The sequence below is a fragment of the Centroberyx gerrardi genome, chromosome 23 (genome assembly GCF_048128805.1).
Source record: "Centroberyx gerrardi isolate f3 chromosome 23, fCenGer3.hap1.cur.20231027, whole genome shotgun sequence".
NCBI lineage: Eukaryota > Metazoa > Chordata > Actinopteri > Beryciformes > Berycidae > Centroberyx > Centroberyx gerrardi.
Window position 1 is genome coordinate 13,543,976 of NC_136019.1, and position 72,089 is coordinate 13,616,064.

The 72,089-nt window shown below is 44.2% G+C and overlaps 2 protein-coding genes across 2 annotated transcripts; one reads left to right on the forward strand and one right to left on the reverse strand.

Moving 5' to 3' along the window:
- Window positions 1-576: 576 nt before the first annotated feature.
- adgra3 (adhesion G protein-coupled receptor A3) lies at window positions 577-34,149 on the reverse strand. The gene is made up of 19 exons (XM_071926549.2): window positions 33,111-34,149; window positions 24,068-24,139; window positions 18,238-18,309; window positions 13,860-13,931; window positions 13,627-13,698; window positions 13,195-13,355; window positions 11,702-11,915; window positions 10,763-10,927; window positions 9,822-10,023; window positions 9,357-9,506; window positions 8,187-8,345; window positions 7,791-7,958; window positions 7,297-7,504; window positions 6,447-6,655; window positions 6,027-6,151; window positions 5,040-5,163; window positions 4,124-4,269; window positions 3,055-3,150; window positions 577-2,394 (listed from the first exon to the last, which is right to left on the reverse strand). Exons 1-19 carry the CDS (start codon window positions 33,311-33,313, stop codon window positions 924-926), a joined length of 4,089 nt encoding a protein of 1,362 aa, XP_071782650.2. The 5' UTR covers window positions 33,314-34,149; the 3' UTR covers window positions 577-923.
- Window positions 34,150-37,437: 3,288 nt separating this feature from the next.
- gba3 (glucosidase, beta, acid 3) lies at window positions 37,438-42,077 on the forward strand. Its single transcript, XM_071926582.2, has 5 exons — window positions 37,438-37,510; window positions 38,032-38,259; window positions 38,996-39,798; window positions 40,480-40,603; window positions 41,830-42,077. The coding sequence occupies exons 1-5, from the start codon at window positions 37,456-37,458 to the stop codon at window positions 42,042-42,044; spliced, it is 1,425 nt and encodes a 474-aa protein (XP_071782683.2). The 5' UTR covers window positions 37,438-37,455; the 3' UTR covers window positions 42,045-42,077.
- Window positions 42,078-72,089: the final 30,012 nt, after the last annotated feature.

A 72,089-nucleotide genomic window follows, 5' to 3' on the forward strand; every position in this document is an offset into this window, starting at 1 on the left:
TTGATATGAATACATGACATTAACCCCGAAAGGTGATGCTAATCCATCTTTGTAACCGAGCTTCAGCAGGCACCACTCAGTTGTCAAACCATACACTGTGTCTGTCCTACTCTCTCTCCCCAACAGTGATATCAAGCTGTGAGTGTGGCTCTAGTGGTGGAGACACAGAATGGAGGGGGGTGGAGAAAGGTGAAGATGCACTCCTCTCATTATCCTTTCTTCTCATGGCAGATCGACTGCCCCGAGAGTCAGCTGTCAATCAGAGCCGTTGCATCGAGTCAACAGGAGCCCAGAATGTACAGGGCACCCATCAAATCTGCCAGCGGGCAGGGAAAAAACACCTATACAGCCCAAAGCCACAGCCAGTCGCAATTAAAGTGTGGCTTCACCGGGGGAGAGGAACTTGAGGCCACCAGAAGTTCACTGAAAAACCCAATTACCAGCTTGTCAAATAAGCGCTGTCAGCAAGGGTTGTTCTTGGAAACAAACCAGCTCTGACTCACCTTTGCACCGGTTTCAGAGACCCAAGAGAGGGGATTGCGGGTGTTATCAGAAGAATAAAAACTTTCAATTAGGTGAATGTAACTTTTGGTTTATTATGTTGGAACAAACTAGAAAATGGAAAAAAGCCCCCAAGGGTATGCACAGGGCCACAGCACAGACTAAAAACTCACAAATGGAGTAAGGGGGTTGGGATTAAAGGTTATAAAAATAGACCATTTACAAAAAAATATCTACAGAGACATTTGAGTGGCATACTCAATAATGTGGCTAATTTGTCCAATAATTATTTTCAAAGAACTCTTTTTCCAAGAAAAATGTACAATCTAAAAAAAACAAAAACACAATCATAGAAAAAACATTTCACAGTTGAGGAGGAGAGAGAGCATATTACTATGCAGTCTTTGGCACGGAAACTGTCGCTACACAGTAGTTTCGTGTTTCCATAAGCCGGTCTTTATACTGGTCGTACTCTCTGTGTTAATTAAAGGCAGGGGCTGCCCGTTCTCTTTGAGCGTGCCGTTTTGAGTGATGAGGTTCAGTCCGTATGACTTGGGTTGGCTTTCTAGTTCTGTGTTGCTTGGCTGCTTCACTGCGACAGTGTCTTTACTTGAACTAGACAAAGCAGTAGCCGCTCGCTCAGTCTCTACTGTTACCACTCCTGTCACTGCTTCTCCTCCACCCACTGCCCCGTTGCCCAGAGTGACGCCCCCTCCCTTATCTGCGTAGCGGGAGCGTCGAGGTAGGCTAGCGCTGTCACTACTGTCCTGCTGCAGCTGACTCTGATGCCGCTCCCTGTATGCCATATAGGCTGCCCGCCGACTATTGCGTGCCGCTACATCGTGATGGTGGTGGTGCCGCCTGTGGGGGGCGCTCTGCACGCTGCCCTCCACGCTGGTGGGCACATCGTAGGCGTACTCTCGTAACACAGTCAACCGGCTCGCCCGGTGGGCCCGCGCCCTGTTCTTGTGATGCCTGCCTGCGTGTCCGTTAGTGGCAGATGCAGGATTGTTGTTATTGTTCATGGGGCGGAACTGCACCTCAACTGGTGCCACGTGCATTTTAATTTCATTGTCTAGTGAATGTTCAGTCAGGCTGTTGTCCAAAATGGCCGTGCCGTTGGCCGGCACTGGTAGCGAGATGGATTTACACTGGGCCGCCTCTGCGTGCAGATTGGTCAGCTTGCTGCCCTGGGGGGAGGTGCGCACGCTGGGGGCGCTCTTATTGGTGCAGGAAGACTCGGCGCTGCTGTGGCCACACTTTGACGCCTCTCCGTTTCCCCTGCCAACAGATCCAGCTGAGGACGCCGTTGCCGCACCTGGCTGGGGCAGAAGGACGTCCTCCTGAGCAGAGTAGGCTCGTCTCCCAGAGCAACAAGCCTGGGACCAATAGCGCCTCATATCCTGCCTGTTGACACAGTGATGTGCCACCATGAACGCCCCCAGCGCCAGCGCAGCCACCCCAAACAGGCAGGTGAAGGCGAGGTCAAAGGGGTGGTCCTGTGACACAGCCATGGCTCCGAACACCCAGAGGGCCGCATAGAGCCCCAGCGCCCCCGCCGCGCCCATGAGCTGGGCGACGAAGGTGTGCTCGTTCTCCAGGGCCGATAAGGGCACAGCGTGGGGGGCGGACACTGTAGAGGAGGAGGCTTCGTGAGGCTGCAGCTGGAGGGTGAGGGGGTGGAGCTGGCTGCTGGGACCGTCCGCCCCGGCCTCGCTGCCGGCCGACGCCAAACGCTGCTGCTCCTCAGTGGGCTCCTTGAGCTCGTAGCGGCGCTCAGGGTGGCGGCGCAACTGGAGCAAGATGCTGAGGAAGTACATGCAGTCCACAAAGATGATGAATCCCACCGGGCCGTAGAAGGCACCGATGCTCGGCTCCCATGCCATCCAGCAGCTAGAGGGGGAGAGAGATAAGAGACGTGGCATCACACTTTCTAGCAATGTAGGGTCTCATGACTATTTCAGTGGCTAGGGTAGAGCAGTCATGTAAAGTACAAAGTTTAAAAGAAAGGCTTTGTATAAAACTTTTTTACTCCCAATTCTTAGAGTTTCTGTTCCATTACGTTTAATAATACAGGCTGGATTCGTCTTGCTAGCTAGAAATTAATTAAACTCCAAAGACTTTGGACAGATACGGGTCCAGATTTCTCAATTAGTCAGCCATGTAGCACAATCTAAACAGCTGCCACTGTAGAAAGGGGGGTGGGGGAGTTAGCTGAAAACTGGCAGCAGTTTCTTGGTGCTTGGATGCACATACCATTAATAGACCTCCATAATCAGAACTTCAGGGACTGAACTTTTCCTACCCTCATAAAAATATCCATTATTTACTAAAGCAACACGCGCACACAGTCTGGCCAGTCGATAACAAAGCAACGTCTCCTGAGGACAGGATGTAAAAGACTTGAGGGGACGAGGGGGGGGGGGTGTCTTCTTTAATAGACAAACACTGTTGCCCAGATAAAATATGACAGCATTTCCATGAGCATATATTGAGGCACAGGAACTTTAATTGCTTTCTATACAATGTGTCAGCTGAGCTGGGACTACTTACTATGGTGCATTGGTCCGGCTGCCGTAGTTCTTGATGTTAGCTGCCGCAGTGATGCCACAGACAATGATGGGTATCCCTCCACCGATTAAGTAGAACCTTTTGGAGAAAGAACTTTGCATTAGCCCTTATTTTAGCAGGATGTGAAAATGGGCATGAATTAAACACCTAGGTCCATTGGTATCTCAGGCATCTACACTGACACCATGTGGCAGTCTCCACAACAAACAGGACCATTGATAACAAGAGAAAGCTGACTGACCTACTCACCACTTCTCTCTTTAGAAATATATATAAATATTATATACTGTATTATTTTAAAATTCCTAACATGTAAACATGACACCAATAGCAACAAATGTAAAGATAAAGCTGCACTAGGCACAATTGTTATGTAAAAATACACCTGTCTTAAGCCTGGGTCAGACTACAAGACTGTTCAAATCTTGCCCAACGAGGACATTACGGACTAAATGACTAGTCCGCTTGCTGTCCTGTCAGGAAGCTGTTCACACTAGGTGACGGGACAAAGACGGGGCGTCACACATGAAGACAAGGGATCATATATGTCACATACATGAGATTAATCCTCCATATAAAACTGTACAGAAATGTATCAAAAGTGGAGCAAGTGTAGGAGTTGTTGTTAAAAGTGAATTCTCTTCCGGTTCATTCTCTTTTTCCTTCCCTCTTGAGCTCAACTCCCATTGGCTGTTGCCAGGATAACTCTCAGTCTTGGTGAGTGTTGGACCGCTTCACTACACGAGTCCGACCAGACTGGGCCTGACAACGCGTTTGAAAAAACCTGTTGAGGCAAAGGGCCAAAGTCTCCCGTTTTTAGCCTGTTGACAGGATAATCTGCGCCGACTGTCAGGCCCAACTGACGTTTCATCGTTTCTGGGTATATACGTTCACATTTTTCAGTCCAACCTCTTGACATTTGGAGCTGCCAACGTGCGAAGTTCCTAGTACAGCTTTGAAAGTGAAACAATTTTTAAAACTCTGACTGATACTAATATGTTCTATAAGAGACTGACTTCTCTGTTGTGCTGTGGGAGCTGTAGTGTCGTACCTGAGCATCGGCCGTGGCGGGGGCGGCGGCTCGTCCAGCTCCTCATAGCGCTTGGCCTTGCGCGTCACCTGCTTGTAGATGTTGCGTGCGGTCACGCCCACCCATAGAGCGGTAGCCAGAGTGGAATAGTGCAGCAAGATGCCCACCTGGAAGAGGGTGTGCCATTTTTTTTAAATTGGTGGATATCTCATGTTGGAATAAAACTGTTAATTTAGTCAGTAATCATATTTGTAAAATAAAAAGATTCGTCTAAATGTGAAATTTAACTGAATTGGTGACACTACTCTTGAAGTCTTGCCGAAAGAGACATGTAATGACATGTAAAAAATGGCAAGTATCGTGTTAATGCCATGCCACGTTAATGCCAGACCTGCAATCAAACCCTTACATAAGAACAACAGAACCCAGTACATGAGAGTCTTTTAAAAAACATCCTGATCCTTGAGCAATTTTGTATTGAATATCTCATCATCAGTATGGGTTGAAAAATTCCTCCAGATTCAAGTTCAGGTTCAACCTGTGAGTTACAGCTTTATTCCCAAGGGGACTTAATAAATAAATTAATAAATAAGTAAACATATACTCTGCCAACATTTTCCAGCCAGGCACTTTGTGGAAAATGAATAAGTAATATGTCTCAATACAACACATCGTCAGGGGGAAGAACTGCCTGAAGCTATGGAAAACATCTACTGTATCTTTCTCTGTATTTCTCCCTGTGCTTCCATGCGTTTCATGAGCGGGGTTAACTTAGCCAAAGGCAACTTTTTCAAGATCCAGAAAACATCCAAGAGGCACTCGTTCATTTTTGACTTCTGACCATGAAGTTTGAAGCAAAGCATGCACAGCGGGGGGGTGCTGGAGGTGTGTGGGTGGGGGGGGGGGGGGGGGGGGGGGGTGAGGAGGGTATACTCACTGCTTGGCAGACACTTGCATAGCGCGTCTGATTGATGCCGCCCACGAAGACTCCGCAGGTGAGGAAGATGTGGAGGCAGAGGTTGACCAACATGTGCCAACACTTGCGACTTACGCGGACAGACCTGGATTCACGGACACAGAATTAACATAGATAAATAAGTCTGTTTTACAAGCACTTCCCTCTTATAGATGAGACAGTCTGTGATGTTGACACCGAGCTGGACTGTAACTTTATATAGTATTTTTGTAATTACTATTATGTCCATTATTAAACATAATTAATCAAAAAGTGCACAAGGGAAGATTGCGGTTGTACTGGACAGCAGGGTCAGAAATTAACAGGGATCAGGGCAAAAACATCCAATACCCGTGAAATTAAAAAATGCCCCTGATAATTAGGAGTTCACCCGGTTCATATTTTATTTATTAGGTTGTCAAATATTCATGGTTGAATGAGTCTACTGTCCCCCTTGGGCCACCATAGGTGATTCATGGGAGCCTTTGACCGGGGGATTCTTTCCAGGACGATCTGGGTGAGAAAACTGGATCGGTTTTTGGTAGGAAAGCAACACGTTCACAGTACGTGTTGAGTATGCATCCTGAAGCAGTAGAAAATGTTGGCACCATGCAGCCAGCAGTAAAAGAAAATTCAGACCCCAAACAAACCACTGTGTCAACAAAAAATAAAATACCCTACTAAAAAGTCAACAATCGAGGACTGGGAGGTTGGACTGGTTGAGGACAAAGTGAGGAACACAGCACTACTACTCTTCTGCCCTGAGTGTGGGACGTGTGGTATATTTTGATTTAAAATCAAACACATTTTAGAGGTACAAATTAAGTGTTTATTGGCCAAATGCACTGGAAATGTATTATTTCATAGTTCAATAAAAAAAACAATCAGCAAAAACTTTTGTGTAATAAAATAAGATTAAATAATGACTTAAAAAAACAAACAATACAAAAGTCAAGCAACCACTTTTACCTGTGGTGGTAGATGTAGCTGATGATGATGGTGAGCAGGCAGAGAAGGAGTACGATGGTAGTGGCGTAGATGACGGGGTGGAGGGGCTGGATGCTGGGGGAGAAATACTCCACACTGCTGAGATCCTGGAAGAGACATGAGATGAGTTACAGTTCTCAGTTTATAAGAGATTGTTATGTCACATCACTGCATGTAAGAAGCCCAGGGATTACAATGCTTACAGACAAAAAAAAAAAGATAGGAAAAACTAACAACACATGATGTTGTTTGCAAAGGTTGCACTGAGTGCCAACCCAAATATTGTGGAGCTTTCATGCAAATTTAATTAACTGCTTGTAACATAGAGACTATATAAAATACTAAAATTCAAAGCCATCACAATGAATAAATAAAGAGGAACCACCCAACCACAAGTCCTACCATGAGCAGGCCGTAGTTTCCGAGCGAGTCGCAGGATATGGTGGTCAAGTTGTCGTGGTGGGCGAGGATACGGCACCCGTCGCTCTGCCAGCCTCCCTGGCCTCCCACCAGGCTGAAGTTCCAGCAGGCGGACACGGCGTCCGAGCCGCGGGCGAACCGCCGCAGGGTGATGTTGACGGGGCTCCGCAGGCCGCGCAGGGGCATGCCGTCTGATCGGCCACGGAGACGAGGGCGTGGGAATGGAAAAAGACAGAAGTTTTCAAGTTTTCATTCACTTGCACTACCAGTAAAAAGTTTGGACACACCTGATTTAATGCACTACCTTTTTCATTATCTTAAAGCCATTTTGATCTAAAGGCTTATGCTTAAATGCTTGAAATTTGTTTCTTAGACAAATATAAATAGTGAAGTCGATGCCTATGTATGAATTTCTTTCCAAAGCTTTTGCCTTTCCATCAAGGCAAAGGGTGACTACTTTAAAGAATCTAAAATATAAGATAGTTTTGATTTGTTCAACACTTTTTTGGTCACTGCATAATTCCATTTGTGTTATTTCATAATTTTGATGTCTTTACTATTATTCTAAAATGTGGAAAATAGTAAAAATAAAGAAAAATGCGTGTGTCCAAACTTTTGACTGGTAGTGTACTGTATGTGATAACACCTGTCCTAATGAAACTGAATGGCACGTTACACATAAAGTGATTGAAACTTTCAGATTTCTCGTCCATAACGATGTCAATTAGGTATTACACAGGGGCATAAACACCATGAATTAAACACCATGACAATACCAAAACTACCTCACCAATACAAACACATTTTTACGATTTCTCCACCTCAAACTCACCTATCTTGGTCATGATGACAGGGGTGGCCACACTCCTCCTCTTCCCACCATCAGCCAGTTGGGAGGAGTTGCCAGTGGAGGGGAAGAACTTGCCATTGCGGAAGGCCAGCAGGTGGAGCTTGTAGACCGTGTTGTCTGTCTGCCCGGGGAGTACGGACTGGGAAAAGAGAGACTGAGGGAGCTGCAGGGACGCCTCCACTACAGTGCTCTGCAGGGATGAAGGCACAGGGGATATGGTAAAATTTCCATTGAATTTTCACACTAGAAATACATACATTGTTATGTTCTGAAAGAGGATTATCTTCATCTACTACAATACGTGTGCCATAAAAAAAACAGTTCAATGCCTGTCCAAAAACACTGATGCAAATGTAATTTGATGATCATAAGCTGTAAAACAAACCCCAAATCACAAATTAAAAAGACACAATTTTACTGCTAACACGTCCTAATTACCACTCTATTCACGTTTTGTACCACTGGTAGGAATTGACCTTGTGCAGGATGCTGGAGAAGGTGCTGGTGGTGTTGCATTTGAAGCTGAGCTGGCGGTCCTGACCGGGCGTGCGCTCTGGACTGGGCCTCTGAAACAACATGCAGGTCATGCCGTTCCAGTCGCTGGCCCTGACAGCGTGGGCCTCCAGCGCTATGTTGGGGGACGTCTGGGAGGACATACAGTACATTCAACATGGATATCACACACAGGATTATGTCTTAGGGAATTTGACTTTAGAAATGTGACTATGTTACCCAGTCTATGTGCAAAGTTAAAAGAAAAATGATGTCTTTATGACGAACCAAAGCTGGTATACATCAGTGGTATAAAAACGAAACAATGTTGACTCCCATATTGTAGTGCAACATGACATGGTGCTGCTAACTAGACTGACCAGGGAGAAGGCCTGTGCGGTGACCAGGCGGTGGACAGCGATCTTCTGGAGGCAGGCGACGATGCGGGAGCAGGCCATGGCCTCGCGCTGGGCCATCCACAGCACCCGCTCATCAGCCAGCATCAGGTTACTCGCCATGCTCACCATGACCTCACCCAGCTGGGAGACAAGAGAGGGACATGCAAGCACATTATACATGCAGATTATGGAGAAATTCAATTGGACTGTCTTAGAAAAAGACACTACTTGACATATAAGCCTTGTTCTCATCACCTCTACAACCCCAAACACTGCCTTATTAGCTGCAGCTGAGCATTTCACGGCCAATATTTTAAATCACTCCAGTGGAAACATGAGAAACGTGAATAAGGTTCTGTGTCCACCGGGCATCTCGTTTTTAGCAAGCAGTGCTAAACAGATACTTGAAGGAGGTGCTTGTCATGGCTCTTGTTGCACATTTACAACAAAGTCCCACTTTGTTAAAATTTAAAGGCTTTTAACCTCTAATGCTCAACGCTCAGAGCCATGCTAGGCTCTCAGCACTCCTTTCCTTTGAAATTAACGTGAAAAAGAAGCCAGCTCTAAAAAGACCAGCTCTCAGTGGACAAGTAACTTAAGTCTTTCTGATCTCATCATCACCTTCTCTACTGTTCTTCTAACTGTGCTGAACGCTGAGTGAGAAACACAGGTCTCTCCTGGTGTCACATTCTCACCCTTCCCTTACAAGGACCGGCTAGCCAGGTGCACTGCAGAAATCACAGCGAGGGGGAGAAATCTGATCTCATCCGCTTTCCAACCTCTGCTTCGGGGAAAAAAAACATATCGCTCCAGATCCTATCTTATCCCCACTCATTTTGATTCCTCTGCGGATTTGCACGGGACAAGGTTGCTTTGTTTGGCCTACAGCTGTGCGGAAATGAAAGTCCTGAAGTCCTGACAAGACGTCCTTTCTCATTAAACAACAGGACAACATACAACTGCTCAGAACTAAATCTGTCCTTGAACCTGCTAATACACCAAATGCAAGCATCACATTCTCCTGCAAGCTGAGGCTTATAAAAACCACACAGACCTATAACTTTATGTTGTAAAACATTTATCTCAACACTATAAAAAGCCTAATTGGGTGTGGAGTTGGAGATGTGGAACTTAATGGCAGCCACTACTTACCTCTTTGAACTTCTCAGCAAACTTGCCAAACTTCTCAATCATTTCAGCCACAAAGATAATGTCCATTTTGTCTGAGAAGGTGGCGGCTTCAGCTGTGCAGACCAGCAGCCGTTGGGCCCTGGTCACCACGTTGGTCACGTTCAGAGGCATCTAATGGACAGAGACAGACATTTAGGATGAAGGCATAAAATGGTCTGATATGTTGGCACGGATAGTTATTCAGCAGAGAAGAAAAAGCAGAAAAGGTAATTGAGAAAGCTGGGAAAATAAATGAAACAATGTGAAGATAATAAAGGAGAAGGCAGAAAGCAGACAGAAAGGATTAGAACGAGGTTGAAGTCAGAAAGTTACAAGCAAATTTATGTATTGTCTAATAGTGTCTTTTAAGCTTGTGTAAAGGAGGATGTAAGACAGTTAAATGAAGACCATTCAGCAGATCAATTAGTCAACCAAGCAGTCACAAACCTGGTTGATGACATAGAGGAATCTGGTGACGTCTTTCTGGTACTGGCAGCGGGAGTAGTCCTCCTCGGCCCACAGCCCCCCGCGGTCACAGCGTCGCCACGCCCGCTGCTCCTCACCAGCGCTGCCTGAGTAGATGCCTGCGCCCGATGACAGTCTGTTGCAGGGCAGGTAGGCTGTGATCCCTGCCAGAGTGCGTGGCCACCTGGACGGAGCCACAGAAATGACCGTTATGGGGGTTTTTGTCTCCAATAAAATGGCACCTGCAATGTCTCTAGTTTCTTCTAACTTTGAAAGACCTCACAAGTTGTTTATGGAGTAGAGACTGGTGAGGATTGCTAAGGTGGAGAGCAGGAGGACAATGCTGTGTATTTGGACCAAGATGTAACCTTTGTGTCATCTGAACCATAATGTGTATAACATCAACAATAACAGAATAACATAATGAATGTGGTCAAAGGTGTGACACTGCTTAATCATGCACTTGTTTAACCACAAGGGGGTGCCACAGTGCTTGCATAGCAACACAGCTGCACCATCAGAGCATATAAACAATCCCTCAGACACATTTACATCATAAGTATTGGTTCATACTTAACAAAGGCGTTCAATTTGTGAGTGCAGATCTGTGTTCACCTTTATGTTTAAAATGTAACAAATGACCAAGTCAGATGACAAATGTGTAGCGTTATAAATACAGTTTACCATTAAATAAGCTTATTTATTTGCTTATTGTAGATACAGGGTAGTTCAGATGCCAGAACTTACTGTTTAGCCCTCTGTGTTTTCGCCCTAATTCAACTTAACATCTGTGATGAGAAGTGCCGACTTGATAACCTACCCGCTCTCACCAACTAGCTACATCAGATCCTGTGCATTGGTAAATGACAGGCCGCTGACATTAAGTGAGGTGGCTATAAGTCTGTTTAAGTTTGTGCACTAACCGGAACTCTCCCTTGTTGTTGGAGACGCGTTCGGGAGCGCAGTACTTGGCGGAGCTCTCCAGCACCACAATGTGGACGGTCCTGGTGGTATTGCCCCTGCTTGTCCTGACCCGACACTCCCAGTTCCCCGTAGAACCAGGCTGGATGTTGGAGATGGTCAACGCGCTGGTGGAGAACAGGAAGGAGAACATTTCTTCAAAATGTTCACAGACAACCAGAGAAATCTGTACTTGCCTAATTGTGAACAAAGTTAAAACAAGCCAGACAGAAGACTAGGGCTTAGGCATTGGAGGTCCACCCTTCTAGGTCAAGATAATCAATTTAAGTCCTTTGTCCCCACTAAACACTCTGATGCTTCTTTGATAGAGGTACTTAATTTATCCTGAAGGGAAATTCAGCTGTTACAGCAGCAACCCGCACTGGAAATACAGCACACAACATAAAAACCTAGCTAACTAAGCTAGTGATGAATCAAAGGAAAAAACTTTTTTTTTACCCCCCTGAACAATCACCAATGTATTAATATATTAATACATGACACATGATCACACTAGATGTTGTGTTTCCTCCCCATACAATTAACAGCTTGATCATAAACAGCTGCAAAGACATCTGAGTGGACAGACACACACACACACACACGCAATGCAATACATCTCCACGTATGCAGCGGGTGATGAAAATGCACTACATGACACCAAAAACAAATATTTTCCCAAGATTATCAGAGGAAGATTGTAATCTGTGTATGGATGAACTGACATGTACTCAGATTTATCAAGGCCTAGGCTGAAATTAAAATATCTCTTATCACCTACAAATCTACAAGGGTTTGCACTATCGATGAATTTCCCTGTATAATGCATAATGATCACACACACACACACACACACACACACACAACACAGCCTGCATAAACATGAATGTACATCGCCATACCTAGCAATGAGGGAGCAGTTCTGCACCATGCTCTTCTCGATGTAGATGCCTTGGGCGGCGTCAGGCTCCACCATGCGGCCATCTTGGTACCACAGCACCTGCATGTCCTCAGCGACGAAGGAGGCCTGACACTGGAACGGCAGGCTATCCCCCTGGAAGACGACCTGCCGCTGGGACGGAGTCAGCTGGAAGGAGGGCAGTTCGAGCGGCGCGTCTAGGGGAGAACCGGAAGAAGTTGTGTAAAACTATGATGTCCCGAAAATGACACATCACAGAAATAGCTGTCAGGCACTCCTTTCATCGCTTCTTGACGAAACAATTCAATTTAATGTGATGACCATCATTAGTTCAATGCCATATGTAAAATAGGCCATTGAGAATCTTTTAGCATTATTTCTAGTTACAAAATATCTTCAGAAAGACTCAGCAGACGGATATGGTCAGCTACTAATTTCTCAGAGTAAAATAATTCTTTCCTGGTTCTTATTTGTCACAAAAAATGGTTATGGGGGGATTTGTAACATTTATTCAGGAGACAATGCCTTTTTGTTCCACCCTTGGCATATTTTGGAGAGATAGGGAAAATATAACAGTGCCTTGAATTCTGGGTAGGGAATAGTTTCAAGCTATTTGTCATTCATGTCATGCAGTTGGCTCTTGCTAGATCTGTGCCATGTATTTCATAACCCCTCACTGTGATGAGTGCCAAACTGATAAGACATGAGCAAGTACAAACAAAGGCAGCACTGGCCTGCGCGGCCCTTCTCTTATCTCCCGTGTCATTGCACAAGCCCCTGTTCCCCAAACACCAGCCTCTCTGATACCAAGAGGAAAGAAATTAAAGAGGCAGTTCACCATTTTGACAATACTATCAGAGTTATCACTCAGCGGGACTTTTTTCAACCTTCCAACATCTTGGAGACTGGACAAATGGCAAATCAGAAAGTATAATTGAAATGATGAATGGTTCCTTTAGAACTATTGCTCTCCTGAAAGTAAACTGAATTGCAAAGATGCTAGTGTTTGGGAAGGACGTTAAAATCACTTTTAGGTGATTTGAGACTGGAGGGTGATACAGTATGTTTGTGCCATGTCTGAGAATACATCTTTGAGGCTGGGAATACATTTCCAAATATTGCCAACAGGAAACATGAGCTCACAAGTTCTACATTTATAGCACAAGTGAAACTGGACATCTGGGGTGTGTCACCAAACTTTTCATTGCGCAAATAGGTGAGTGTGTTTGGGAGTGGGTGTATATTAAATACATAATGGTGTGTTATAATTTGGTTGCTCCCGATGTGAGATGGAGTAGAAATGTATGAGCATGTGTAGGATAGACACATAGCCAACACAAACATGGTGGTATGGTATTGAATATTGGACAATTGGTATTGGTTGTGGAAAAGCAGTATCACTGTATCATTAAATCCATGTACATATATACTGTATGTAAATTGAATACAGCGCAGGTCAAGTGTATGTATCCCTACCACAGGTGAGGAGCTCAGGCTTGATGGAGGTAATGAACTGGCCCTGGAGAGATCGGGGGTAGGAGCACCTGGTGTCCTTCACCCCGATGTTCCTGTCTTTGATCCAGCGCAGCAGCCACAGGAGGTTGCAGTCGCACAGCAGGTAGGGCGTCTGAAACTCCCTGGGGATGTACAGCGACACACAGAAGATCAGTTAAGTGGTATTGCACTGCCATTGGTAAAGTATCCAGTGAGGTGACTTGAAGGGGACACATGCAAATTAGCTATTTGCCTGATGGACAAACCCCATCTTGTTTTTGTATTTTACAACTTTAACAGTGTTCGTTAAAAACCATTATGATTGACTTAATTTTCATGGCGAATATCTTGTGATTATGCTTGTATGTGTGCTTGCATTTAGAGAACAACACGCTGACTCCTTGTCATACTTACAATGTTTTCAGAGACACCAAGCTGTCAAAGGTCCCCTGAGCCAATGAGGAGAACATGTTCCCTGAAAGGTTTCTGAGAAGAAAAACACAACAACTGTGATTTGACGCATTTTATAGAAACTGATCAAAACTGCTGATGCGGTAATGTGTAATTTTTACATTAATGCCTACTTGACAAAGTCTGTGTAATCATTGATTATCCAGCACAAAACATATTCAATATTGATGACTTACAGTCTGACCAGACTGGTGAGGCCCTTGAAGATGTCCACATTGAGACAGCCAATGCGGTTGTTGGACAAATCTCTGTAGTATACAAAGAAAAAGAGGCTTCTGGTTTGTTTCTTCCACACTTCAAAAACAATGCAAAATGACAGCTACAATCGGCTGAACGACCATCAATTAGTAAGTTGCGTTAAGGCTGTGAGAGTTTTATAATAACAAGATAAGCCATGAAAAATCAAATGGTATCGTGTGACAAATTGATAAATACCAGGAAATGTATGTTTAAGTCATTGAGATACAGCCAGACAGGGTTTTCAAAACCAAAGCCAGGACTTGACAGAGACAGGTTGAGGCAAGAAGGCCAAAAATTCAGTTTTGTCAGGTTTACAACTTTTCAAGGTGATTTCAGATGATGTCTGTGTTGGCCTTGGGGCTAACCTACACATCAAAGGCAGAGTAACACTCTGGGAGGTGATTAATCGCCTATGATTAAAGTCAAACACGTCAAAAGAGTGTGTTTCTCCTCTGGATGGGACCTGACATGATGTCTCTGGCAAACATCAGATGGAAGTGTCTGGGATTCTTCTTCTCTTTTATAAAGAATCGCAGACAATTCCAGGACCTAACATGGAAAAGACTGATCCTACCTCGATGAATTATACCTAATGTGCAAACATTTAGAAATGGCTTGGAGGGGAAAGGCAGTCATTCACTGGAAGCCCCAGGTCAACTTTAGTAAACTTTCCACTAATACACACGAGCAGCACTTGAATAGTCGGGTTTCTTTAAACATTGCGTCAGGGCTGAGTAAATCAAAAGAATAAAATCAGGGCATGTCTAAATGTTAATGTCACATCAGGTTTGAAAAGTCAGCCTAAACAAAGCTGACAAATGTGGTTATTCTCCCACATCTAAATTGTAGGCTCTTGCAATGAGTGTGACAGAATAAGCTTAAATTCCTAGATCGCCATCATTAGAAGCAACCAATTGTAGTTCAAAGTTCAAAATCACAGCACCCATACAACAGTTGTAACAAATATTCCTCTGTCCCTACAATGATCATATGATAGAGAAGTGCCAAGTAAAGAAATAAGAGCCGGGGAGAAAAGGTAGACGATTACTTTAACCCACAAGCTAAACTATATCCTAAGGTGCCTGAGGAATGCGATACTGACACAAAGTGATACCTGGAAAATGACTGTCAGGCACATGCTAACATCCAAGCATTTCTTTAATTATTGTTGTTGGTCCTTAAGGTGGCAGCTGGGGAATTTACTGTGTGAGGTTATTAGTTCCGCTTGGAGTGGAAGAAAAAGCCGCCTTTTGCGTGCTTGCCAATTCTTGCTAGCATTATGTGTCAGGGGAAGGATAACACAGTAGGAGTAAGGGGGGGTGCTTCCTTAGCTAAAGGGATAAACTTTCATCTTACTTTATCGCCGGGATTCAAATACTTGATGTACAACTATTGTACATCAAGGGATAAGAGACTTGAGAGATGATGCTGAATGACGGCGTTACTTTTTTACATGTAACTCATTTTCACAGTGAAAAGAATCTGTATCATTCAACATTGTAGATAATGTAAATAAATGTATCTTCTATTACTATGGACCCATTACTGACAGGAACATAATAACACCACTACTCTCCATCTGCTTTGCTTCATGGGAACTGGCAGACTAGTATTCATTGCCAAAGTCTAATCTCACGCACAGTCTTTCAGCCACAAGCATGTAGCAAATTAACAGCACAGAAGAGTGTTTCAGCGCAGTGGCTTCAGTTGTTGTGAATGATATGAGGAGCAGATGCAAAAATAGCCCGATGTGATTAGGCTGAGGCAACGACTGTTCAGCTGTTGATGGAATGTGGGGTGAAGGGGGCTGAGGCCGGTGGGATCCATAGGGAACGTGTGTCTGACTCTGTGTGTGTGTGTTAAGAGTGTGTGCGTGTACATGTGTGTATTAGTGAGTATGTCTGCAACTATCTGTGTGTAAAGAGGTCTCAGTGGGTAGAGGGGTAGACGTGTCTTTCCCCTGGGGCTGTAATCAACAGTACACCCTACACCTCAGCTCTCAGCACTAATAATGAACCCCAGACAACTGGGACCACCAGGCACCACCTGACTACTTCCAGATCAGATGTTAGTCCCGTTGTGAGGGTGTATGCGGAGGAGTTCTCGGCGCCAGTCTGCTAGTCTGTGGATTGGATTTAACTTGTCATTCAGTTGACTGTCTCGTGACTTAATGAAGGTTTTTTTTGGTTTTATTTTTTATTTATCCAGGGAAGCGCACATGCTCTTTTTCCAGCAACGCCCTGCTTCACATTCACTCTGTTACATACACATTTAAGCTGCCCAGCACAACCGGTCTTCTATCGTTGGCTACTTGGTGGTTACACTGAAGCTGGGGTTAAGTGCCTTGCTCAATAGCAGCTTGACAGTAGTTGTTGAGGGATGGGAGAGTGTTACTTAATAATTTTCCCGACCCACATTTTCCCAGGCTGTGCAGGAATTTAAGCTGTTGGCCTTCCAGTCACAAGCCTGCCTCTCTAACCTCTAGGATACCACTGCTCTTCATTCATCTGTTCTTCATTTCATCTACAACACTAATGTGTGATGTGTGGATCCCATATTATCCAAACTTCTGCTACTATCTCTTTTAATGTCCATGTCACTCCTCTTTCACAAGGCAGATAAAAAAAAATGGCAGTAGCTTCTCTTCGGCCCTCCAAGTGGCACGTCTTGAAATGAGAAGAAATCTAATAAGGCACTTCTGACGGGGGAGGTGGAGAGACAAATGGGGGAAATTGAAAGATTGGCTAGAGGAGAGGCAGAGAGAGAAACAAAGATAAAGTCACAGCAATGGGTGCTCATGCTATGTCAAAGGTGTGTGACAGAAAGAGGCAACATGTATTTTCATGTCATATTCTCGTCGCTGCCAATTAACTCCACTGCCATCTTTCACAAGCTGAGGAAAAAGTGTGGGGTGGATTTTTGGGTGTGGGTGCCAGTGCTCAGTGCAGGGCTTCTGTGTGTGTACATTCCCAGGGTTCAGGGCAGTATTTACCTCATCTTGTCTTTCACTCTTCTTCTCTTTCCTGTGCTACTTTCTCCCTTTCTACTCATGGAAAATGCCTCAACAGCTAAGTGAGCGACAACTATCCTTTGAAATTAATGGAGACAGGTGGGGGGCAAATTGAACTCTGGTACCCTTAGGCAAGACCAAATTGTGTTCCGGAGAGAACACTGCTATCGGTTTCATGTGAAATTATGGATCAAACTATGCTGTTGATAACAAAAGCGTCTATGAATATCATGAGTGAGGGTCATTTTAATATGCAGCGGACGTATAGGTAGGTATGAATCCATCTGAGTCCAGTATGAATATGCAACGAGGAGGGGGAAATGAGGCAGTGTCTGAGCCAAGGAGCTGACGGCCTTCCTGTCTCGCTCACATTGCTCCGCAGCAGCAGCCAAGCTCAAGTTTATGTTGGCAGTGACTGGGTACTGTTGGATGATTCCAATTCATGCTGTGTTCTCTCTCTCACACACACACACACAAACACACAAAGGGAAGCTCACAATTATACACGCAGGTACACACCGTCTTTGACCCCCCACAAGTGCACACACACCATATATCTCAGATGGATACATACCCACCTATATGTCTGCTGCATATTAAAATTACCCTTACACAATATACATAGACGCTACACACACATGCGGAGGCGCATATACATCTACCCCACCCTCCTTTCCTTGAATGTGTGAAAGTGGATAGGGCCTCATGCTGTCTGGAGTGGTCTCTGGCAGAAGGCCAGCAGGGCCTTGAGAAAGCAAAGCAGTAGGAGTAGACTGCTGCTTGACCAAGCTCCCTTATAGAAACTGGATACACTATGGACTTGCTAGGACATGCACAGTAGGCTGCATGTATAGACACTAACAACAACTGGTTTAAACACAAGATATGTGATGAGAGTCATTGCTGAAAGCTGTCTAGTAGTCTCTGAACAAATCATATTAAAAATAGTACACATACGCATAGCCCTGACAATACACAGACTCTAAGGGAATTTGTCATTGCAAAATTCCAATTCCCAAAACAAAATGGCTTGCATCACATTGCGAACATTGAACAAAAGCGCTTGTCAGCAAAACCATCATTGCAAATTTGTCTTTTGACTCACAGTTTTCAGAAACCCTCAGGCTCACATGGCAAATAATCAGAACAAGCACTCCAAACTGCCTTGCAATTTAAAAAAAAAACTGCTGAATTGAGTTATTTTGGTTTAGGGGGACCAAATGTGGTACGCATGCAGAAAGACACTTGCACAGAACACACTGAAGATGAGACAGAGAAGCTGCAGAAGCTCCACTGCTACTCACAGTCGTTTGAGTGCTGGCAGTCCGAGGAAAGCTCCTGGTTCGATGCGACTGATCATATTGCTCCGCAGGTCCCTGTCAAAAAGGAGAGAGGAAAGTTTAGGTTGTGAGCAAATTATACAACAACAAAATGGGATGCACTGTTCATACTGATTATATGCCTCAGATTATGTCCACAAACTTTCCAATCCCAGTCCTCAACCCCGTTCTTTGTAGAACATTATATTCTTTTTCCAATTTAACAGTTTTAGGTATTTAGCTGACGTTCTTATCTAGAGCAACTCACATTGAGGTTCAGTACTGTGGGGACTGAACCTGAGAATTTGTTATGTGACACCACTAGGCTACCCTACCATCTTTCTGAAATCAACATTTCAGTATAGAAGCACCAATATGGCAAGCAAGTAAAAGTGGCAAGCAAGAACTTCCATCACTGTCTATCTAATGTCACGACAGTAACCTCATTCACCCCTATAGTGCCACCGTTATTTGTTGTACACAGTAGAAATCGACGGTGCACACGCCCTTCTTATCCCATGGGCCCACTAAGCAGACATTTGTTGGAGAGGCGTGAGACCAAAATCAATCATCACTACACAGCGACATTGATAACCTGGCCCCTGGGGATCTCTCTTCCTCTCACATACGTACGCACGTACGCACACACACACACACACACACACACACACTCTCTCTCTCACACACACACACACACATCCACCCACAGACACTCTCTCACACACACAGGCACTCCCTCACACACACAGAGACATACACAGGCACTCAAACACACACACACCTACCTCCCCAGGAGGTTCAAAGGCTTGCGGTCACAGAATACCTGCGGCGCTCACCTGCACTGGCACTGCCTAGTCACTCATTACACTGTGGGTTCAGGGGGCTCGCTAGTCGCCACCTGAGCCCACACAAAGGCCCCTGGGTAACTCTGTCCGTTTGATGTCAAGGAGCTGTCATCTGAAGGTGGGTGGGAGGGGGGTGGGGGGCTATGGGTAGGTCATAGACAAAAAAAAACTATTGCTAGTTATAGCTTTTGATGTGAGCTAGCAGAACTGGCTTCCCTGTACAGGAGTGTTGACAGAAAAATGAGAGAGGGGAGGACAAAGAAATCAGACTTAGCCTTTAATATAGCAAGGCAAAAGGGTGACACAAGACCCTGATAGCTGTGTGTTATGTGTGTATCTGGGGGGCAAAAACAGCAATGTTGAGTCTACTAATTTGCTTGTTGCTGAGGCCACTTTATTTTTATGTAAATTTAGCTTAGGTAGGTAAGTTTGTAGGAAAACAGGAAGATGAACACACTCAGCCCCCCTCTCCCCTCCCTCCACTACCCACTGAGCCAGTGGAACAAAGCTCTCCTGCTCCAGAGTTTGTCTCAATTGGACAGATGCCCGAGCCACAAAATGTACATTAAAAGCAAACAGCAGAGATATGGCACTATCAGTGTTGCCGAGATTCTGACATATTATCCCACTCATTTATGTTCACACAACATGAGGACTACTTTTGCTGAATTCAAACAAAATATCAACTTATACAACCTACCTACGGTGGCTTTAAGCAACTAAAATCGACATAGAACTAATGGCCACATGAAACTTTTATGCCAACTTGAGAAATAAATGCAAAATGCCACTTGACATTGGTAGTATTAGAGCTCATACTGAGGGCAAAACATCACATGTTTAATTAAGACTAATTTAAAAAGTTCAATACTGTGACCAACGAACCAACCAACCATTCATTTGAGCATTTGGGGAAGGCTGACTTCAACTGGCAAAAGTCCGTCTTGTATGTAGCAGTGCCTTGATCAGTCAGCCTTGTGCCAAGGCAGAACTAGTGCCAGCCAAAAGTCAAATGTCAAGACATCAGTGCCACGGCAAAGCACTAAAGCCAATCCCTCTGTTAGCTATTCACTGACTGAAAAGAGCCAGCTTGGAATGCAGGAAAAAGGCTGAACAATTGTTCTGGGCTTATTTCAATCTCTACTTGAGTGACATATTCATGATTGTTTTTTTCCACATTGTCCATATTGCATCGACACTCGATCTGAAAGTTTCCCATAATTGTGACTTTTAAGTCTGTGTGTGGGAGAGGTAAAATCTTTGTTAAGACAACTGCAGCAAGTCACCAAAAGTTTACATTCTTGTAAGAGAAAAAAGGTAACCTATGTCTTTAATTAAGAGGCTTGGCGCAATCTCAAGTGCACGCCTGTCAAATCATGAGTCAATGTCAATCATGATCACTATTGACTGAATGGTGCCTGCAGGTTGTTTTCCAAGTTAAGATATCAGCCATGTTGGAATATGATACCTGCAAAATTGGCCAGAGCAAATTAAAAAATACCACCACCACCACCACCACCACTACTAGCTGCTCTCCAAAATCGGAATACCTTGTGGATAAATTGTGGGGGAGGCAAGAGCACCAGTCAGTGCCTAACCATCTCTAACTACATCTCCGATTCCAAAAACTGCTGACCACAAATGACCTGTAAGCTTTTAACTCTATTTGAGGAACATGCCAATTTTGCTTGACATGCTTAAATGGAAGTTGCTGGCTAAAAAGGTCCGAGTTTGTCCCAGAACTCTGCTTGAACTTGGCCCAAATCGAAGGTTGGTTTTGGAGTGGTCACCATTTTGTGAGGGCGCACCAAAAGTGTTGTTCAGCCCAAGAGTAAGAAGGTGTGACATGAACTTCAGATTAACAAAAGTCCTGTTCCAAGTTGTTTTTTGGAGTTATTTTCTTTTTATATGGAGGATTCCTGGCATGAGAGTGAAAACTCCCACTGTGGAGAGAGAAACCGATGGTGTTAAACAAGCCTCCAGTCTGGAGCAGAATGATGGATGGCTCCTTCTTAACAGATCACAAGCCCTACTGAACCCATAGTTTCCTCTGCCAAATCTTCCTTAATCGCACTGGTAAAACAAAGAAGAGTCTTGTCAACAGCCTGAAAATATTTATCTTTCATCTGAAATATCTCCCTTTCAAAGGTGTACTCCAGAAAAGCATCCCAGTGTTACAATTTCCATTTCAAACTAGCTTTATAGTTCTGCACGTGTACTTAAGTATAGCACCATTCGTGAACAGATAACAATCAATTCTGCAGAAACTAGACACTAGAGCAGTTATCCTAGCTCCATTTTCCATAATAAGCATTCCTCCACAGCAGTGGATTTGGGAAAGCATTAGCATGTGACGGTTGCCTAGCTTTGGTTCATATTTCTGTGAAGAGAGTGATAATGGGGATTCTGTGGGGCTTATTTCCAAGCAGGGACACCTTTGGCCCCGACAAAACACAGCGGTCTCCACAGTTACTCTGCAATTTCACGCAGAGTGCTGGATAGGTCTAATCGATTCTCCCCCCTTCTCTGCCACTCGCAGCCAGCTGCTGTCTCAGTGTTCACAACTGCATGCAGGCAGTCCAAATGAGGGAGAGTTTCTTTGTTGACTGTGGACTAAGAAAAAACTGAAAAGCCGGGACAGAGGGAGGAAGGAGGGGTGAAAGGCAAGATGGAGCGCCTCAGCGCATTCAGACAGACTCAGGCAACAAATTCTGTTTTTCCCTCTACTGGAGTTTGAGGAGAGAAAGAAAGTGTGATGGAAGGAGGGAGGGAGGGAGTGTATGGGAACATCTGAGAGAGGGAAAGGCTTCTGCATGCAGTCAAGCTGGCATTGTGTGTGTGTGTGTGTGTGTGTGTGTGTGTGTGTGTGTGTGTGTGTGTGTGTGAGTGAATTGTACTGCCGACACCTCTGGCCTTGGCTTGGCCTCATTACAATGACAAAGCAAGCAGGCAAGCAAGCTCGCTTCACTGGACGAGGGTGGAGAGGAGTGGAGTGGGGTGGGGTTTGTGAGGCACAATGGGAGCTGCTTTCGAAGGTAAACTTGCCTGTGGATAGAAGCTACGACAGGCAGAACCAAGTCTACAGTCGAATAGACTGGCCGTTCACAGACAAAGCACAGAAGTGCCTTAAAGGCTTCCTTGGCGTAGAAAGATCAAAGCTTTTTACACTTGTGGATTCAGCACACAGCCTCCTGTTTATCCTCTGGGCCTCAGCTCTGAAAACTAACATCTGACCCAATTCAAGAGCCCAGAGGGAATTCTCCTGCAAATCCATAAACAATCTGGAGGCAGATGAATGTCTCATTAATATGGGAGTCATCATGAGGACAGGCAGGCCAATTTCACACAACTCAAAACCACAAATTGCGACCACAAGATGAGAGAAACATTAGCGTAAGAAATACTACACCTGTTTTATTCTGAGGATATACAGAATCAAGTGTAGTTTGGCATTATATGCAATATCACAACTTCTACAAAGAACACTCAAAGGAATGGTTTTGAGTACAAGATAAGGTAGCTTGAGAGTACAATGGAAAAGTGTGTGTGTGTGTGTGTTGGGTATGTGTGAGGGAATTCTTTTTTAAGATTTCTAGAGGTAGCCTATTTTGTGAAGACGTAGATCCACAAGCATCCACTGTCTATGATATCAGGCAATGAGGCGCATTTTTGTACTTGTATCTTCAACTACATGCCAATGGTTTCCAAACTGATACCAGAGGGCTAAATGTGGCCAAAAAGGCCTTATATGCTTGCCACAGACTTCTGGCCTTTTTAATAAGACCTGGAAACATGACAGGGGAAACATGCTCTTAGAATTCCATATCAATGCAGTCATGTGTTATTGTAGCCTTGGGTAAAAGCAAGGCCATTAATGGTCTGGTTATTTTATCTGCATGAAGCCATTCCGGAGTGATAAATCACCCACGGGCGGCCCGTATGCGTAGGCCCAGAGCCATTTCCCTGAAATCTCGGGGGGAAACATGGGTGATGAGATTCCAAACCCCAGAGTGAGAGTCGCATGGCATCTCCGCGGTTCAAGCAATCCTCCCATAGTGCATTAAATATTGACAGAGCACATACACCACTACCCCAATAAACGTCTTCACCATCTACTCTCCTCTTCCTTCTTCTTCTACACAGTTCCCCACCTAATAGCTCAAAGCGAGAGGTTCCCCCTCAAGATAAACTACAGAGACTTTACAATCTTCAGTCACAATAAAACAACTGTAGCCTGTCAGGGATGGGCTGCCCACAAAATAAACATCTAATTCACAAATCTTGCTTCATTATATCCAAGACCAGTGATGGGGTTGATTCTGTGCTACTCCTTTTGAAGAAGGCGGCCCCCATCCCCCGAATACTCACTCTCCTGTATGTTGAGAGCATGTCACCAGGCGGACAACAGCCAACCCTGGGGGCTATACCTATAATTAGCCTTTTCTAGTGCCGTCCCCACGGTCGTCCGCCATGGCCTGATATTCTTAACTGAGGCTAAGTGCTGTGTGGATGCCTGCTCATTTTCTATGACCTGGATGTTCCGCTGGCATGAAGCCAATGTGTGTTTTACAAAGCTCCGACTCCACAAGCCCAAGCTTCACTTATGGAGTGATGGATAGATCCTGCTAATGCACTGGTAGGTGTAACATGAAATATAGCCTGGCTGCCTGACATCAAGATCAAGATCCGCCATTGTAAAAGTCTATTGGCGATTTTTCATGGACACGCATAACCGTACATGTCTGCCTAGTGGAACACTGCATGAAAACATTTTAAGTCCAAGACAAATGATTCCTCAGATTAGCGTGCGAATCATATTCAAAGCAGAGATTTAATTTCCCATCTTGACTTTGTCTTTCAGATGTATTCAAAACAATGCCAAAGAACAAGCAAAGACATGACTGTAAACACTGATACAGTGCTTCTCATGCAAATAACTTTCAGGAGAAGAAAATAACAGCGATACTCACAATCTTTCCAATGTAGACAATCCAATGAATGATCCATTTTTCAGTTCTTGAATCTTATTGTTGCTTAAAATTCTGTGGGGAAAGAAAACATGTATCAATACAAAGCAACAGAGAAAGATGCAACTATTGAAACTGAACATATAGTGTATGAGTAGTAAAAATAAAGTTTACTGTCTTAACATGTTAATGTATGACTTGCAATGTCTTTTCTTGCACTATATATGAGCTCTTGCATGTAACTGTATGTTTCAGTAGTAGTGTGTTACTTAAGTATATAGCCTACTTAAGTATTTCTCTACACTTGTCTCACCAAGTCAAATTTAATGTAAATTGAATGTGTTTGGCAAATAAAAGCAATTGTCATATATAAAACCAGCCACAGATTTCAACAAGTTGTCAGCAAAGGGACTGTTTATGCTTAATTCAATTTTGGAAGTGAATTTGAAAGAATCAGGTGTCTCTTTCCACAAACAGTAGCACTGTGCCACACTGCTACTTGTTATAACAATATTATGTCATGTCTCATTCTTTGTCCTATTTAGAGATCACACTCTTTAATTCCAGTCACAGAATGTTCCCTGCTGCCAGGAAGAGATCAGAGGAAAAACAACTTGATCTTCAGCCGACTATTTTCTTTCATGTTAAATTGGTAGCATCTGAGCACTCCTCAAACAGGTAGCCAAAATGAGATAAAGTGCAATCTTTCCGTGAAACCCCCTTGGCTTTGACGGGTAAAGGTATTATAATCTGATCCGTAGCAACGGTGACTCATTGGTGACACACTTTTTTCCCCCCCAACCGCCACATTAAGTAATGCACTCTGGCAGTAGGGATATGTTTGATCACAGACAGGGTCAACTTAGGTATCTAGCTATGAACTTGTGCAATGTTAGATGCTTGCTCACTGCTGGATAATATGGGTTAGATTTGATTTACTTCACAGCAATTTCAATAGTGATACTAAGATGTCTGGCAGTATCCTTACAGAGTTTGGCATACCTCCTCAAATGGAGCTATCATACAACAAAGAGCACTTTGTAAACATAAAATTCACAATCTTATTTAAGCTGTTATTGGATTGCACTATGGTGTCAAAATAACTGTTACACAGTGCAATAAAATAATCCTAGATAGCCTGAAATAGCACACATAAACGGCTTTTGATTCTCTACCTAAGCGTTCACTGCAAGCAACAAAAAGAGATTCTGTTGTATCACAGATCACTGATGTCATTTTAAACATTATCATCCTAAAAATAGAGACAGTTTGAGACAACCTCCAAGTCAAACTGTGGATTCTTGATTACTTCCTCACCCTAATAAACCAGGCTTTATTATCAAGTTTACTTCAAGTGCTATGCACCAGCTCAGGCATCTCTTACAAAGCTAAGCACTACAGCTCCACCTTCAGTCCCCATGTCCGTGAGAGCTCCTGTCTCTCTGAGACCTGTCCCAAATGGCATGGTAAATCAATAGCGACGTTAACTCCTGGCAGAAAACCAAGCAGGGACTTGTGGTTAGCATATGTTTTTGGCTAGCAGGGAGGGGATGTGGTGGGTGACATACATGCTAGCAGCACCCACAACCCGGGGCCAGATTGGAGTCATTATAGGGTGTTGAGGGGTTGTTTTATTACAGGGTTGGATGGTGGAGAGTCATTGGAGATTTGCTTTTTGGCTCCTGACCGCTAAGAGAGAGTACGCACACAAACAGTTCCTGTGTTTCACGGCCTGTGTTTTGCAGGCTTCTGCACGCTGAAATGGCAGATGTTAAAACGTGGTGAGGTACAAGACTGCAAACTCTATCACGGCCTGCGCACACATTCTGATGATATAGGCAGAGACGCCGGGCCTCCCACCAAGTGTTCAGTCACAAAGCTCCCATTTATATGGTAGAATATTTGGCACCGTGAAGACCTATGCCTATGGATGATGATGATCATCCCACGAAATAGGGATCGACTCATCGTAAGGTTTGTGTGAATTAGTACCGAGGCACTCTATCAGCATAATCAAATACATCTAACTTCTCTGACTTTCTTCTAATATATTGATATCTTTTCTTTTTTTGTTCAGCAGATTATGAATACAAATAATGAACCCCAGTCTTTCAACACAAAAGTGATATGAAGTTCCATACAGTGCAAATCAGACTAGTGTTTCTCACAAATTGATGTATATCAGTGCTTATCTTCACAGGAAAATAATGTAATTAGGTTTACAGAGTAGCTTATGAATTCAAAACAGCGCTTCTTGGGAATCATTCAAATCCGGCTGCACAAATATACACTTCCAGCCTTGTGACTCTACGGAACGTCAAAATAAATCCATGTAAGAGGGTTCTCCTGAGAGTCATGAGCCCTTTTCTTGCCCTCTTTCCACCCCTCCCTACTCTGCATGCTTATCCTCCTTCGCTAGCCCTGTCCCTCCCTCTTCCTCATGACAGGAGTGTGACCTCAGTGTGAGGGAAGCTGCTTTGGCTGCAAAACAGAGTGCTCTTTACACTCTCCCATTGGTGAGAACACTGCTTACCAGTAATATCATTTACCTCCCAGTAGTTGGGACAGGGCAAGCAGAAATAGGTGAGAATCTGTCAAAGCCTGAGGGCCATGGTTGGTGTTAGGTAACGGTTCAATGAATAAGTCTGTAGACAACAACGCACTGGAACATTAGAAGAAATATTTGTTGTCTGTGTCAGGACAACAAATATACTCCAGATACATATTGGAGTATCTGGTTAGTGTTAGCGCCTTGGTAATAATCACTGTCATTAGCAGTAGTTACATCTAAAATATCTAACTACCGCCACCACTATCCAAAGCCAATAGCTGATAGAAGGCTGAATATAGGCTACAATATGTGATATATTACATTACATAGGTTATTCTGAATATATACAATATATAGACAGATGTAAGAGAGGGAGAGAGTGATATGGTATACTGTCTATTGTATGGGTTGCACTGAATGTGAGGTCCTGTTGCCCCTGTACCCTGTGTGTCAGCATGTACTTATGTTAGATATCAATGTGTTCCTGCACGAATGTCACCAAAACAAATTCTTGTACATTTATTCTACTTGGTGAATAAAGTGATTCTGATATGGTCTTGAACTCTGTAAGGCTTTAGTCGAATATTTACAGTAAAGCGTCTGGTCATCTGCATGCAGAACATTGCCATTTAACCCTCGGTGTCTCCACCACCCTCAGGACATCTGTAGCTAGACAGTCAGCTTCCTTACTGTCTGTTCTTGGTCGTCGGCCCCAGGCTCGCAGACTAAATAACTAGTCTATGGAATTCCTCTGGGCTAGGCCTGAAACGATGGAGGAGGGGAGTCGCCCTTATCTTGATGCATAGATAAGACCTGCTTGAGCTCATGCCAGGAACAAGCTGCAGTGGGATCCTACCAAATCTCATATCATGTCCCCTGACGAAGATGCTATAAATCTCAAAAGAAGCTATTTATAAGTTGCCTCTGAAACCTCTCCTCTAGGTAACTATATAAGATTCACAGGATAGCCAAACTCCTCAAATTCAGTAATATATCTACTCCCTGTTGTCAAGAGAGAGACATATTTCTTGTTTTCCTTGATTTAAAGAGAGTAATATAAAATAACAAACTGTAATGCCCTATAGCTCATCTCCTCTTCAAAAGGGAGTACGCTTGACATTATCAGTCTTGATGGGAGGCCTGTGTTCTTTTTCACTTAAACTCCACCTCTGAAAGCATAGGCCTCAGGTTGTAAGCACAACGTTAACCAGAGATGAACTAAAATGGCCAGCCACTGCACAACCGTCTCACAGGCACATAGCGTTTTAAGGACAAAGCCAACTCTCAACACGTTCTTTATGCTCAGGAGGCTTAGACAAAGAACTCCCAAGAGCGGAGAGCTGTAACCCTTCAAGAGGGTTTCAAAAAAGTTTCAGACTGCAGTTGAGCTCATAAAACCCTGCTAGAGTGACTTCCTCTGTGAATGTAGTGAATGGAAAAGCGGACCTCAGCTCAGGTGGAAAAAGGGAGTGGGCCAATGGTTGAGGTGCTGTGACTTGCCAAGGTAATTCCTTTAGCTATCTAACCCTTGCTCATTCCACAAATGATCTGAGTACGAAGATATTCATTTCCATTTATATTTGTATACATTTATTCAGAACATGGGCCACAAAAGGCTGAATATGTTACTTACAGCATTTACCTTTTACATGTCATCCTATGTTAGTATACTAAATAACCTCTGGCTACGAGGATTGTCATCTGAATTTCTCATAGAATAGTGGAACGACAGAGTCAGTTGCTTACTACTAACAACTGTATACAGTCTTGCCCAGGAAAGAAAATATCTAGTCCTGTAAAGGAATTCACTTTTGTTGAGGCAAGATGAAAAGGGCACTTGTCATACAAGCTCTCTTTGCCTCATCACTCTCCCAAAGTCATAAGCCTGACAATATCCCCTTTCAACATCCAAAAAGCCATGCTATCAGGAGGAGGTATTCTCCTTATAGCTTCCTCTGGCTGAATGGGGAAATGATCCACCATGCAAACACCATTACAAAGGCAGATCAGCAGCAAATGAACAGAAACCAGTAGGCATCACATGCACTTAGCTCATGTCCATGCACAAAACTGAATAGCTCGTCTGTGATTAAATCTGAAGTCTTAGTGCAACCTGGCAAACCCAAGGCTCAACAGGTCTGCGTAATGAAAGGCTGTGAACTGACTGACTGAATATGCAGCTGTCAGTGCCTTGCCTTTGGGATTTTGTTTTTCTTCTGCAAACATCGCAGAATTGCTAAGGAAAACACAGGAGCGTTGCTTTAGTCGAAAGACTTGCCTGGAAAGCAAAAACAACAACAGACCTTTCTTACCACCGCACATGCATGACAGCAGGCACCTGGTTACTAGTTACACAAGGACATCAAAGTAATGTTAGGGCAGATAAACAAAACAGATGATTGACATAAGGAGGGGATCATGCTTTTGGACACGATAAAACCTCAAAAACAGACTGAATCATTCAAATGACGGTCAATGAAAGACATGATTATGTCATATAGAACCCTAATGACTTTGATGAATACAAATCGCTTTCATATTAGTATTTTTAATCTACATTACTCTGGTTTGCTCCAGTGGCAGATAAAGGAAGTGAAGTCTCGAGGAAACCAGATGCGTATGTGACCCTAACTCATGTTTTCTGCTGCTGTGAACCATGACAGTTTACTGCACTCCAATGTGTCATCAAACTGAGCATGCTTTTCCTGCAGCCGGGGAGGAAATCCCTGCTTTCTTCCTGACATTAATCCTGTGCTGCTCTGCAGGGGCCAAAACCAGGTGTGCTTGTTTGCACTGTCCAACCCAGGGGCTTCTGAGAATGGATCCTGATTACACTAAACAAGGCTTGTAAAAGAAACATGAGCCAGGCGAGTAAAGACTACGAACAGCAAGCTTATATATAGTCAGTTCCAGTTCCTGTCCGCATGGGTATGTAGGCTGAAACATGAACAGGTACACAAGAATAAACACTCGTGTACACACCCAAACACACTATGCACACAGCCTGAATTATCCCACTGTGTGAGGCAAAGGTTACATCCAAGCCCTTGTATTTTAGCGTCCTACACCGACATGGGAGGACAGGCCAGCTGTAAACACATTTGTGTCATTTCCTCTCGGATTACTTAGGCATGTGGTATCATTGGGAGAGCACAAATGCAGGGAATGCATCACTCATCCTTTCTCTACAGAGAGCCATTCAGAGTCCTAACTAGGAGAGAACTGCACTGCATAACTACATACATTCAAACTCAGGGTAAACTGACACTACCCGCAATCAGTTAAGTCAGTTACAATGATACTTTATTGGGTTACTGCTTCATGTACAGTCCAGGTATACTCAAAATAAAGGGGCTGTCCATAGTAAGCCCCATCGTAGCTGAGGGTTCTGGTCTTCCCACCCTGGTTTGGGTTAAATTCACTGGCATGGAACCAAACCAATCATCGAGACGGTTTGACAAACTCATCATAGCCCAAAGAATGTTCAAGAAAATATTCAAAGAACTGCACTTTTGGTTTCAATCATCGGTTTTCTCTCGGGAAAGCCTGGATTCGAATTAAAATTCAGAGGCACTGTCCAGACTGCTGAGGAGGAAAACAGGAAGTCTTAAGCCCAAAGAGAGGGTAGGTATGATGAATGGGTCTCTAATCACACCTAACTTGTGCTACTGTTTTTGGCAAGGCCTTTAATTAGCACGCACAAGAAGGCGTGTAAATAGAGAATTTGAAAAGCAACCAAATAACAAGGGAACTGTATTTCAACCAGTTGCTATATTAACTAAATAACAACATTACCCTAGAAAAGTGTAATTCCAAAGTCAGGTGTGAAATTTGGTGTTATTTTATGTCATGTTTACAAATGGAAATGTTTTACTTCTACCTGGCACTAGGCCTTACTTCTAGGTACTGCCTAGTGAAAACCATGGATTAAATCCAAAACAAACCAAAGAGAGAGGTTTGTGTGCCAACACTAATGAAGGCCGGTTATGCAAGCCATTTAGATCTAGGTCCATATATTGAACAGATTCAGAAAACATGGCTTCAGAAACCTTAAGGAATTGTAGCAAAATATCCTTTTTGAGACATCTATTTACAAAGGTGAAAGACACATAAAAATGTTGGCCTTGTGCAATTTCCATGCATGTTAATGACATTTTTATCATCTTTCATCTTCTTGAAAATAAACCAAACAGTGTCCATACATGTCTGCATATGCTCATATTCAGTAAACTAGTCACTTTCATTTTAGTTTCAGCAGGATCTAGTGAACTGACTGGGTGAACTTGGTGTCCTCCCACCAACTGAGAAGGTAAGGCGAGAAGGTGCTGGATCTACAACGGCTGAACAGGGGGATATAGGACTGATTTTCAAGTTCAGGGACGGTTTAGCAGAGCAGCGGAGACCCCTGCCGCAGTTCACAGCAGTCCAGACCAGCTGTGCCCAGGCCACTGTCAACCCCACCACGAGACAGTGGGAGAGCCATAAAACAAGCCCTTGGACCACAGCACCTCCAGGGAGAGTTAGCCCACTTTACAGGTCATAAATTAACACCCACAAACTGTGTAGTCAACAGGAATTGCTGTTTCATTGCCACTTTCTTCTGCAGGGAATTGTGAAGAAAGCTCCATTGGAATAAGATTTCAAACCACTATTGTTCTGAAATGCGTTGACAAAGGATGTCAAAAAGGAACCCAAAGAAAGTCAAGTGGGGACTGGGAGGAATTCCTGAGAGTTATGCAGTGCTTGCTGTCTAGGCTCTCTAATTACATCTTTCTTGTTCTGTGGAGGCCATCCTTGAATCACAGTGCTTAAGCTCAATGCTAAGCCATGAGGAACATGGATCAACCTCCAAATCCATCACTGTCAGTTAGAACAAGATGACAGACTCCAAGCTCATTGAAGACATACATACATAGCAAACACCAGAACTGGAGAAAGGCCTACTGGCCACTCACTGACTTAGCTGGCATTACTTTACAGCAGTCCATAGATGAGTTAAAACTATAATTTCCAATTCTATAATAAATGAGAGAATGTTACCAGAGAGATAACACATTGTGGTAGTCTCAGTACTTAGGTCCAGAGTCAAGATGCATTTATTAGGTGCAACTTACAAGCTATCTTAACTCATACCTTACCAGCCATTCCTCTCCCTTTGATTCCTTCCCTGCAGTCTATCATTTGCTTTCTGCTCCTGCACCCTGCCATGGTGCCCTCATATTTCCCCCACGGCTCACCACCACAAAAAAACAACAATAGCTTAAAATTTGTGATGTGTTTGTTTCTTGTTGTTTTGTTTTTGCCATTTGTCTCTGTAAAGCACTCTGTGACAATCCTTGTTGTCAACCGTGCTTTGTAATTAAATTTGATTTGACGTGAAATTACCTTTACTAAACTAGAGCACAGTTATAAAAATGCCTTGGCAATCTACAAGAATATTTTAAGACCTCAATCCTTGAGGTCACAAACAGGTTTTTAAAGGGACATAGGCTACACTTGTGCTCAACCTCCTGTGTGTGTTTTCATTATTTTGGTCGAGGGGAGGCCACACAAAGACTGACAACTGTACCAATAAGGCTTTTAGAGTAATGGGTGAAAGACATCCCATCACACAGGCGGTTTTGAGCTTATGATTTATTTGACCATATTAGTGAGCATTAGCTAACCAAGTGACATACTACAACTCCCTTCTAAATATAATCAACTGCAAGAAGTCCAATGAATTATTGGCTAATTAAAGCACAGGACTGGTTAAAACTGGGGGTGTGTTGTCGAATATAGTGCTACACAATCTGGATGTAGCCCGATCAGACAGCTGCTATATCTATTAAATGTCACTGAGATATCGGAAGAGAAGTGAATAGGTTCTTTGGCGTGAGCACTGTTTTAATAGCCAAAATACCTTACTATGTGTGGATCACCAGACTACAGAAAGACTGGAGGCTACTGTTACATGGGGTTTACATTTACACCATTACAGTATGCAGCTGTGAAAGAGGGATGTATGGGTTACAACAAATGGACACAAATATAGCTTAGTGGACTTCTACCTTTTGGGTGGATTATATGATTATTATGAATAGGACAGACTACTTATGTGGAAGTTAACATGTATGTTAGCATGTATCTAGATCAGCCTTTCCTCCATTTGGTAATCCAATAATAGTTTTAGAAGGATATAAGTATCACAAAAACATGTACATGTCCCTATATGAATATTATGGGGAAATGATAGTAATATCATAGGGGATAAAAGTACCATAATGTGCACACTATGGAATATACAGTGTTTTTTCGTTGGGGTCATTGCAGAATAGTAACAATCTATTGTAGTCCACCCACAACTGGGGAAATATAGTGACAATAAACCGATCAATATTCAAACTTTAGGGTGAAATAAATAGGTCTGGGAGATAAGATGAAATTGCTTCACATTAGTTCGCTGGTACAGCATCGGCGGTGCAAGAAATGTGATTTATAGCCTGTCATACTCACAAAGTGACTGTTCTGTTGGGGAAGGAGTCTGGGGGTAACACCTGATGGAGCTCCATGTTGCTGCAAACCACTTTCCTGTCCGACGGCTGGCTTTTCCCAGCGCTTTTTGAGCGTTCATCATATGTTTTGCAATCAGATGATACCGCCGAACCACCGCCGCCGAGCAGTAAAATCACAAACAACTGCAACAGATCCACCCTCATTTTTTCAAACACGTCTAGAAAACCACTGCAGCATTGGCAAAGAAAAGAATGTATTAATAATAAATAGGACGGGCGGCGGATTTGCTATGAAAGGGTGGTCTGTAAGCCACACTCAACATGCCCCGTTAAAGACAAAAATGAAACATTTGCCATGCTGCAAATATCTTGTTTGGCTCAAATGAACCTTCCTCCTCCATTTCTCGCAAGGCTTTCGCTTTGCTCGGCGGCATTCAACCCGACAGAGGTGTCCTCCTTTGTTTGCCAAACGACTCATTTATAATGCCCTTTCCATCCTGGTGTGGTGCTCGTTTCCCCCCGACATTGCCACCGCGCACTATTTTAACGGTTAAACGTGTCCACTGGTTATAAAATAAGTTGTCCGGTTGGTGAAGGGGTTTCTTTGTTGGCCATAGCGCGGATCCAAGTGAGAGTGTTGTCTGCTCCACAGGAGACGGCTGCAGTCATTCCAGGTTATCAACACCACCACCATGCACTAACTTCAGGAAACCCGGCCAGCCGAGCTTTTAAAAACTTTCTCAGGGATATTCCCCGGAGCCCTGGGACTATATACTGAACCAAACAAGAGCAAGTAAACTTCCCCCTTTCTCTCGCTCTCTCTCTTTGCAAAGCTTCAACTTTTCTCCCCCGAAGAAATGGTATCCAGTTTTAGTTCCAAGAGGAAATAATGCTACTCTGGGAAAAAACACGAGCGCGCAAAAACAGCCGTTCCCGAGTTGAAAGTGGAGTGTAAATCCTCAGTAAACGACGCAGACTAGGCTAGATCCCTCGATGGTGAATATCCAAAACGGTTGTTGTTGTGGCTCTTTTTCAGCCCCCTCTCTTAGGAAAGTATTCACAGCCAGTTCTCTATCCATTGAGAAGTCCTGTTCCATGGTCCTGCCCCGGGGCTCCACCAGCGTCAAGCCCGATAGAAAAAAAATAGTACATCCGGTCCGAAATTTCAAAATAAAACCTGTAGAAACGAAAATCCAACCGTTGCAACGTTTTTCTCAGCAAAACGGCACCGAAAAGAAAATGAAGGTCATATTTAAGCAGGATTCTGAAGCAAATGAAAATACAACTGTTATTTTATACTTGCTGTTTTACTTTGAGTGATTCCACTGAGTATCTTGATACGATTTTTGTAATTCTGTTCTGTCCGCATTAACTTGTTATGGTGAATGAAGGTAGCCTACTTCCTGTTGAATGTTCTGGTACGGAGACGCTCCGGGGGCCACTTGGTTAAAATAAACAGTCGGTGTGTATACTCTCCGTTTTAAAACTCGTGCGTACGGTTCAACATCATGTACTCGCAGTTTTATAAACTGTGCTCTCAAAGTAACTTTCCCGACAGCAAACGAGATTGCTGTCGGGTTGCGTCAAGTCAGCGAGAGTCACTGGCCAGAATAATGCCGGAAGTTAGACGATTTGGCCTTCAAAACAAAAGCGCAACATTTGTCACTATATCAAAAATAGTGGAATTATTGGATTACATTTTGAGTGAAGTGATGATGATGGAATTATGGTGCATTTTATTCCTTGATGAAAGAGTGCATTACAGAGAGGTACATTTAAGCCTTAAATCACTGAACTTCTAGTATTAATGTGGTCATTTCTGCATGGCTGGCATATATTTGACACAGCTCCTGATCTGTCTGCTGCAGGAAAGGTTTCTTTGAAGGCATGGATTAACCATGGGCAAAGTTTATAAAACTGAGATTAAAGAGTAACTAAACCCCAAACCCAAATTTATGGTGAAGCCTGACACCTAATGGTGAAAAGTAAGGCTCTGCTATTGGCTGGTCTTTGTGCCAAGTGATGTCACCAACTGTTGTACTCTATAGAAGGTTTTTAAAATGATATTATATATTTCCACGTCTACCAGCAAGTGCCCCCTGGTGATTATTTTTCCGAAAAGTGACAAATTTAACTCTTTTGTTTTGAAGGCAACCTCGCTTACCTTCCGGTCTTATTCTAGCCGATTGTGGTTATTTTAACCAAAACCCATGACGTCACTACAACCTTTCACTCATAGATCCTGCCTCTCTAGCCATCTAAGTTTATTTTCATGCGGACAGAATAAAAGGGGAAAATAAAGTTTAATAGGCTACAACAGCTTCAGACGCTGTCAAACCATGAAATACAGTTTAACTATCCTATCTATCTTATTTTATATATTTTATCATTGAGAACCCAACGAAAGAAAACACTAATATAGTGAGTTTATAGTGACATTATCCTATTTTATATTTCTTATCTCGTGTGATATCGCTATCCTCTATAGCCTACTCATGGTTTTACATGTTATGTTTTTAATATCCCTCTAAAATGTGTTTTTAATTAGACTATAGGCTATTATGAATTTGTTAGACCTAGCTATAGTTCTTTTTCGTAAGGGAAGTAGGCTACTTGTTGGAAACATTTGACCCCAAATGTGGTGTTATACGGAGTTTTTCCAGTTCATTCGTTTACAAAATATATCATCAGAGACATTTTTTAAATGATCCATAATCGAGCTGTTATAAACCAACCAATAGCATATTGCTTGCCCAGCTAATGTAAGCCTATCTCCTCCTCTTATTTCCTCTCTCTCCATCCAGCCTCTTCTCTTCTGTTTGGCTGTCTTCAAACAAGTTCAGGCTAGCTTGCAATAAGCAATAGATGAAAAATGAAGTCACATGTGGAGCAAAACAATATCCTTGTATAACACCGACGTCAGGGGAACGTTTCTGCTGAAGACGAGGGTTTGTTTGCCAGAGGGCTATTCATCTCCCTGTTCTTTGTTATGATCGGGTCGAGTGAGTGACTTCATTTTAGAGAGAACTGAACTATAGTCTAACCTTGTAGTGATCACAGGGCAGGGAACAAGAGCCTGAGGCCATGATGCTTTTACCTCCATTAGTCTGGGTTTGATTTCAGGACCTTGGAGGGCTTGACGTTCACTGAAAGGAGTTTGTCTGAAAACAACAGACTTTCACTGAACTACTCTCAATAGAATGTGAAATGTTATTTAAGTTGCTACAATTAAAGCAAGAGTTAAGCATTTAGTCAGTCATCATATGAGCAGAACAAAAGTCTGCAGCAAAGAAACTTATATCGGGAAAAATTCAATGTATTTGATTGTTTTTTATCTCTACATTCAAACATTATATTCCTTTTTACACTGACATCTCCCACAATAATGTAACCTATGGTATGCCTGTCTTTTGTCATATTATAACTTACTCCAAAATAGGGAAAATGTCTCAAAAAAATCTTATGGCCGTAAAAATAACCAGCAGCGCTCTAATAGAAATAATGACTGAACACATTGGATTATTCGGATGAATAAAATGTCTTGAAGGGTGAAATAACACAGGCCTATTCCCAAAATGACTTCTTCATGACCGGTACAGGTCATGAGAAAATCATCATTGGCCAATAGAGCTGGTCTGGTCTCTCATATCTAGGCCAACCTGCGCAGTGCAAAACAGTCCGCGAACAGCTCCAATCATGATGTAATAACGCAGGAGTGTAGTGTGCTGCCTTCACGTGCTCATCGTAAACTCCCTTTTCCTGGAAATACGACTATCAAGAGAAAGGAAAATTCGTTTTTTGGTGACTGTTGTTTTAATTTAGTAATCAAGCTAGCCTACTTTTTGCTGCAGTGTCAGAATAAAGGGGAGAAAATGCGTATCAGGCATGTAATTAATGTTAAAATCGAGTTAAGTGTGCATAAAATGAGTGAGAACTAAAAGTCAAACAAATAGCCAAGTGGAAATAGAAACATACAACAACGATAATTATTTACATAGGATGCCAAATAGTCACAAATAGGCTAATAATAGGCCACAATTGATCACTTTTACCATCAGTTGTGTAGATGGCTTAGGCCTCCTAAACGTCACACCCTGGCAACGTTCCCGGTGGTAGTCGACTGTTGTGTCGTTCACGAGCGTAAAACTCGTAATATCCGACAGCTCGTGAAGGCAACATTACTCTTCCCTCCCTCTCTTTCGATCGAAAGCGGCTGTATCGCCCAGTGTCCATGCGGATTCAAGATCATGTGTGAAGACAGACACAGTAGCGTGCTGTAAACATGTAAAACTATGAGCCCGCAGAATATAAAGAAGTGATTTATTCAGTTGGTCAAACAAATAAACATGTTCCCACGTGACTTTGCGTGGGGAGCGGGAACTGCTGCGTATCAAATAGAAGGTATGTAAACACAACCAGACTGTAACTTCTGTTGTAGCGAGCACACTCCATTCAAAAGACGAGGCATGGGTTCCTCCTGACGGTGGAGTTTTTAATAGGCCCAAATACATTCACTATATTCCCGAGAGTCAGTAATAACCCATAAAGAATTTAACATTAGTTATCTCATCACCATAATTAGTTCTGACAGACTTGGACCAGCACACAAAAACGCATTAACGCTTGATTAAAAACACATTGCCACACCCTTACAAAAATAACTATGGTGATCCTATAATACATTTTAGAAGGATGCTATACAAATAATCACAGCAAAAGCAAACACTATACATAATATGCTGTAGGAATATTATATGGATGTTATAGTGATACTGTAGAAGATAAACAGAGGATACAGTCACAATAAACTCCCTATTGTGTACCACAAAAACATTATAAGTCCCAATAGGAGTATTATAGTGTTTTTTCTTTACATTCCACCTCATTTTGTGCAATGAAACAGCGTTTATGTGTGTGTTGAGGTGGCTGGGATGCTGACAGCAAGGGACCGAGTATCTGGGACACGTTTTGTCATCATGAGAAAGGCAGAGTGTTTGGGGAGCAGAATGGAGATGTGGCCTGTAACAGCTATGAGCTGTGGGAGGAAGACCTGCAGTGCATCCAGCAGCTTGGACTGACGCACTACCGCCTGTCTCTCTCCTGGGCCCGCCTGCTGCCGGATGGGACCACACAGCATGTCAATCAAAAAGGTATTTCCATCATCCCATGAGACCCACGCCACAGTTCTATCCAAAACACACTGTGACAAGTCTGTTTGGGGAAGAGTTTTCATCAGTGTAGGACAGAGAAACAGCTATTTTTGACTTCTGTAGACAGTCTTTGTCCTGTTTTACCTGAATTGGTCCAGAGGTGTGACCAAGTCAACTTTGCTCGAGTCCCAAGTCAGTCTCAAGTCTTGAGGCACAAGTCTCAATTTAAGTCTTAAGTCTAAATATAGAACATCAAATCAAGTCCATGTCATTAATATCCAGTGTCCAGTATCAATTTAATATCTGATAGAAAACAAAAAATCTAGGACTTTTCAATGCAATATGGTTTTAATAGTGTAAAAACGTGGTAAGTGAATCTTGAGTTTGATTTCTATAATCAATTTCAACTTCAATAAATTAAATCATTCCATACAATGTAAATTCAGTGGTCTGGTGGAACAAATCTCATCACTTTCAATCTAAGTCATTTACATAAACACAATATCTTTTGTCAAGGCTTTAGAAACCTTTTCAAGTCATCAAAGTACAAGTCAAAGTCAAGTCCTAGGTCACCAGAACCCAAGTCAAGTCAAGGCTCAGTTCTCTTTATGCATCAAGTCAAGTCTCAAGCAGTTAAAATTGTGACTCAAGTCTGACTTGAGTCCAAGTCATGTGACTCGAGTCCCCACTTCTGCTTATTACACATTTGTGACAATCCTTTCTATCTGTCCGACAGGTGTACAATACTACAACAAGGTGATTGATGACTTGCTGGCCTGTAACGTGTCACCCATGGTCACCCTTTACCACTTCGACTTGCCTCAAGCTCTCCAAGACCAGGGTGGCTGGAAATCGGCGGGTATAGCGGCCGCCTTCGACAGCTACGCCTGCTTCTGCTTCCAGACGTTCGGGGACCGCGTCAAACTGTGGATCACCATCAACGAGCCGTACGTGTGCGCCAAACTGGGTCACGAAGACGGCGTCCACGCGCCGGGGCTTAAAGAACCGGGGGTCGCTGCCTACCTGGTGGGCCATAACATGCTGCGCGCCCACGCCGTGGCCTGGCATAGCTACAACTCCTTCTATAGGCCGGAACAGAGGGGTGCAGTGTCACTGGCCATCAACAGCGACTGGGTTGAGCCATTACACCCGGGAAGCACCGAGGGTATCGCTGCCACTGAACGCTACCTCGCTTTTACACTGGGGTGGTTTGCCTGGCCGGTATTTGTCACCGGAGATTACCCAGAAGTCATGAGATCTGCCATTGACGCTCAAAGCAAGAAGCTGGGACACAGCGGCGGCTCCAGGCTGCCCAGCTTCTCCCAAGACGAACCCTCCGTTTTGGGCACGGCTGACTTCTTCGCGTTAAACTACTACACGTCTCGGAAAGTGAAGCCGGGAGGAGGGTGCGGACAGGTGCTGTGTGTGAAGAGTGACCGAGATGCAGTGGACGTCTTGGACCCGTCCTGGCCGGTGTGCGGGGTGTCCTGGCTGGCTGTGGTGCCTCACGGCTTGAGGAGACTTCTCAAGTACATCAAGGTAAAAGCACTACCAAGGCCTTCGTCATTTGGGGTCATGACACAGCAGCTTGGGTTTATAGACGATATATCGAAATTTAATATATCGCAATACAACCATCACAATTTCAACCCCATATCACATATCGAACCGTATCATGAGATTAGCATACTGTCCCATCCCTAGTTTATATTTCTGTTTCATGTTAGGCTAAAAGCAGGCTGTAGTTGCCACTTAGTCCTCGTCGCTAGGGAAAACTCCAAACTGGGCTCCATGTCCTTCAATTTGACTGTGAATTCAATCAGTCGAAATGTGAACTCATATTTTCTGTTTTTCTCTTCCAATCAAACTGAATTGACAAACTAGGAAACAAATTGCCTCCCACCAAATGAGGAGAAAACTCTGACATTTGTTTACTGTCTTGCTATCGATTTTGCATGCAGTAATCTCCTTTTAACACCCCCAGAAACACACTGATGCTCCATTAGTGCTGTCACATTGAATGAAGCGGTTATTTGGGTGAAAACTATTTGCAAACGAGCAATTTCCTGCTGTTGTGACTTGTCACAGACCATTAAGTTGAGCTTGGCAGTGTCGAAATGCAGCTAAACGGCACACTGTAGACCGCTTTGTCTCTCGCTGGAATGTTTGACAGCCGCGATGCCTTGTTTGACTACAACGTCTGCCCCGTCGACTCTCCAGGACACTTTCCACAGCCCTGCCGTCTACATCACAGAGAACGGCTTCTCTCAGGTGGGGCCGCTGCAGATGGAGGATGTGCAGCGCTGTGAGTTTTACCAGGACACCATCTTGGAAGTGGCTAAAGGTAATAACTGGAAAATTCTCTATATTGGATGTCTGCCACTGAAAACAAGCAAACAATTCATTATGAGTTAAACGCATACATGTGCCATTCGAGTTTTCCATGACAGTTGTAATAGTGTCCAGGGATCAAGTGATGGCTTATACTATATTTTCTGGAGGCGTATACTCTATGGTTCTCCGGGGAATGGACTATGTTTACAATTATATTAAATTTTGTTATAGCATCGAAGGCCTCAGGTATTTTGACTACATTTTATTATCCCAAATTGTCAGCACCCAATACATTTGGCATGTCATTGCTATCAGTTTCTGCCTCAATATCTTTTCCCCGTTTGCATAATGCTGTTGACACATTTTCCCCCTCCTTCACTCATTTGCTGTCAAAACACGTCATTTATCATCAAGCCACTGACCACCACCACATATAAATCCCCTCTTACTTTTTTAACCGTGCTGCATGCCACTTTACCGTGCTGCAGTCGCAGAAAATACAGCCAAGGAATGCATCTGCTAGTTGTCGGAGATATTATATGATAAAGAAAGTGCAAGGTTTATATACCTCTCTTTCTGTACAGTAATCACTTTCATGGTGTGTTGATGATAACGTAAAACTCTAATAATGGGTTATACCGTGTCTTTTGAGTTATCTTTATTTCATGTACTTGAGGTTTGCAAGGAATCATGGGTAGTGGTATGTAAAAAAACTCCTTGGCTACTTGTTTTTTGTTCCTAGCAGTAGTTGTAGTTGAGTGCATGTTTTGAATTTTGTATATTTTGTGGATTGTAAAGATATTTGGTCGACCATCTGATGAGGTAAACACTTGAATATGGTAGTGTGTCTTTATTTTCTGTTTCTTCAATAGATAGGTATAGTCACAGATCAGCATGTTACATATTCTATGCCAAACCTTTCATCATCTGATTAAAAGGTGTTGGCAAGAGATTAGATGTTGCCTGTATCCATGACAGTCATAGAAAGCACTGATAAGCATGTAACTAGACTAAGCTAGTTTTCACTTGCTGCAAATAAATCTCTCCCTTGGTATGCTTTGGAAAACTTAATAATGGCACCACACTGATGCTAATCTCGTTATATGTCATGTCAGTAGTCATGGGTTAAATCAGTGGCTATGGCTGTGGAAATACAAGGAGAGTAAAAATCAAAGTCACATGTACAAAATTACAACTCCTCTCCATGTTTCTTGCTGTGTGTGTGTCCTTGTTTAGCCATTGGAGAGGACGGGGTCGACGTCCGGGGATATTTCGCTTGGTCACTCTTGGACAACTTTGAATGGGCTGATGGGTTCAGCGTGCGTTTTGGATTGTTCCATGTGGACTTCTCTGAGGCAGAGCGAACTCGAGCCATATACCGCTCTGGACAGGAGTACGCAAAGATCATCATGAAGCACAGATCTCAGACCAGTCCAGGTTTGCCCTCATGATGTACAATGAAGAAAACTTGCCATGTTTCACTTTTCCAGACATTCATAATAAATTAGCAGTTTATGCATACACATTTTGGCTGTTTCCTTATTTGATGTGCCAGAGATACTCCAGACCTGGGTCAAATAAGTATTTGAAATACTTCTCAAAGTTTGTTTTAGTCAAGCTTAAGTGCCAGATAGGTGGGGTTTGCCTTTTAGTACAATCCTGCTCTTGTTCTTTGATCATTCACAGAATAGTATTTTGGTAGCTTTCAGACAACAGTCTCTGATTGGATGCATTTGGACTGGTGCTAAATATCAATACATGTGACAAACTCCACCCATCTGGCTGTTTAAGCAAGGCAAAACGAACGCTGCAAAACAAGAAAAGATTATGTGCAAATACTATTTGACCCACACACACATACATACACATTAGATTAACCAACCTAACACAGCTAAGCAAGTGGCACCTGCTTCATTATGGAACCAGATTTTAAAGCACTACCATTGTTTCTGAATGTCATTTCAATTCAGAAAATGTTTTGTGAAAAAACAAAACAACAAGTAAGCTTATTTGGTTGTCTTCACAAGAAAATCTGACTTTGGCAGGGGATGCGAGGACATGGCCAGAGAGTGTTAAGTTGATTCAACGGAATGGAAATTAGTATTCTATCCTGCCCAATTCCCAGTCAATCTGTACAAGGAGGTTTATGGAGAGGGGAGAATTCCCCACACAGTGGGCCAAGCCAGCTGTAAGCCTTCCAGACCAAGCTGCTGCTGCCAGCACAGAGGGCGGGGGGAGCGACGTGTGCGAGTGCTGCATGTGTGTCAGTAGAAATATCATGGTATCACTGTGGAAAAGAGCAGTTATTTGTGTGTACACGTGTGCACCTTATGCATGTACCTGTGCTGGCAGTCTATCTGCTTCTCTAACATCGTATCTCCCACTAAAGCCCCCTACAAGAGTCAGATGATCGCGCCTTTGATATTCAGCCCTCATGCTGAAACTGAAGACACAATACCTCGCATTGTCCTCTGTGGAGGTTTCAGGTTGACTGGGAGGTTGATATAAGACTATAAGAGGAAACCATACAGGTGGTGAGGCAGAGAGGGAGGGGCCATGCCAAGACACAGGGTTTGTAGTGATTATGCTCTGGGACATGATGGTATATTTGCTATTTACAGACAGCAAATTACATTGCATATTGATTTCTGTGGCTTCAGTGAATATAGATGTAACAGTACCTGAGGAGTGGAGATCTCCCTCCAAGAGAAGAAAACCACATGCAGAAGCAGTCTGGAAACCCAGTTAAGAAGTCTCCCAATTCATTTTAATAGTGCCTTTACTTAAAGTGAAAACCCTCTCAACGAGCTTATTGTGCAAAGTACCAAGACAAAGAAAAAGGCGTTTTTAGATGCTTATCAGTGTAAAAAAAAAGAAGAAATAAATAGCTCAGAACAACCCAAATAGAGTGGGAATAAAGGTCTAGATCAAAAGATGTCATGACCTCTTTCATGAAGCTAAGGAAATCTTTTAGTTTGTTTTTTGTACAATTTATGTTCTCTGCAATAACCAGCCTTATTGATCATTCTTTCTGTTATCTTAGCCTCCTATATTCGCAGAGAACACATAGCACCAAAAACACAAAACTGCCGTGCCATTTCACTTATCTCACTGGAAACGACCCAAATAAAAACATTAATTCCAGAGGAAATACAACGATCCACTCAAATGGTTATTATAAGGCTGTCAGGCTGGATAAAGCACACTTCGGTAGTCTCAGAAGGGATGCCAACTGAAAGCAACAGATGCCCTGCCACAGGAAGAGAGAGTGTAATGCCATTTGTGTGCCCCGGACAGCTGTGCAAACTCCCCACTGTGAGAGAGAACTGAGGGAACAAGGTGAAAAGCCTCCCTCGAGCCGTCTGTTGATTCTCCGCACATACTGTGGGTAAGGTAGGATTATTTATACGGACTGCTGAACAATGCACTGCAAAATCTACAAAGCCTGAGGTTTGGCTGCTGATTGTGAGAGCCAAGAGTGACATTATAGGGAGGAGAGCTGTTTGACTTTAGGCTAGATTAAGTGTGTCTAAAAGAGAGAGGGACATTGTTGACAATTTGTAATTTCCTTAGGTTCATGCTTTGTTACATGCCAAACTAAATGAACTTGATTTTTTTCCCTTCACATCAGTGATATGATGAGGAAAACAGGAGCACAGATGTTGATGTTGCCTTTTTGTAAGCCTACACTGCCACCTTGTGGTATTAAAGGGGACTGCAGGTTTGAATGCTAAATGTACAGCTCAGTGTAAACTGTACTGTAGCATTAAACAATATGGCGTGACACGATGTGGTGTTTTGATTAATAAAACGCATCCTATTGCTGTAACAATAACCAACTTAAGCAGCTCCCTAACCACAATACATCACGGATTAAACACAATTAATATTTATGCTCCGATGTGAAGGAAAATGTCATTTATATTCTGTGTTGGGAGACTTTGTTTGCATTAATAAGCACGGTGTATCGTGACATCCAGTTGGCTGTGCATATTGTTTTCAACAGATGTGAATAATGCCCTTGTGGCCCTCCTCCATCTATGTCAAGCTGAGTGAGTTTCTCCTTTGTCTTATGATGAATAACAAGCTATTGTGGAGCCATGAATAATGCCACTGCTGCCAGTATTAGAACTTCTCCGCAGACCGTTTTAAACACAAAGTTGAACCACATCCCACCCAGTTTCGACACTTGACTTATGAAGTCAGGTTCGTCCGATATCTGTGGCTCTGCCAGAGGCTGCTGGTGATCTTTTAGTCCCTGCAGAGTTATGGATTTAATTATAACAATATGTGATGGAGCACAAAACACCCCGAGTTACTTAACAAATAAAATATGCAGAGAAACTTGTGCGAGAGGATAACTTTCACTTAAAATCAAGCACACTCTCACTAAAAACCGAATTCATTTTGTCAAAACAGGAAAAACAACAATTCAAAATTCTGCAGTGTCTCAGATTCCTATTTCAGAGACAAAATCAGAGCTAAAAGCAATACTGGACCTTGTTTCCCATGATTCATTGGGGCAACCCAACTCAATCACGGGCAAGTGAATTCCCACCCAGGAGTTGATTAGTAATTCCACCAACTGTCTCTCAATATTGATGGATTTCATCTTCCTGTGTGACTGGCTAGAAGCAGCTGCACGGGTGAAAGAACCACCACTGCTGTTGAATTGATTGAATGAAATATGAGTAAGAAGTTACTCTGCTCTTAGTGAATGTCGAAATTAGCCATTTGTGAGAACTGAGGAATAATATGTGCCTATTGCAGGTTGGAAAGCTTAAAACATTAATTAGCATTTAAATAATTCACTGTTCCAGTCTCTTTAATAGCCCAACTACGAATATTCAACTTCAATTCATTACAGGGGGCAGAATTTATTCTGATTAGGCTGTGATGTAGAAAGTCACCGAAGAAACCATTTCTAAATGTGCTTTCCAATTAAGCACCAAATATATCATGTGTATAGATAAGTTGCTTTTGACAATGAATTAGTACGTTTAATTGTAACATTCAATCACGTTCGCTGGCGGAGATTTGCCCCGAGGAACATTCTGGCAAATTACCAAGGGAGGCCCATTTGTATTTGACCAAACTTAACTCGTTATATTTTGACAGGCACTATGAAATATTCAACAACTGAGAAACTCATTTACTTATTATAAATTAACTGAATCATTTAGCTGCTAATAAACTATCTTCATCGTGAATTGTACAAAAAAATCCTGATCTTGTGTATTGGTGCAGTGCTTACAGGTACAAAGGGTATGACTTCTGGCAAATAATTACCTTTTCTATTTACTGATTACCTTCATATGCATATTCCCAGGGGAAACGGTGTAATTAGATTGTTGCCTCAATATCCAGATGAAGAGATGCCAGCCACCCGCTCCTCCTCTACAGCACTGATAGCTCGCTTTTCCCTCTATCTGAATATCTCTCCGCTCTCAGTCCTTCCCTCTCCTGCTTTGTCTGGCTCTCTCAGTCAGCTGCTGAGGGACCCATGAGAGGCCCAGACCGCCACTCAGGCTGTCTTCTGTCTTTCTCTCTGCTCTCTCTCTCTCTCTCTTTCACTCACTCTCTCTAGCTCATCATCTTCCCCTCTCCTAATCGCATTGCTCATTTTCCATTGACAAGAGAGTATGAGGAGAGAGGGGGAAAAAAAACAGCACAAACTTTCTAAATCCCATTGACCTACTTCGCCAGACATTTCACTGGGAATTCATATTAGTGCAAAAGAGTTAGAAGAAGAAATGTTTTCTCATTTTTTTCCCCCTCCATCTTCCTCACAACTCCACCCCCTCCCTCTGCTTCTCTTTCAGCTAGAAGCCATTTTCTTCACATCCCCAATTTGATCCTGTATGCGCACTACAGTACATTATACAAGAGGATAAACGCTTTACCGCGGCATAACCAATGCTCTGGAGCTCTGTCGCCACTTTTGTCAGTGGCGTAAAAAGCGTGACATCGGACTTAAACAGCGCTTTGGACGGCCTCGTCTTTGATTGGTGAATTTGGTGGAGGAGCCGCGATTGAAGGGGATGAATATCGCCGGGCCTCCAAGACAGGAAGTGGAATTATGACAGACCCATACAGAGAACTGAAGCAGAGAGAAGAAAAGGGAATAAAAAGAGGAAAAAGGCAATTCAAATCTTTTCTTTTAACTCCCTCCCCGAGGGACTGGAGATGACCCCGCTAACGACTGTTGAAGTTCCAACTCCCTTGAGTCTGATGGCGCTGCATGATGGGAGGGGGTTCACAGACCCGCCTGAAAAATTGAAAGCTCCTAGAATATTCAGCTAACCCCGTGCGCACAGTGGGTGGGGTGTGCGGGGCACGTGCAGAGATTGGTATTCAGGGTGTGTGTGTGTGTGTGGTGGGTAAGCCCAGCGGGGGTGGTGAGAAAGACCCCCTCCCCACTCCCGCGTGTGTGTGTGTATGTGTGTGTGTGTAAGGTGGCCAATGAGCCGAGCGTCGTCTCTCCTGGGGACAGCGGTAGGAGTATGAATGTGAGTGAACATAAGTGAGAGAGAGAGAGAGAATTTATGGAGCCTTTTACAAGAGGCTCAGAATCAGAAGAGAATATACTGTGGTGGCGGTGTAGTTATCAGGCCCGGATCCAAGCAGAGAGACTAATGACATGGATATAACCTCATGCTCCCAATATGCAAACACAGCCCCAACAAAGGAAAAGTGAACAATTCATCTGCTCTAAAACTCTCCCGAAACTCTCCATGAAACAGAGTGACAGTGGGTACCAGGTATTATCTGTTCACAAATACTAAGAGGGATGCAAGGAGCAACATTCTCTTTTGGCCTTTGCTGTGCTTCATTTATTAAGATGTTTCAATTAAAGGAGAGGTAGTTTAGGGGCAAGGCTCGGAGCAGTATCTCCCATATTAAAGACATCAGACTTTTTTGAGAGTGCACCGTTTCCTCAAAGTTTCAAAGGGGAAAGGCTCTCTCTCTGCTGTCCAACCACCTGCTGTGGACCGGGCCTCTTCTCCGGCCGGTGGCTCCCCGTGCAGGGAAACTCTTCGGCGTATCTTGAACGGTTTCGAGGAGAAGCGGAGCGGGCGGACGGACGCGCGGGGCGGGGAGCAACAGTGCGCGCGGACTAATTAACTCTAAGTGTTGTAAGACATGCTCCCTTCTCACCCGCGTTGTCACTCAGGGTTTGAGTGGCGCTAATGAGAGAATTATCTAGCCCCGGACCCTGGTAATGCATTCAAATGAACACCAGCTGACCTGACCTATGAGATGGCTTTTTAATCTCACCACTTAATACCAATCAGACCTGCTTTCACATGTGCCCACATCGGGAGGGCCCCTCTGCTCCAAACGCCGCCGTCCATGTTTTTTTTTTTTTTTTTGCTGTTGATCTAAGGGAGAGCGTTAATTGTCTTGGATGACTTGAGGGCCTCTGCCGATATTATGCAGAGAACCTCAGGTGTGCGGGATGAAACAGGTGGATAGGGCTTCTAAAGTGTTCGCCACGCATCAAAGTGAAAGGGGTGTTTGTGGATGTTTGTGTGAGTGTGTAAAGTGCGTGTGTGTGTGTAAGGGTGTGTGTAAGCCCCTTATCATGAGCACCCAGTTGAGGATTAGGAAGGTTAATAAGGTCATGAGTTTGCAACAAAAGTCTGTGACATACAATAGAGCTTTGGCATTGTTGGATTACCATAATCATCGTCCTTTGGTGCCCAAACCTGTGACTCAATTGTTGTGCACACAGTGTTTTCAGATGCAATACAAACGTTCTGCAGGGGGCGGGTGGGGGAAATTTAATAATTACCTGCTGGCATTACCAATTTAAGCATTCATACTTGAGCAAATAAGCCTGTGTTTCTAATTGGATAAAGGTATTGTCGGTTTGTTGTCTAGCGAGCTTACTGTGATGGTTTGTTCCAGCCAGACGGCATTGAACTTGGGCAACATGAGCAATAAGCCCCTTCAAGTGTTTGGGCTGTAGCCGTTTTTGTTTTGCCAAGTGCTCGAGGTAAAAAATAGCAGATCAGCCAGAGTTCAAGGCTGCTCGCAAAATGGTTTGTGCGTTTCAATGCCTTTTGGGGAGACTTTTATTGTTATAAATCTTGTGGCGTATTTGGAGCGTGTGTGTTTGAGTGACTGTGTTGGTGTGTGCCAGGGAGTCTGACTGAGGCTTGGGCAGAGCATGTGTTAACTTGTGAATGAAAGTTGTGAAGGTAATCACAGCTTCCTGGCCGCATCGCACACTTTAGAGTGAGAGTGTGGAGGGATAGAGAAGAAAAAAGATTGAAGAGTCTAATGTGCAAGGTCCTTCCACCTCCCCCAACTCATTAAAGTCTATATTTTTATATTGTTCACAAGTAGTCAGGATTGGACTGAATGAGGCCCAATTAAGAGGGATTTAATAGGATTTGCTTATTGCTGATTCAAGGAGCTGCTTGCTATACCTTAGCCAATTCACTCTGCAATTCACTCTGCACTCTGCAATGTATGTTTTCCAGTTGCAGTTTTAACTGAACAATGAACCCTTTGGAGAGTGTTGTCATCTAGAAGGAACTGGTGAAAGATGGTATGCTGAAACTGCGATAATGGCTGGATTAGATGCATATAATCATTATGCTGGCCTCTTTTGTTTTGCAGAGGGCTTTTTATGCTCAGGCACATTTGTTCTTATTTGTCAGCTTTGCACAAATAGACACACAATACCCTTGTTTCCACTGTTTTGGATCAATGCATGCTGTATTTTAACTGCTTTGTATGTGTGGTCAAACCTATTACAGTGTTTGGGGATATATTCCTCTAAGTATGGTGGGTGAAAAACTTTTGCAGGATGACTAACACACAGACACACACACACAATATTCAGTTGCATGTTATTAGGTGGCGTGCATTGTACAGCACATGTTTACATGCCACCGGCTGACAGCTAATTGTACAGTAGACAATAAAGATCAGTTGGTGCGTTGTGTCAAGGTTTTGTGTGGCAAGAGTTGCAGCTTTTGTCTCTATCTCAGCCCACAGGCCCATTGTCATGCAGGCGCTCAGGTAACAGGCCAAGTCGTCACTCATCCGCCTGACGGCCGCTGCTATCTGCCCTGACGGTGACTGATGATGGGAGTGTGAGCGAGTGTGTGTGTTGGCGCTAGAGCGTGTGTCATACCGAGGGGGGTCCGTGGCAGGCAGGCAGTGAGGGAGGTGAGATGGATCCCACCCTGGCTGGGGGCTCTGCTGGAGGCCGGGGGGGGGGGCGGGGGGGCAGCGCCCGTGAGCAACACGGGGGCAGCGGGCACACCGACCAACCAAGGACGACAGCGCTGACGAGATGGATCAGCTGTCACATGGGCAGCGGACACTGAAAAGAATTGGTAAGGTGTTGTCTCTTGGAGTCTGCTAGTTGGTTTTGTTTGGTTGTACGGCATGGACTGACAAAAAAGATGTGACAGGCTTAATCCTGTCCCTGCAGAAAATACACCAGGAGGTTGGAAGAATTCATTATTTTCTATTTTTGTGACTGCACTACTCATACACAGCTTCATTATCACTCAAAAATGACACAGATTCTCCTCTGAGGGTCATTTTAGTAATATAGAGATTAAAAAGCAGAGAGATGGTGTGAGTGGCCAGCGCTTCTTTCTGACCACAGTGACTCAAGGCCCTCTAAGTAGACATACATACACACACACACACACACACACACACACACCTGCAAAAAGCAGTGCAGTGGACCATTTAAAAGAGCTCTTAGGACAATGAGATGTATCGTTTTACATCAGAATCAGCACAATAGACAGTATTTTGTCAGGTTAAGTATTTGACAAAGACTGAAGAAGTGCAAAATCCATGAGGGGATGGCATGTGTGCTTCATGCGTGCATGTATGCGCATATGCGCAGACCCAAGCATGTGCATGCGTATGCATGTGTGCGCATGTGGACATGAGTGTGTGTGTTCTCATGCGTCCGCTGTCCGAGAAGATCAATGCGTCCCCGTCGATGTTGTCTTGCCCTCCGCACGTGAAGTGAATGGAGGGGGAGGAGGAGGAAAAAAAGCAGGAGGCGGGTGGGAGGAGAGTGGGAAGAGAGGCGCGCACTAAATGGATGCGAGGCAAATGGCACCAGAGGACATAGGAATCAATTTACCTTATTGAAACAAATGAGAGCAGCTCAGCCCTGCCGCAGTGTTTTTTTGGCCGCCCCCATTGTTATTGTAATTAACCCTCCCAACCCAAATCCCTGACCTCCCCTCTACAAACACAGCCAACCCCCAGAAACCTCCGTCCACGCCTGCCTGGGGTCCCTTTTACCCTAATGAAAAAGCCCCGGAGGTGCCCAGGTAAACATGTAGGTGCTGTAATGGTGATTCATGGCCCTGGGTGACATGCTAAAAGGCACGGGAGATGTGCCTAGGAAAGCATTTAGGAAAGGGTATTCCATGTATGCAGGCCAACCCCCACACCCCAATACTAACACACACACACACACACAACCACCACCTGTAATGACTTACGGTCATTCCCTACTCCCAGCACGCTCTCATGTTTATAAACCCCACCCCCTCCCCACATTCATGGAATCTCAATAACCAAAATGGACTTCATATATCGTCGGAATGACCTCAGAGGAAAGTGGCCAGCGAAATGCTTATTTCATATAGTGATGCGTGACGTCCTATTGAGGATTTGCCATTCTTTCGTTTAAGGGGAGGCCACATTGATGCCTGAGCTCTAATTCCCCAGTGTGGCATGGGCATTGTGTAGGGGTCTTGGGGGATGGATCAATAGCTAAAGGAGAGCGATGGGGTCACGGTAGAATCAATGCGCTGGACAAACGACCTCCAGCTGCCGCCCGTGCCTTCCAAGCCGCTTGACACCTGAGGCGATCTTTACTGAAATGTCCTCTGCTGAAATGCCACAGGGCCACGGGCTGCTGAGCAGTCACTCATGCAGCGCTCCCAAATCAAGTGGTGTATGCAAACTGGGTCCGCTGTCATCCGCAGTGAAACGCCTTGGCTCGGCAGTACTACATAAACAAAACTCATGCACCTGAGAATGTCAATTACTTGGCGCCTGCCCCTTTCGATGGCCCCGTGCGTGATGGCCAAATTGGGATTAATTTGGGGAGGATGGGGGCCGGTGTAGAGGTGACACCGTGTCGTTCCGCCCCAAAGAGAGAGAGAAGCGGCTGTGGCGTGGAGAACGGGAGTGGCGGGCCGACTTGATTGTTCCCCTATTACCCTGCGCACCATTTTGCATAAGCGGCAAAAGGCGCTGATGAAAACAAGTGGCGGTTTCAGGTCGGAAGCAGACACCCAGAAAATGAGCTTTTTTTCCCCCTTCCCTTCTTACCCTTCCATTGGGCCGCATAATTCAGAGGAGCCATCTTGTGGAAATGTCAGCGTGTGATGGTGCCGGAGCAGGCAGCGTGACAGAATGCTGTAACGCCTCCCGGCCTGGGGCCCTCGCCACGCCGCCACGCCCGAGCCCGCCTGACCTTGCAGGTGCTGATGTATGCGGCCGCGTCGGCGTCAAAAAATGGACAGCGGATGCCTCTTCTTCCTCGAAGGTTTTCGCCACCGCCGGCGCAGCTTCTTCCCCCGCATCGGGTTCATGGAGAGGTGGCGCATATTTCAAAGAGAGGCTGTGTATTTTTATTTGCTTGAGGATATAGATTTCTTTGCTTTCCCTTTTTTCTCCCTTTCTTCTTTGAATAGAGGTCAATTCCCCACCGTGCATTCCCTTTATGCACCCACTCCCTATTCTTCATTCATCTTACCTGCTGACACATCTGACAACACGCTGCTGTATTATCATCCTCCCAACCCCCAGCTCTATACCTTCCACAACTACACAGGGCCAGCGCCACTCCTCCACCCCTTCTCTCTCTCCTTTAGAAAACTGATTATAAATGGTCAATTTGAAAATAGAGTCGAAAGTCCCCAAGGCTGCTTGCCTTGTCAAATTGAAAAGGCACAAGGACAAGTCAGTCGACTTGCCCCCTGTCCGCCGTCCTGATATTTCCGAGGCAGGCGTACGAGAGGGAACATAACAAATTCCCCCATGCGGCGGGCAAGGCGATGGCGAAGGATGACGAGCGAGGGTGGGGCGGGAGCGAGCCGAGGATCTTCAACATCTAGCCCTCAGCATTTATATCACAAGTCTCCACAAAGAGTCTATGGATCACTCCAGTGGGCCGGTGTTGGCAGTATCAGGAAAAGCCATGGGCTGTCACCGAGTATGTGCCTTTCATATTTCACCGCAGACAGCCTTCCCTTCTCCCGGCCTCACTCAAAGCAGCCTTTGAGGATAATATCTTCAAATCTCTCCTTGCCATGCTGAGAGGCTATTTTTAAATAGATATTTATTTCATTCTCTCAATTTCTCTTCCTCTCTCTCCCCTCTGTCCTGCAGGTATAGCTTTACCACTTGTGACTGTTGGAGGAATCGGCGCAAACCGGAGAAATGCTTGTGGCAAGGCTCGTATTTCTGTCAACACTATTCTACGAGTCTTTTGTTTTTCTCTCCATTTTCCTGTACCATTCTGTTTTTTTTAAAGGGGTAGCAGTCTTTTTTTTCCAGTTACAAACCAATATCCTCTCTTCACCCCTCTATGACGAACTTCATAGTACCAATACATACTGGCCCCCAAATATTAGACAGAAAGCTAAAAGCATTTCATTGGAGATAAAACCTTGAGGCTTCACAATACGCAGAAGCCTTGGTGGAAATGAGCTTCGACACATCACCCCATTATGCTGAGGTCATGGTCCCGTACACAGAGTGAATAAATACTTGATGTTATGAGAACGGTCATCCAGTCATCTGCAGTGACTTTTTGTGTTAACAATAAAGCCGCTCTCTGATTAATCATATTGGCGAGATGGAAAGTACCCTTTGATATAGTTTAGATGTCTATGGCGGCACGATCCGTCAGAGGAGACCTTGTAATCAGATGGGACGTGTGCTTTTTCCCCAACACGTATCGCCCCTCTCCTCAGAATACATTAAAGGAGCGTGAGCGACGGAATCATCAGATACGAGGAGGTGAATTGAAGTGGTCGTGAACCTAGTGTCAAACTCAAATAGCTGAATGGCGATAGATAAAACAAACAAGGAACGTGAACGGCTTGCAGAGGGAGGCAACGAGCGGCGTGCCGCACCGTCTCAAACTTTTACAGATAAGGGCCTCTAGTCCTGCATCGCAATTGGGCTATTATCGAGCCTGACCCTCGCTGAAGCTGTAACATATGACCTGAAATTTATGTATCGTGTGAACTTTCTCCCCACGTAGCGTGACATGACTTATGTTTCGCGGTGAATTGCGAGCTGTCCCGCTTTCCCCCTGGGTCCGCGGGCCTGACCCACAGCGGAAAAAGGATGGATGGAAATTTATGTGCTATGACTTTCCCTTTGGGCTGAATGTTGCTATTAGCAATGTGACCACGCTTCAGGTTGAATACTGTGGGGATGGAATACACAGTGAGAGAATACACAATAAAGCTTGTTCACTCAAAAGCCTTTTACTCTTAGTCCTTCAAGGTGGGCCTCGCAAATTGACAGCTTTTCCGTCTGAAGCGATATTACTTTCATGTTTACCATTACAGACACGCCAATATTAGATAAAGACAAGACACTATCGACCTAATGCTTTATTATTCCCACTCCCCTTATTCCCCGACGATTGTTTCTTGCACAGTAAGCACATTTGAAGTTGTTGTCTGTTATTCTTTATCTTATTTCTTCCTTCTAACCACGGTTAAAAACAGTTTTTCCTATCTTCCCCTATTTCTGGGCTAAGCCGGGTCTTAGAGCTGCCCCTCCGTTTTACAGGGAGGCAGAAAATGCTTGGGTAAGCAGAGGAAGGATTCCTCCTCCGCTACTTCAGGTAGTCCCCTCCCTCCCTTTAGCTGAGATTTCTATCCCAGGCCCTTATTATCACCAAACAAGCACTTTTTGATGATGATAAGTAATAGCCCCATCCCTATGTGTAGGACTCGCTTCTCAGGGGAGTAAGGAAAGCATGCTGGTCATTTTTCTTGCCTGTTCGGCGTCCAACATTCCCTGGGAAAAAAGGGGCTGCATGGGGCTGTGTGCGATTCTGTGTTTGTGCAGCACTATTCACAATCGGAGGAATAAACACAACATTGTGAGAGTAATGCTTTTTGGCTTTTGTGGTGCATTTAACTGGTTCTGATTTTAAAACAAAGAGCATGCATTCTTCTACAATTCAGCATGCAAAAAAAAGTGGCTACCACACATTGTACTGCTGATCATAGAAAGAGATTTAGATTGATTCATGCCAAAAAACACAGCAATAGGATTCCACATTAGTTCAATTCATTGAAGTAAACCAGCAAAGTGAGGCATTTATTCATTTTTCTTTCCACTCAGTCACTGTATACCTTTCACATTACTGGGGAAAGGGAGTAATCTGAAATGGTCACAGAGGTTCACATTAAATATATCCGGGCATTATCCAACTTTACAATGAGACTGTCAAGCAATATGGATAATCCTAGTGATATATCCCGCGCTTGATTGTTTGGAGCAACAATGGCGGGGAAGGAACACATCAAGAAAGGGACTGACTTTGGGGTCAGTGCTTCCTGACAGAGGTTTTGTAGCCGCTAATAGGGTGGCTGGGTGACGGCGGTGGTTGGGGAAGGGGATGATAAGCTGCGGACAAAAGTGAAGATATCCTATGAAACGAGCGGACACAAATAAACAGCGTCTCGGGGGCCTCTAATCCTGCGGCCGCGCTCGACAGTGGCCTGTCAGAGTTGCGCGGACCAATTTGAATGCACAGCAGGGGGAACTCCCCTCTCTTCAATTTGGCGGGGCATCTTGTTTATTTCCTGCCATAACTGCGCCTCGCCGCCAAACACACCACACCACAACACACCACCCCACGGAAAATCTGTAATTCAGTTGGTTTTGCGAGACAGTTTGATATTATAGTCTGCTGAGGGAGAGGAGGAAAATGAGGAGGAGGGAGAGGGAGGGGGAAAGAGAGAGAGAGAGAGAGAGAGAGAGATTGGGGGGGGGATGGAAATGAAAATGATGAAATTGATACAATAGGGGCCATGCTAAAGAGAGCTGGAATATATAGTAAAATAAATAGGATAAAAGATTAGGGATGAAAGGGGAAGAGCGCCTGCCAGACACAACAGGTTTTTGCATTAGAGAGGGGGAAGTTGAAGGTGTGGGTCTTGTGGACAGGATGTTCCTTTGTTGGCTCGCTGGCTATAAAAGCTCCGAGGCCTTGGGCGTGGTGTGCCAAGTATGCCACTCAACGGCAGTGGTATTCAAAGCAGGTGTCCAGACCAATATATCAACAGCTCTGTCCCCGAGCCAACACAGCCTTTGTGGCGAGATGCGACTTGAGAGGAGAAGAAATGCCGTTGGTTCATGCATACAATCCTATCTCGGGCGAATTGGTAATGTTCTCTGAGAATATCATTTATATTCATGGGGACATTAAGATCTCTACGGTCAAGATTCAATTTTTGCTGCCATAGATGTCCCCGATCGACAGAAATTCCAATAGACTAACAAATAGGTGACAAATATTTTCTGAATCTAGCCGGCTGAAAAGATTACAGAAAGCCTTGTTGGTAGAATTGGTGCGCATATGTTTAAATCTACTTCCTACATTCACTTTGCCTCTTGGGAGCATTTTCAAAACACAAAAAGGGGAGAAGCCTGTTAAGAGCAACGTCTGTGGTCTAAATATATAGCTATTGAGTGTGTGGTCACATAAAGGTGGTGGCTCTCCCCCCTCCTAGTGGCTGTCACAGTGAATCCCTGAGCTGCCACTGAGCAGCCTGACCTTTGGCTCTGCCTTTTAGTGCATTGATCTGCCGGTCACTTTGAGCCAAGATGGCTTCCCTCCTCGCGCCCGCTCCATTCCAGTTAACCTGAGCAGACTGGGTGACCGCCCGGGCCCTTGAACTGTGACCTCTGGCGCCTACGCGGCTCTGCGCTCCACCCTGTCAGAATTATTGCTTCTTCAAACGTCTTAAATAATAACGTATTCAGTAAAAGGGAGAGAGGCCGTTCTTCCTAGCGGGACGCACAGGGTCATGCGTTCTAATTTTAGGTGCAGTGTTAATTGCGGCCCTCTCAACTGTCCTCCCTGCCACCTCTGACAAAAGCAGCATTCATGGCCAGCGCTGCTAGGCGGGCTGGCGGAGAGCCCGCTGTGCCAGTTGTTCCTGACACCTCCTTGGCAGCGGCAGGCCGACTCTGGCAGAGGTGCCCGCTAATGCCTGTCTGTCTGTCTGATGCTGCCTCGCCAATGTGCGTGTTCTATAAGCGTACATTTCGCATGCTCTCGTCCGGGTATGCATTACATGTCACGCTGGTCCCCCGGTTCGATTTCAAAAGCAAGTTGCGTAGAATTACAGCGGTGACAGGCCCCAAGAAGTGCGCTGTAATTTCCAGATAAGGCTGATCTGATCGAGGCTCAGCGTGCGGAAAACAAAAAACGGAACAGATTCGGTGCAGCCCATAAAACATTGGGGCTGTCTTGATGTAAGTGAGGACATTTTGTCACTCGAAGGCCTGGGAGTTCACCTCTGAGTCGGGGGCTCGCGAACACGCTCCCCGCGAAGGCAGCGAAGGCAGCGGAGGCGCGGCACGTGCAGCACAAAGCAATTCAGCATTCTAACGCCCTGTCACCAGGCTCGCATTTCAACCATTCTTTATTCTCTGCCACAGTTCCAGCAGGGTGTAAATTGTGCCGGGCTGTAATTAATCCATGTCAGGTCAGAAAAGAAGAGGAAAAAAACCAAAGAAAACGAGCTGAAGTATGAGGTGCCTTTGATGATGCAATCCCCCCCCCCCCCCCCCCCCTCTGCGCTATATTGTTTTGCATTCACGAGGAAAATCTGGGACCCCCAAGGAGCCGGGGCCCTCCTACAGTACTTTCATGTTTCTAATGCCTGCTAAAGCTCCATTTGTCCCATTGTACTCCTTCACCAGTATGGGACAGAGCTAGCCTTCTCAGGGGGTAGAACAATGGACTTATTACAGTGATAAAAAAATATATCTTCAAAAGACACCGCACACTGCTGTGCTCATATATGTGTGACCACAGTATAACCCCAATTTCCACCGGCATCGTCAAATCAGGGGTGTGGAATTGATCGAAATTAAAATGTACGATCCATACAGAAAATACGACATGCTACAAAAATGTTCCGGTGCAAAGTCACAATGTTTGGAGAAGAAAAACTTTGACAATTAATTTTCAGGTTTAATGGAGGTGAAAAGGTTGGTTACACTCCCCCCCTTTGGTGATATAATAATGATAGTTAATCTCATTCAATAGCTGGCTTTTGAATTAGCTTGATCAGAAGTGCTGCTGTCAATCAAGTTGATAAACAGTTGCATTTGAGAAGGGGAGACGGCTCATCCTGAATGGGAGTGGTAGTTCTTGCTAACATGAGTGACAATTTTGTCGGTTGGGTGCCTTAGTCTTAATTTAATTTTAGTCTTAGTGAAACCTGCCCTGTAGAAAACCTAATAATATATAATATACAACTACAGCACCGTTCTGTAGGTCTCACCACATCTCACTACCCCAACCAATGAAAAGAGCATGTGGACTCGGACTGCCTTAATGAATCGATTAGAGGTGAAGCAGCTCCAATCAGATTGATTTGGCAGAGGGAGTGAAGAAGAAACACCGTTCATTTCTATCAAGTGCACCACAGGGAAAAGACTATAAATGTAAACATAGGGTTGAAATAAAGCCCATACATGAGGATTTGTTTTTCCATCACCTGACTCCCTCTTACTGTTGTTCAGCTCACTCCATCTAACTTTCTGAATCTACTTTTAAGGCTAAAAAAAAAAAACTAGGAGCTCCCTGGAGTCTCCTATACCCGGTCCCCTCTCTAGTTGAATGTCTTTGTGTACTCAGCATGGTTGGCCCATACATAATATACACTTGAATCAGCAAAGGCTTCAGATAAAAAATAAATCTATATCATGCTGAGTCCAAATCATCAAGGAAAACCTGACATGAAACTTCTGCAACCAAAGATGTGAGATGAGTTAAGTACTCTGAAGGGGCCTGTTCTTTTCTTCTTCTCCTCCTTTTTTTTTCTTCTTCTTCTTCACAAGTTTCGCTTCATTATTACTTCTGCTGAACATCTCTTGACTTAGTCTGGTGAACAGAGAGATGAGTAGGGGGGAATTTAAGTCTACTGGGGTGGGGGGGGAGAGAGAGAGAGAGAGAGAGAGAGAGAGAGAGAGAGAAACGAGCACAGCAACCCACGGCGCAGAAACTTTTTTCAGGCTCCATTTAAACTTTGAACAGATACCCTAATGTGTTTTACTCCAGACTCTCAAAGGATGAGGGATTTTTGGTTTCAGTTCCTGCCCCCGTGCTCATTTAGGCCTTATTAATCTAATTACTTGCCCAATTGTACATATTTAACATCGCCCTGGTTCTCTCCCAACTCGACTATACGAAGATGCTCGACGAACTCAGCTGGCTATACCTTTATAAGGAAAATTGCTGAAGCTTGCAGATAGAGAAAAAAAAAAAGCTAAATGGCTGCAATTCATCACACGATTACACCAATTATGTCGCTGGAATTTGGACGGGCTCGGATCACGGACCTCTCCGTCTGGGATTCCTGGCAGCCAATCCCATGCGCACACAAGTCCGAGATACCGGGGCCCATTTATCTACCTTTGGGGAAGTCTGAGCCAATATTAATGCCCCGACCATGATTCCCCATCATCTGCTTCACCCGGTTGGTGACACTAGCGGTTTACACATAGGTTATTAATGGTCTATAAATATTCACTCTATGTTTAGTGGGACTTTGTGGTGGCCATTAGCGGAAGAGGTTTGTGTCGGGCGGGGAGGCGGACGGGAGTTTTTTATTTCTTGACGTGACAGTGCGATGGCGGGGCTAACCTTGGGGATCTGGCCTGATGGGGGATTGGACCTTGGTTTGAGGCACCACTTTTATTCTCCGGCTTTTCACGACTAGTGAGGCAGTGAATGATGAGCTGCATGCTTCAGACCCCTCATTCGTATCTTCCCAAAATACAAGGTTAGGGAGGGAAGGAAGGCCCCCCACCCCGCCCCACCCTACTCCCCCCAGTCACACACACACACACACTCCTACACCCCTTCCTACAACAAAACAAATCCATCAAAACCTAAATAAACTTCCCTCCCTGCAAAAAACATTTTTCTATACAAATACCAAAGATGAAGCAAAAAGAAAAGAGAAGAGAAATTAAACTACATTGTGAAAAATGAGTCAGCTGTCTCCCTCTGCATATTTCTTTTTTTCCTCTCTACAAGTGAGCAGCAACCGGATCTGCACAAATCCAAATGCAATCAGACAGCTTCCTGGAACAAGCGCAGCGCTACATACACCTTGCTCACCATGGATTAAATTGCCATTGACAAAGTCTTGTCGTTGCTACTCCTTTCTGGATATGATTTGAATTGGATTCATGTAGACTCTTCTGACACAAGGAAACGGAGACAGGAGAAAGGAAGAACCAGAGACGCAGAAGGAGAGGAGAGGTAAAAAACAAGGGAAACAGAAAGACAAGGGGGGCAATCAGAGAGAGAGAGAGAGAGAGAGACGGAGAAGGTGGGAATGAGAGACGGAGAGAGATAAAAAAAAAAAAAGGAAATCAGAAAAAGGGGTCGAGCCAGTTAGAGACAGAGACAGAAGAAGAGAAAGGGGTAAAAGAGAGAGAGCGCTTGTCTGACTGTTTCACAGGTTCATTCTGATGCATGGAGACAGACAGGAGAATAGATTGGTAGCCTTGGGTGGATAAGGACAGAACCATTCCCCAGAGAGATGGATTAGACGAGGGAGTGGAAATAAATGATCGCAGATTTTAATGGCCTTTTGGCTTGCTGTGGCCCCCCCTTTCCCATTTCCGTCTGGGGGGAGTTTTACAGTGATGACATTTTCACATGCCAACTGTCTACCTTTTGCAGTTTAACTTCTCAAAAACAATCATCGCGGTGCTGCGGCGGGACAGGGGTCGAGGGAGTGCAGAAGGAGCGCGTCTGTCTTCCAATCACAGATGCATGGTGAGATAGAGGAAACGGACACCTGAGCTAGAATTACATGTAGTAGGTGACCTATACAAATCAGGATGTTTGTGCAATAGCTCGCCCCCGGAGGTCATTATAGAGTATAAGGAGAGTCTGACCTTTCCTTTATCTTTTACTAATACACACACACACACACACACACACACACACACAGGCACACACACACACAAACGCACATACACTCAACCATGCAAATGCACACAGACATATTAAATAAAGGTTTGGGTATACCAACTCAAAAGTGTGTTTCAAATTCAAAAGGTGAATCTCTTTAGTTGAAAGCTTTTTATTTGAAAGCCTCTTCAAATATCTCAACAGCAATGTTTACCATACTTTTTTAGATACATACATTTGTAGATATAATACTAAACCTATGGACTAGAGGGCCGTTTGAGTTTGTGTTACCGTAACTGAACCTTGTCCCTCATAAAAAATAGCAGGTGACAGACGGGTTAAAGTTACAGTGGGGGAAGACAAGCTAAAGAGGAAGCATGTGCTCCGTGTTTCAGAGTAAAGGGTGAATGGGGACAGACTTTAGACAACCTATGGCGAATGTACTGTATGTGACTATTGGCTGAACGGAGTCTGTTGTAAAAAGTGCATGGGCTAATATAGTAATGTCATAGTGCAAGGGGATAAACTTACACTACCACTCTTTGCCCTTCTACCACTGCCAGAAAACTTCACCTTTCCTGTCTTTGTGCAAAGAGGTGTTGAGCACATTGAACACAAATGACAAAAATAAATATTACCCTGGTCCGTGCTATGTCAAAATACAGCACCACATTAATCTTGGCAATTTAAACATTATATATATATGTATATTTAAAATACGAGGGAGCCTGCACATAAGTCAGGATAGTTGAATATTATACTTGGCCATTACTTTTTATGGAAATGTAGCCTTGGGTTGTGGAATAAAAAATGGGTCTCACTCTTAATTTCTGTTATGATAAGTTCCATACCTGATTGCCTCCATAAGAGGCAGATCTGTCTTCATAAGGCCTCGTGAGGCTCCTGACAACTATTTAGCTGTGCTAATCCATTTGTTTGATTTATTTCTTACAGTATGTGGGTAATGTCTTTTAAAGATCTAGCAGCTACAGAGAGATGAAGGAAAACCAATTGCCAACAGATAGCATCAAATTTCTGAGCATCTAATCATTCTTGCATATCTTCTTTTCCTCAGATTTCCTTTTGGTTAATAAATGAGAAGCCTTGATGAGCGGAAGAGATATGGATGCCATTCCACGCAACAGTATTGCACTCCCTCTACAAGATAGTGATTTTGCAGTTGCGATAAGCATCGTCTAAATAATGCAACGCACTACACAAAATAAATTGATGACATGAAACATAGCACGCCACTCCAGCAGCTTAAAAAACTATTCTCTGCCTGAGAAGAAGGCACAGAGGAAACAAAGCCAGTTCAGAACTAGGATAGGAGAATTTAATAAGCTTTCTTCCTCCAACAGTCTCTTCTCTCTCTTTCTTCCTCCATGCTCACCTTTCCTACCCTGACTAGCAGTTCCTTCCATCACTCTCTGACCTCTGACCTGTGGTGGGGCTAGTCGGGGGACCTGGCCGGCAGGTTGAGGCCGGGGCTGAGATGACTTTGGGGGGGCTCCAGCCTTATCCATCCGCGAGCATCCGTCACCGTCAGAATGACCACTACCGGCGCTCACTCTAGCATAAGGGAGAGAGGGGTTGGGTGGGGGGGAAGGGGGGGTGGAGGGGAGGGCAGGAGGGAGAGATAAAGACTGATGGGTAAGGGGCTGGTGCTCCTCTATCATCATTTCACAGGTCTGGGACTGTGAGACAGCAGCCTCTCACACTGGGAATCACTGCTGGTCTGGGAACGGATGGAGGGAGATCGTAAGAGAAGAAAGGTAGGATGCTAAAGGAAGGCGGAGCGCAATCAGTTTGGTTGGCTAGACTCCGCCACTTAAAAAGAACCACCGACTTCAGCCGGTGAGTGAATTGACAGTCTGATTGAAACTGTACACAATGGCATTTGAGAGCCACTTGAATGGAAATGTATGTGGAATGCTAAGTTGCCTACTGAGATGCTGGGTGGCTTCCATCAGTTCCTTTGCGCAATTTCTGTGCAAATACATGCAAATAGAACTCAGTAAATACATGCATATACATTGTACACAAATGTGGAGACTTATCCTGTGAGAAATATAATGTAGAGCAAAATACAGACACATGCACACACACACAAACACATAGAAATGCGAGTACACTTTACTCAGCCACACACAAATAAGCTCTCTCTCCCTTGAGTAAATACACAACCGCACATTTGAGAGTGTACACACGTAAATGTACACACATGTGCACACACACACACACACAGGTGCACATGCTCACACAGTCATGTGCACACACACAAACGTGCGTACACACAGATTAGGCTACTGCTGGGACTGAGGAAAATGGCTTTAGGGGACCCAGGGCAGCGGCTGTGGTTCCCTGTCTCTGGCTTAGACACAGCCACGTCGATAACTAATCCTGACCTTTCCCCAGCCGCCAAATTGAAAAATAAGAATAAGAAAAAATAAAATAGATGGCGGATGCTATCGAGACGGCCTGTGCTGCTTCCTGCAGGTGTAGGAGGCGCTCCATCTAATGGATTGAGAGCAGGAGAGAGGAAGGGGAGAGGAAATAGGGATGGGTGTCGGGTCGGCCATATCTGCCTTTCGCAAGGTCCCTTCACATGAGCCGAGAGACTAATTCCATCCTTGGTTTGCCCCAGTCGCCCAATCCTAACCTGGAGGGCCAGTCATGGGGTGGATTGCAGTGGGGCAGGTTTTTTGGGGGGGAGTGTGGAAGGAGCGTGTCTGTCTTCCAATCACAGATGCATAGTGAGATAGGAGAAATGGACACCTGTGCTAGTATTACATGTAATAGGTGACCTATACAAATCGGGATGTTTGTGCAATAACTCACCCCCCTGGTTCATTATATGAAGGGAGTCTAACCTTTCCTTTATCCTGTGGTAATGCACACACACACACACACATACACACACACAGACTCCTTGCTCTGTCATACCTGTTAGAGCTCTAAATTACCTTCGCCACAACCATGGCGAGTGTTGCCAAGCATCTCGCTGTAGCGCATATATTTGGTTACATTACCCAACCACCCATGGTGTGGCACTGAGGAGGTGATGTGCTCTCTCTGGATTCCTAGATAGGCGACTTCATCAAAATACTTTGACCCCCTGTGAGTGTTGGATCTAACCATGTGTGTCCACCATCAGAATAATTGGCATATAGGCGCCATTACTGTCTTGTGGATAAGTGGGAAGTCCAAAATATATGCACTTTAGAATTTTAATAAGATATGGATGGGATTCTCATTGATCATGCACTTCGAACCGTCAAATTCATCATCTTGGGGACTGCAAATTACTTGGGGAATTTCTAAGCCATTTCACTGAACAATATAACCTTGAAAGAGAGTAAAATAACAACAAACTGGCATTTAAAATTACAAATGAAATTACCTTACTCGCTTACCCAGGTGAAACCAGACTCATTTTCCCATTCTGTCCACACAAAAGGAGAAAATATCATGTAGGGAATTTCTGTGCTGAATTTTGCAGAAGACTCATTCAGAAGTGCAAACACACTAACATGCACATGTACACTTAGAAGCACACAGAAAATACACACATACACAGAGACATGTGGATGACCAAAGAACGCTCATCCACCATGCCTCAAAGTATGCACACACACACATACACACGCACACACACGCACGCACACATACATGCACACACAGGGTTCCAGGGTGTCCAGATTGGCTGATACTCCACCAGGATCCACCAGGGGGAGTGGTAGTTTTGAGTCAATGAGGACTCGAAGGGAGCTTCCAAGTCTGCTCCAACTGAGTTGTATCATTTTTGCGGTGCTGGTGCTGTGTTGGGGCTCCAGCTCAGGTCAGTGCAGTGATTTGGGGGTCAGCTGGTTTGCTGTTCCCTAATTCCCTGTTGTTGGTGCTGCAGATAATAAGGTGCAAAGATCCGGTCCCGGGTCATTAGTCAGTCCTAATCCACCTCCACCAGCCAGTAGGACACAATGAGAGAGTGAATGAGAGGGAAACAGGAGGAAGGGTGCATTGTACACTTACATACAAATGGAAATACATGAGTGAAGGCGCTGTGCACACACACACATACATAAATGCAAAGCGTATGCACAGACATAGAAGCATGAACAGAAAAGTGCACACTGCCTGTTATGCAGATGCACCTGCTGGTATGCAGTAAACAAATGCGACAAAGCTGATAGATCAATATGCACACAATAGCATTCAGTGCTGTGGATAGTACAGAGAAGAGACAATTCTCTCTAAAATGATTGGTGCTGCACAGAAAACAGAAAGGAACAATATCATCTTCCCTTTCCTCATCCCCTCGTTCTGTCTGTTGGCAGATCAACAGGCTGTACCTGTAACTGCCTCTCGTTGCCAGGCGCTGGTGCGTCGAGCCACTGAAATGTGCCATGGCTTTTGATGCAAATAATACACGTTTGTAAGACTCATTAGTCACTCAGTGGGTAATGGTGCCAGACGGCGTCAGGAAAACAGGAAGGCCAGGTAGAAAAAAAAAAAAAAAGAATGAAGAGATTAAGGCCTTAACTTCTTACACAAAACACAAATGGACACATATAGAATCATACACAACCATGCACAACAATACATGCTCATAGACATACACACGCACACACACAGATAGACATGTGCATAAGATTTTAGGCCAAAAAGCTTGAGATAAACAACATGCAAACATGAGCATTGGAAGGCAAGCTTGCTAGTTTTCAGAGGAGAGAAGGAATGAAATGGTCTCCCTGGGGACAACCCTAAAAATTGCGCATTTATATGCTACAAATCTACTGGGTGAATCCAAAATAATTCAAGTAGTCTCCCTAGACAAGACAATGTGCTCTGAATTCATTTTCAACCATCAGACTGAAACTGGTAGCAGCTATCGTAAAGGAAAATAAGCAAGTGCTTCACATTGTTGTGTTTCACTTTCTCACCTATACGCTCTCATTTCACAAGGCTTTATTGCATTTAACTTCAGGTTTTAACACCCAGGTTGTTTGTTCAAAATGAGATTTTAAAAAAAAAATCCTATTAGGAATGATCCAATGAGGAATTAGATCAGTTTAAGATAAACTGACGTGGATTCTAATATTTTGCCTTTAAAACACACTTTTTATGAAAAGAAAAAAGTCCCTTGATTCCAGTTATAACATATTTAGAGTGACCACCTAATCCTTGGAATAATTTGGTTTCACTGACTCTTGAAATAAAGAGAAATCACATACACTTCTCACGCAGCCATGAAATTAATGCATTTCAATGGCAAAGATTTGTCCTCAGCATCCAACATTCAAATTCATGTGTTTTTTTTTTTCATTTGTAGCACAGAGGGAACAACAAACTTGCGTTTTAGGACCTTTATTGTTGTCTACCATTGGTTCACAGTGAGAGGTGAGATAAACATTGAGCCCAGTGGGTTGTTTTTGCAATTTATCCACTAAACTCTCTCTAACTTTGAAGTGACATTTTTGGAAAACCTTCCATCACATATTAGACATGGCAAGGGAAAAGATTTCATCAATTCAATTTGCATAATTTTCTTTCAAAGCAGGGATTCATTGGATAATAATGAATTGTCCAGTGACTAAACTGTTACTGGATGTCATGTTTAGAATACTGTTGATCATCATAGACAAATGAAGCCAAACCTGCTAAAGGGATATGATAAGAAACTAAACATAACCAAGCTTGTTTGCCTGTGCTGTCACTGAGTCTCACAAGGTTTGTCTGGCTGTGAGCTTTTCACATGCGGCCTATGTAGTGTAAGCCGATCCCTTCTAACCACCCAGTCTAAATTAGCTCAGCTCAGAAGGGTCGAAGGCAACAAGTCAGATGAAAAGAGATGCAACGTGGCCTGGTTCCAAACGCAATCCATTCTATACATTATCTCGCCTCCCTGGCCTTGTCAGAGAAGGTCACCGGAGTAGCGCCCTCCAGTGGTGAAGTGACAGCCATTTTCTGCTGCGTTTTAATTCTTTTTAATGGAATGTTTGCCTCCAGCTATCCACAGCATGCCTAATTAATCGGAGTAATTATTTGCTTAGGCAGACAAAGTGAGCGTTTTGTCTGTGTTCGGCAGTTTTCGACAGGGGAACATTGTGTCCGGATGAGGGCACGTGGAATGGAGCAGTATCGCCGGAGGAGAAAAGTGGGGATGACGACCCACGGATGAGGGAGCTTTTTTTTTTTTTTCTTCTTTGTGTGTGTGTGTGTGTGTGTGTGTGTGTGTGTGTGTGTGTGTGTGTGTTGGGGGGGGGCACTATGTCATCTTCCCTAAGATTTGGGAATATGGAGCCAGGCAAGTCTCGCAGTCTCTGGGCAGACACTAATTAACTATCCATGTCTTGACACCAAACTGTGGCTGCATGAGCTGCAATCAGCCATACTGAAGTTGAAATCCGATGTCAGAGATCCTTTTGAACTTTGCATGTTTTATGAGGGAATGAAAATGTTCAGACAGGAATGTGAATTTTCACAGTCTTATGAAAAGCCGAGGCAGACGGAGAGTTATCTTAAGATATGTGGAAAGGACAGAGCTGCTGCTTGGTGTTTGATTGACAGTGGGAAGAACAGAAAGACAAAAGCGGCGTCCAAATTGTGCTTGACCAGCTGAGTGAAGCGAAAACATCGACACACAAGCAAACACACGTACAATACACATATGCAAACACATGCACACAATGGGGCACTCACTCACACCCGCACACACACACACACATGCAAGGATACACACACACACACACACACACATATACACACACACCTACGAGCAGAAAGCGTGATAAAATAAGGCACTTAAGAAATCAAAGTGAGATGGGAGGGGCTTGGGAGAGAAGGACGCCAGGCAGGGGCAGAGGAGGACAGGAGTGTGTGTGTGTGTGTGTGTGTGTGTGGTTATCCCGTACACGTGCATGCATCGCTCCTCACCCACTTCAAACACTTTCCTTTGGCTCAATCACGGCAGTAAACATGATTGACGCACCCATATATCCCCGACCATTATACAACTTTATGTATCAATAATCAGAAATAAAGGCAGCATGAACTGTACATTTAGCAAATCTTAGCAGCCACATAAACGAGCAGTCACACACACACACAAACACACACGCACACACTAACACACGCACACTCCCTCTCCTGCCTATATTGAACGGGTCGGGTCCTTCGAGCACCCTAAATCTGTTCATCTGTCAAAGTGTCAGAGTCTATGCATCATCCCCTAGTCCTAGGAGCACACACACACACACACACACACACACACACACGAGACAGGGAGCATCTCTCAAAAGCAAAAGCAGAAGGCTTTACCATATTTTAAATGAAGGAGGCTTGCCGAGATATCAGATTGCTCTCCATCTTGGGGGAGACGGCTGCTGCTCTTGTGTTTGTGTGGGAGTAACAAAACATAACAAACTATTTCAGGGACCCTGTGGTGCCTTACGAGGCTGGATCTTAACACCAAACAGAAAATCAAAGGCATAAGACAGATTCACGCTTCCAAAGTAGTCAAAGTAATACTGATGATGCTGCGTAGAAGAAATATATTAACAGCCTCGTTCTATACTAACAAAACACTGAAGGTTTGAGTCGATTTTGAGGTGACTGTTTGGATCCTCGCAACCAAGCAGTTAATATACCGACAATATAAATGTAAATTTGCCTCTGAGGTACATACCGTTCTAAGTATAACAAGACTAGGTCAAAACCTAGTATATGGCTGGACAGTGTATGGGTGTGCCACGTGCCATGGCCGACCAATGGCCGGCATTGATGCTCCCGATCCAAGCCCCGGTCGCTCTGGTACCCATTTGTGCCGAAAACGCCGTTCGCCGGACACCCGGTGACGCATCGGCGTCGGGACCCCCGCCGAAATCTCGGCCGGATCACCGGGAACAAATCGGCGCCCAGCTATCGGCACCGACCGGAACCATGCCCCCGGGAAACTCCGGGAAGCGTCGGCAGTAAGCCCTCGGCGCGCCTAAACCTCCATGCTTGTCTGTGTCTCGCTCTCCGCCGACAGAACAGAGGGCTGTCAGGTGGGCTGAGCTCGCGCATATGCATCGAAATAAACAGCGATATGATATAATTGTATAGATTCTACTTTAGCTTCAGTTAGCTTCAGTTAGCTTCAGCTTACATGCATGATATTGGTCAGCCTGCTTACTGTGTGGGAGAAACGGGTTCCTGATCTCAGCGGAGAAACCAGATGGCGGAGAAAACGAAACTTAGGCTGCGGTCGAATTGTCTTTTTTGCTTAGGAAGGTTCCTAACTGAGTGAAATGACCCGGAAGTATCTAAGTGGCAGCCATGATAAGAGCTGTTCGAATTCTCTAAATGCTAAGGAAAGGTGCTTCAATGCTTCCTTACGTAGCTCCTTTAGCATAGGATACACTGGACCATCCTTTACGAAAGGAAAGGAGATAATGCTGTCCCACAATTCCTTGTGGCAGCAACATTTAAAGCGACGCACCATTTGGCCGTTCACGAAAACAAACGATCATGACCGACAAGGGACGCAGATCATCATGCAAGTTAGGGTTGCTTATTAAGCATTTTCCATCTTATGCCATAACTTGCTAATATGCTTATATGTTTTGAACTTTCAACAATATGTTAAACCCATAGAGGCGAACTATGAACTTTACGCTGCTGTCGTAAAATGATCAAAAGTGAAGTTAACGTTGTAGCGTAACCTATGCTCAGTTTGCATTAGTTATTTCTTCATTCTGAGCGTTGTTGTATTGCCAGCCTTTAGGAATATCATTAATTAATTTTACTTCAGTCACAGATGCTGAAACCCTTGCCTTAATAAAGGCCTGTATCAGCCATAACAACTTCAAAGCACAATCAAGTCAACATTTCAAGGTGTTTACTGAGTTGTGTGGTGGTTCTTAAGCTATTATATGCATAGGCTTATAATCAGATCATAATCAGCATATTAACCATAACAAAGAAGTCTGTCTTTCAAGAAAAAGGGATATGAGACGTTTTTAGCCAGATGATGTTTTTAATTCAACATGTTTGAAACTTAAGAATGATGATATGTACAGTAGTAGATTTGTAGGCCTAACATTTCATGCCTATCTTGCATGAATTTAACAAGCGTTTATAGGGCTGGCCCCGCTGTTGCGGTCCAGCCAAAAACGCACAGGAAAGTGTTACTTGAGGGGAATATCTCTTTCAACCTCCTGGAGAGGACTGATGCTGCTTGTGAGAAGAGCCTAATATCTCAGGCGCCTAAACAGTGCGTGGTTTAGGCGGCCATGAAGAACAAAACAGTTCTGAGAGCTGCAATTTCTGTACGGCGAACACGATGATGTCCTTGGTGTCATTGGTCTTCAAGCAACCCCACTTGAGGTACTTATGTGCTCGAATGCTACGAAGAGGTGCTCCACCGCCGGCGTTACCTATTCCTCAGAGGGCGGGATGCAAACGGGAACAGTGCGCTGCGTATGAATATGATTATGGTGTAGAAAAGGGCATGGCCTCCTCCATACAGGTAAGGACAGTCATAGATGCAAGCGTAAACAAAAACACATTCCCATGCTAGTTAGGAGGGGTAAAAGTCATTTGCAATATTACATTGTCAGTAGAATTGCAAAAACACGCGCACCTTCTGTCCCTCCCATCCTCTCTCTGTCCCTTTGTCTCTGTCTCCCTCACACACACACACACACACACACACACACAGATTCTGACGGCCATAACTCAAAGGTCATGGGAGCCCTGGAGCGTGTAGTATCTTACCACACCTCAGTGGTCCAACACAGCTCCCAGGTGAGAGGGGATGCTGTGGGCTCAGCATGCTGATGCAAGCACGTCTCCTAAAGAACAGAGCAGAGCAAGGTAATTTGTTTATGTGTGTCATTGTCTTTGATTGTGTGCAACCCTGTGCGTGCGTGCAATGCGTTTATGTGTCGAAGAACTGCAGGCTTTCGCACTCTTGCCAGGTGCCTTTCCGGAGCGGGACGGTGTCATGGCGGACGAAAAAAAACACAAGCGTCACCTAAGCGCTGCAATCTCTCTAATTGATCGCGGCGCTGTGCTTTCCCCCCGTATCGCCTGAGTCACCGGGCTTCTGCGCGTCGCCGCTCTGACAGCCGTCACCTTGGTCCGCGCAAACATCGGCCGGGAGACGTGCAGCAGAGGTCTGTCCCCCGAGATGCACGGCAGCGGAATTCAAAATGAATTTGTTCCGTTCAGCGTTAAACATCAATTAAAAGGAATGGTTTGGCCAAGATGACAATGGTTAAAAATATGCAAAAAGCAAAAATTAGGGTGACGAAAGATGATGGAATGGTTAGGACTCCCTGCCTCTGAAACCCCTAAAAAACATCCATCTTAACAAGTCATTTAGTCTCATATTCAGCCTTCAAATCATATTTTTCTTAAACCAATTCTGCCAATGAGGTGAGATAACTCCACTTGTCTCCAATGTAATTTCACTTGTTTCAGGAATTTTCTAGAAATGAGTGTCAGTATCTTGAAAAGTCAGAAACAAGGCAGATCACTGCACTACTATCAAGAAAATGACACTTGGTTCTACAAAATTCTTGAAACAAATTGATTTGCATTGGGAACAAGTGAAATTATCAAACCCCACTGGCATATTTGTTCACTTATTTTCAGAAAATTATGATTTTAGGACTCAATAATAGACTAAATGACGTGTTAAGATGGAGATGTTTTGCAGTGAGCTTCCACTGGCCTCAGATCACCTCACCCCAGAGCTTTCTTTTCTGTCTCCCCAACTCTGCCTCCCACTGTCTAAAGAATAAACACACTAAAGGTGACTAGACAGCCCACAATCCTTTTTAGGAAGAAAAAAAATTGTAGACAAGGTATACAGCAATTATGGAGAGAGCTATTAGGCAATTGGGTTGTAATAGGCCATTGGAAAGTTGTCCTTAAAGTTTTTCACAACCTTTACTTCTTCCCCGCTCTGCCTTTTTCTGTCTGTATTGCTCTTTTTCCTGCGTCTCTGAGGCGTGTCTGTCCAACTCTCTTACCTTATCCTCCCTCTGTTAACTCTCCCTCTCTCTCTCTGTCTCTCTCTCTCTCCCTCTGTCACACATACAGACATAATCATACTCTGTCCTGCTCTCACTTTCTCTCACTCCTTTCCTCTCTCCTTCACCACTTCCTCTCCCCTTGTGAATAGTAAGATGAGAGTGTGTGTTTGAGGGGGTGGGGTGGGGGGGGGTGGGAGGGGGGTTTAATGTCAGCCCAGGCCATGATCCGCTCTGAGGAGTTGATTTGCTGCGGCTCAGCGCCCCAGAGGCCG

Bases quoted from the DNA above. Each gene is read 5' to 3' on its own strand.
- adgra3 (XM_071926549.2), bottom strand. From the start codon at position 33,313: ATGAGGGTGGATCTGTTGCAGTTGTTTGTGATTTTACTGCTCGGCGGC. The intron at 6,152-6,446 runs GTAGGACTTGTG...TGTCTCTTCCAG, and splicing joins GAAACTACGGCCTGCTCATG to GATCTCAGCAGTGTGGAGTA. The intron at 3,151-4,123 runs GTACGACACTAC...TTTCTCCAAAAG, and splicing joins CCGCCACGGCCGATGCTCAG to GTTCTACTTAATCGGTGGAG.
- gba3 (XM_071926582.2), top strand. From the start codon at position 37,456: ATGTTCCCACGTGACTTTGCGTGGGGAGCGGGAACTGCTGCGTATCAA. The intron at 39,799-40,479 runs GTAAAAGCACTA...TCGACTCTCCAG, and splicing joins GACTTCTCAAGTACATCAAG to GACACTTTCCACAGCCCTGC. The intron at 40,604-41,829 runs GTAATAACTGGA...GTCCTTGTTTAG, and splicing joins CATCTTGGAAGTGGCTAAAG to CCATTGGAGAGGACGGGGTC.